General features: G+C 45.1%; 1 protein-coding gene across 3 annotated transcripts; it reads left to right on the top strand.

Moving 5' to 3' along the window:
• Window positions 1–13,057: 13,057 nt before the first annotated feature.
• On the top strand, window positions 13,058–62,580 carry LOC123454828 (liprin-alpha-3-like). Of its 3 annotated transcripts, none has more exons than XM_045134320.1 (19): window positions 13,058–13,264; window positions 15,627–15,799; window positions 19,794–19,897; window positions 25,839–25,971; window positions 28,488–28,553; window positions 36,507–36,540; window positions 43,689–43,944; window positions 44,912–45,013; window positions 45,627–45,791; window positions 46,447–46,668; window positions 49,047–49,181; window positions 50,114–50,335; window positions 52,503–52,637; window positions 53,554–53,775; window positions 56,148–56,282; window positions 58,445–58,596; window positions 58,705–58,832; window positions 61,678–61,749; window positions 61,891–62,580. In XM_045134320.1, exons 5-19 carry the CDS (start codon window positions 28,505–28,507, stop codon window positions 61,932–61,934), a joined length of 2,073 nt encoding a protein of 690 aa, XP_044990255.1. In that variant the 5' UTR covers window positions 13,058–13,264; window positions 15,627–15,799; window positions 19,794–19,897; window positions 25,839–25,971; window positions 28,488–28,504; the 3' UTR covers window positions 61,935–62,580. The 3 variants fall into 3 exon arrangements, with proteins under 3 accessions (XP_044990255.1, XP_044990254.1, XP_044990253.1); XM_045134319.1 differs by having other exon boundaries at window positions 61,834–62,580; XM_045134318.1 differs by having other exon boundaries at window positions 61,678–62,580.
• The last annotated feature ends 9,187 nt before the right edge of the window (window positions 62,581–71,767 follow it).

The raw sequence follows: 71,767 nt of genomic DNA, 5'->3' as shown, positions 1-71,767 counted from the left end.
CATTTATCCTTTAAAACAACAACAACAACAACAACAAAAACCCCTCTTGGTATTTTCGAGTGGTAACAAATACATATGTCAGAACTGAGTCAGTAGTTAGAAGATTAACTGACACACACAGATATATGGTGAAAGACACTGAACTGAAGAACAGATACAGACATTCATCATGTCTCATTTTAATACTCATTGTAATTTGTAGTAAATTTTTGGTCATTTATGGTCCTAAATAAAGCAGTTGCATGTAAGTGTAACTATGAAACATAGAATTTTTACTAAATTTCAAATGTACTATGAAATCCTTAATCATTTTATAAAATCTGTTGCTCTGTTTCTTATATATTTTTCCTTTGGATTGCTATGTTAAGCAGAAATTCTTTTGAAACTCACTTTACCTCACCGATAACCATGTGGTTGAAACTTTTTTTTTTTTTTTTTTTTTTTGGTTTTTCGAGTTAGGGTCTCACTTTAGCTCAGGCTGACCTACAGTTCAATACATAGTGTCAGGTTGGCCTGGAACTCACAGTGATTTTTCAACCTCTGCCTCCCGAGGGCTGGGATTAAAGGCATGTGCTACCATGCCTGGCCTGGATCCTTTATCTTTAAAGAAGATATCTCAAGTGAATGAAAAAAGGAAATCTTAAAATATATTTTTAAATGTGTATATATTTACTTATTTGAGAGGGAGTGAGAGATACAGAGAGAGAAAGAGAGAATGGATTCTCCAGGGTTTCCAGGCACTGCAGACGAGCTCCAGATGCACAGGTCATGTTGTGCATATACCTTAAGTGGGAAGGAGAATCGAACCTTAGTTCTTTGGTTTCCTTAAGCATCATAGGCAAGTGTGTTAACTACTAAGCTATTTATCCATCTCTTAAATTTATTTTTCTTTCATTTCTTTGAGAAAGAAAGAAAGGGAGAGAGACAAAGAAGACAGAATTGGAGGCAATTTTCTCTGTGCTCTGAAAATGAACTCCGTTTGCATGCACCGTCATGTGCATTTGGCTTACATGGGTACTGGGGAATTGAACTTGGGTCCTTAACCTTTGCAGGCATGCAATTTTGCTGCCAAGCCATCTGTCCAATCCAGTGAGAATTCTTATTTTCCTGTGAGACTAGGTTTACTTTAGATCTTTCTGTCTTAGGAGTTCTGTTTCCCTGAGATGACCCAAATATATGTCTTTTCCCCATGTAGGCCATAGATGACAGAGCAAAGGATGATTGCCAAAAAAATATTAGGGGTGACCAGTGAGTTTACTGGGGTTCTTCACAGAGAAGAATGATGGATTGTACAAGCAATAAATGAATGAAAGACTGACACTTCACTCAAAAGCCTACCACAGCACTCATGCCACCTCACAAAAGGTGTGCCTCTGGAGGTCACTGCATAAGCTCGGCTGCTCAGAGAGTCCTGAGTACATTGGAACACTTGCAGGCAGCCTAATCAGAGAGTCCCAGCACACTGCACCACTTGCTCCAAGCCCAAGAGTCAGTTTCAAGGAGTTGTTTTACCTTTAAAACATTTTTTTATTCTATTTTCTTATTTTGATTTTTCGAGGTAAGGTCTCACTCTGGTTCACGTTTTCCTGGAATTAATTATTTAGTCTCAGGGTGGCCTTGAACTCATGGCAATCCTCCTGACTCTGCCTCCAGAGTGCTGGGATTAAAGGCATGTGCCACCATGCCCTGCTTATTTTATGTTTTTAGAGAATGTGAGAGAGACAGAGACACAGAGAGAGAGTTGGAGCACAGGCCCTCAGCCGCTGCAATGGAACTCTAGACACTTGCACCACATAGTGGGCACGTGCAACCTTGCACTTGACTCACCATTGTGTGTCTGGCATACCTGGGATCTGGAGAGCAGAACATGGCTTTTTGCAAGCTCCTTAACCACTCAAACATCTCTCCAGCCCTGTTTTCCCCTTCATTTAGCTTTAGGGTATGGTCTTGCAACCCTTTCCCAGACTTGCTGACATCCTAAGTCTCTGAAAGTTAATTTATTCTGCCCACCCCCCAGGAAGAAATGTTTCACTTTGTCATTTACAAAACCTTGAGCTAGCTGCATGACCTTCAGGTTTCAGGACTCCCAGTCTGGACTTCCTGAATCACAGCCTCCCTTCTCTCCTCTGGAGAAAATTTCAATCCTGAGGACTGTGTTGAACAATAGCTTTACAACTGGCAAATTTTGGTGTAATTGGGAACATTCCTCAGCACTAAATATATTTTATTATATGAGACTCAGAGTATATATTTTTTATATTATTTATCTGTTAGAGAGAGAGAGAGCGAGCATGGGCACACCAGGGCATCTAGACACTGCAAATGAACTCCAGATGCATGTGCCACCTTGTGCTTCTGGCTTATGTAGGACCTGGAGAATTAAACCTGGATCCTTTGAATTCCCAGTCATGTGCCACAACTGCTAAGCTGTCTCTCCAGTCCTAAGGGTATATTTTTCCAGGTTGAATGTATTGATGCCAGTCAAACACAAGGGCAGTTTTTCAAGAGCGAGATAGATAATTGGCAGGCCAGGGCAATCCGGCCACTGTCATCAAACTCCAGTCGTTTGCCACCATATGTGTCTGCCTTATGTGGGATCTGGGGATTCAAACATGGATCCTTAGGCTTTGCAGGCAAGTACTTCAACCACTAAGGCAATCTCTGGAGGCAGCATTTGATTTTAATATTATTTATATAGAAATTCAATTAGGAGCTAGCACATGGTGATTAGTCCCATTAACTGCAACTACTCTAATATTTACTATATGTTTCTATATTTATAAGTAATTCCTAAATTGATTTACTTTTTTCATTTTTGGCCTTTAGCTAGTTATGAGTTATAAAATACTGCATTAGGGTAGGGAAGAAATCTTCTTTTAAATATTTACCAACTTGAGGTCCAAACTAAAGCTTGGTGATTGCCCCTTATGTAAAGTTGCTGTGGGTAGAGGACTGACTCCAACCCAGAACTTGGGCTTTTAATGGGCCATATTTAAAGAATGAGTTAGGGCCTGGAGAGATTGCTTAGTGGTTAAGTGCTTGCCTGTGGAAGTCTAAGGACCTCAGTTCGTGGCTCGATTTTCCAGGACCCACGTTAGCCAGATGCACAAGGGGGCGCATGTGTCTGGAGTTCCTGTACATTGTTGGTTAGAGTTCCATTCTCTTTCTCTTTCTCTGTCTGCCTCTATCTTTCTCTACCTGTTGCTCTCAAATAAATAAATAAAAGTAAGCAAAACAATTTAAAAAGGGAGTTAGCCTGCAAATGTGATACAGCTGTCAATTATGCTACCTCACAGGTATGAGGACCTGAAGGGGCTGATACTGCCAGAGTCGGCAAGGCCATGCATGCCTGTGACCTCCATCCTGTATGTGAGCAGAGACCCGGGAATCATGAGACCTTGAGAAAGGAAAGCAAGGCCAAGTGCACAAACGTGCAGCCACCACCATGCACACAAGCAGAAACAATCCTTTTTCGTTGGAGGAAAAACGGAGGAGGCGGACAAGAAAAGGTAATGAAAGGGCACTTTGAGGAAAGTACTACATACTATGTACATGTACAAACTTGTAAAAAAAAAAAAAGGGAACAAAAATGGTTGTACAGGTCAAATAATCCTGTGTTCAAGGGCTATGTGAAAAACCTCAAGGAGCCAAAATACCATTATGAATTCTCTGCTAGGAACAACATTCTGTGAGTCAGGGAGGTTGTTTTTTTTTATTTATTTATTTATTTATTTATTTATTTGAGAGCGACAGACAGAGAGAGAAAGACAGATAGAGGGAGAGAGAGAGAATGGGCGCGCCAGGGCTTCCAGCCTCTGCAAACGAACTCCAGACGTGTGCGCCCCCTTGTGCATCTGGCTAACGTGGGACCTGAGGAACCGAACCTCGAACCGGGGTCCTTAGGCATCACAGACAAGTGCTTAACTGCTACGCCATCTCTCCAGCCCGTCAGTGAGATTTTGCAGTGTGCTTTGGAGGGGACTGTAATTCGTGTGACAGACCCAGGGAGGGGAGGAGGATTTCCCAGGGAGGAGCCCAATACCTGAACATGCAGCTGAGAGACAAAATCAGAGATCACTGTTCCTTCTCCTCATTCCACATTAACGGCATAGGGGCTTTTCTAACATTTTCCATAGGCTTCAGATGCACGCAGTTCTGTGAGCTGTTAGTTACTTTTGTGTTTTCCCAGGAGGGCTTCACGCCACTCATAGCTGCTGTGGTGAAGGACAATGTGCAGGTAGCGGCGATCCTGCTCACGAAGGTGAACGTGAATGCCAGCGACTAGTGGACCAGGTAGGCTTCATGCTGTCTGTGTATGCGTGGATGTGGGGAGAGCTGTCTGTCTGTCTTTGTGGGATGTGGTGAGAGAGCGAGGATGGACACACCCCAGCATCTAGCCACTGCAAATAAACTCCAGATGCATGTGCCACCTTGTGCTTCTGGCTTATGTTTGACCTGTAGAATTGAACCTGGATCCTTAGGCTTCCCAGGGATGTGCCATAAATGCTAACCTGTCTCTCTACTCCTCAGGGTATATTTTTGCAGGTTGATTTTTTTGAGGCCCGTCAAACAGACTGGCAGTTTTTAAAGAGCGAGACAGATAATTGGCACGCCACGGCCTCCGGCCACTGCCATCAAACCCCACGCATGTGCAACCTTATGTGTCTGGCTTATGTGGGATCTGGGGAGTCAAGCATGGGTCCCTAAGCTTTACAGGCAAGTACTTCCACGACTAAGCCAATCTCTCCAGCTTGTATGTTGATTTCAAAATGATTTATATAGAAATTCAATCTGGAACTACCACATGGTTATTAGTCCCTTTAACTGCAACTACTCTAATATTTACTATATGTTTCTATATTTCTAAGTAATTCTCAAATATATTTAGTTTTTCCCTTTAGCCAGTTATGAGTTGGAAAATTGCATTAGGGTAGGGAAGAAATCTTCACTTAAATATTTACCATTTCGAGGTCACACCTCAGCATAGTGATTGCCCCTTATATAAATGTTGCTGTGGGCTAGAGGACTCACGTTAGCCAGATGCACAAGGGGCACTCACAGCTGGAGTTCATTTGCAGTGGTTGGAGGCCTGGTATGCCCATTCTCTTTCTCTCTGACTCTCGATCTCCTTTCCTTCCTCCTCCTTTTTTCTCTGTCAAATAAATAAAAAAATATATTACTAAAAGTTTCTGGGCATGATGGTGCATGCCTTTATTCCCAGCACTTGGGAGACAGAGGTAGGAGGGTTGCTTTGAGTTTAAGGCCACCTGAGACTGCAAGGGGAATTCCAGGTCAGCCTGAATTACAGCTAGACCCTACATTGGAAAACTAAAATAAATAAATAAATAAATAAATAAATAAATAAATAAATATATATATATATATATATATATATATATATATATATATATAGAAAATAATGTGAATACTCTACATTAGGATGTGTATGTCTGTCCTTAGGTGTTACTAGTAAATTTAATAACCCAGACAAGAGATTTAGCTGGTGAAATATATTGGAACACTAGTTTATACACTTTCATGTCTCTCCTCTTTTAGAAATGCTCTCTTCCATGCCATAGTACGTCAATCAAAAAATATGACCCACCTTCTTCTTGAGCATGGTGGTGTGATGATGATTTGGTAGACAGTTCTGGACATACTCTGCATTACTACATTTTAACGGATAGCCTTAACAAGTAAGTGTTTACATTGAAATGATAGGTAATGTTTATTGGATTTTTAAAAGTATTTTTTATATTTATTTCATGTATTTGAGAAGGAGAGAGAGAGAAAAAATGGGCACACTATGCCTTCAGCTGATGTAAACAAATTCCAGATGCATGTGGCACCTTGTGCATCCGGCTTACGTTAGTCCTTTGGCTTCATAGGCAAACACCTTAACCACAAAACCATCACTCCAATCCTATTGCATGCCTTTTCAATTGTTACAACTGTATTATACTTGAATATCCAGAGAAATTTCATAGTCTAATTCAGGAAGTTGGAATGAGTGTAAGCTAGCCGACTTATCAGTCAGAAACTTAGCAAAATGCTAGATTGAGTTCATGTAGCAATGCATAGAGAATTCTGTATATTAGGACCTTTCCGTGGCAATTCTGGTTATTGAGCCCAGAAACTCATGTATGATCCATATGTGTTATACCACAAGGATGCACTCCCAGGAGTTTTAATCCAAGGATTTTTTAAGACCCCTGTCCTTAGAGACCACAGCATTATAGGTAGTGGGGATCAAACCCAGGTCTTTGGGCTTTGCAGGTGGCCCATTAACTGCTGAACCATCTCTCCTACCCAGAAGTTGGGCTTTTGTGTCACCATATTTAAAGAAGGAGTTAAGGCCTGGAGAGATGGAATAGTGGTTAACCGCTTTCCTGTGAAGCCTAAGGACCCCAGTTTGAGAGTGAATTTCCCACGGCCCATGTCATCCAGATGCACAAGGGGGCGCACATGTCAGCTTGTTTACAGTGGTTGGAAGTCCATTCTCCTTCTCTCTCTCTGCCTCTTTCTTTCTCTTTCTGTTGCTCTCAAATAAATAAATAAAAATTAAAAAAAAAATATTTAAAGACGGAGTTAGGCTAGAAAGGTGGTGCCGCTGTTAAATATGCTACCTGCACAGGTGTGAGGGCCTGAAGGGGCCCAATACTGCCCGAGTTGGAATGTCAGATCCCACAGGAGCAGTGGGCAAGGCCATGCATGCCTGTGACCTCCATCGTGTATGTGAGCAGAGACCTGAGAATCATGAGACCTTGAGAAAGGACAGCAAGGCCAAGTGCACAAACGTGCAGCCACCACCATGCACACAAGCACAAACAATCCTTTTTCATTGGAAGCAGAACGGGGGAGAGGGATAAGCAAAGGTAATGAAAGGGCACTTTGAGGAAAGTACTGTGTACTATGCACATGTTCAAAATTGTCCAAAAAGAAAAAAAGAAACAAAAATGGATGGGCAGACAAAATAGCCACAGTGTACAAGGTTTATGTGAAAAACCTCAAGCAGCCAAAATACCACAATGAATTATCAGCTAGAAACAACATTCTGCAAGTCAGTGAGTATTTGCGGCGTTTTAGAAAGGACTCTAGTTGGCTTGACAGCCCCAGGGAGGGGAGGAGGATTTCCCTGGGAGGAGCAGAATATGTGAAGGTGCAGCTGAGAGAGAAGGGCGGAGATCACTGTTCCTTCTCCTTGTTCCATATTCACTTGTATAGGGCCTTTTCTAACATTTTCTGTAGTCTTGAGACGCGCGTGGTCCGGTGAGCTGTTAGTTACCTTTGCATTTTCCCAGGACGGCTAAAAGCCACTCACAGCTGCTGTGGTGAAGGACAGTGTGCAGGTAGCGGCGATCCTGCTCACGAAGGCGAACATGAATGCCAGCGATGAGTGCAAGAGGTAGGCTTCATGCTCTCTGAGTGTGTGTGGATGTGTGTAGACTGTCTGTCTGTCTTTGTGGGATGTGGTGGATGCATGTTTCTGTGTCCACACAGTGCCCCATGAACTGGCCGGTGCTCCTGCATGCATTCTTTTTTATTTATCTATTTTTGATTTATGAGACAGAGAGAAAGAGGGAGAGAGAGAAAGAGAAGAAAAGAGAGTGAGATAGAGAGAGAGAGAGAGAATATGAATGGCTGTGCCAGGGCCTCCATGCACTGCAAATGAACTCTAGATGCATGCATGATCTTGTGCATCTGACAAATACAGGTCCTGTGGAAATGAACCTGGATTCTTTGGTTTTGCAGGTAAATGTCTTAACCACTAAGCAATCCCTCCAGCCTCATTTAAAGTTTTTTAATATATTTTTATTTATTTATTTGAGAGTGACAGACAGAGATAGAAAGAGGCAGTTAGAGAGTGAGAGAAAGAAAGAAAGAATATGTTCACCAGAGCAACCCGCCACTGCAAACGAATTCCAGATGTGTGTGCCCCTGTGTGCATCTGGCTAACGTGGTTCCTGGAGAATTAAGCCTCGAACCAGGGTACTCAGGCTTCACAGAGAAGCACTTAACTGCTAAACCATCTCTATAGCCCGAGTCTCTTTTTTAAAATAACGTATTTTTATTTATTTAATTGACAGAGAGAATGAGGGAGACATGAAGAGAGAGAAGGAGAGAGAGGGAAGGGGTCACCCAATCTTATTTGAACCACAGTCTCTCACTGATCGCTAAGCTTGCCATCTTTACATGAACCTCTGTGACACCATAGAATCTTACTGGTAGACACTGACCTAATACCCATCCTAATTTTAAAAATATTTCATTTCTTTATATTAGGAAGAGGGAGAGAGGTAGGTAGGGATACAATGGCACACCAGGACCTCTAGCCACTGCAAAACAACTCCAGACACAGGCACCACCTTGGGCATCTGGCTTATGAGGGTTCTGGAGAATCAAACCAGGATCTTTGGGTGTCTTGGGCAAGAAGCTTAACTGCTTAGGCATCTCTCCAGACCCCATCCTCCTTTTTTTTCTTTTTCATTTTCTTTGTTTCAAGTAAGACAGGATCTTGCTAAGTTACCACAGTGACATTAAACTCACTGCAGGGCTGGCGAAATGGCTTAGCTATCAGAGCACTTGCCGGGAAGCCAAAGGACTGAAGTTCAAGTCCCAAGCACCCACGTAAAGCCAGATGCCCAACGTGGCACATGCATCTGGAGTTTGTTTGCAGTGGCTGGAGCCCTAGGTGTGCCCATTCTCTCCATCTCTTTTCCTGTTATCTGCCTCGTTCTCCCTGAGATCATTAAAAATGAAACGTAAAAAAATTATAGTAACATAAACGAGTAATAAGAAGCAGACTGATGTATTTACATTTTTGATTATTTTTATTTATTAATTTGAGAGCGAAAGACAGAGAAAGAGGCAGAGAGAGAGAGAGAGAGTGAATATGGGTGCACCAGGGCCTCCAGCCACTGCAAATGAACTCCAGATGCATACACCACCTTGTACATCTGGCTTATGTGGGCCCTGGGGATCGAGCCTCAAACTGGGGTCCTAAGGCTTCAAAGGCAAGTGCTTAACCACTAAGCCATCATCATCCTCCAACCCATGTGGCCATTACTGGGGGTGCAAATCTTATCAAATTTATCATGCACAAATTCCATGTAAGGAAAGCAAGTATGTCTCAGTTCTGGAAATTATGAGGATCTGTTTTTAAATTATTTCTTTGCAAGGAGAAGAGCCAGAGAGATAGAGAAAGAGGGAGATACAGAGACAATGGGTGTGTCAGGTCCTCTAGCTGCTGCAATCAAACTCCAGATGCATGTCCCACCTTCTGCACACAGTTTTTTTTGTGGATACTGGGAAATGAACCTGGGTCCTTAGGCTTCACAGCCAAGTACCTTAACTAAGGAGCCATCTGTCTTTTACGTACTGGTTTTTTGTTGGTATTTTTGAGTTTCATTGTTCATTCGGGTCATTTGTTACGTGTAGATTTTTTTTTCCCCAAAATGTCCTAGAAGATTAGTAGCATAGGCTCAAAACATGTTATTTTTATACAAAAACACTTCAGAGTGTCAATTGAAGCTTTAGAAAGATACTTTAGGAAAGGATAAGAAAAAGCAAAAAAACCCATCAGTCTGGATCTCTACAGACAGACTGTTTATTGACAGAAACTGGGAGGGGAGTCAGATTTTTCACGGGATGAAGGCGGAAGCACTGGCCAGTCTGGGGTGCAAGTTTAAGGACCCAGGTTCCATTCCCTGGTAACCCGGTAACCCAGATGCACAGAGTGGCATATGCATATGCACTTTGTTTGCAGTGGATTTGGCCCTGACATGCCCATTCTCATGCTTTCTCTAATAATTTATTTTGTACTTTTTTATTTTTTGGATTTTCAAAGTAGGATCTCATTCTAACCTAGGTTGCCCTGAAATTCACATGTAATCTCAGGCTCCTGTCAACGTCACTGGTATCCTCCTGATTGCTGGGATTAAAGGTTTGCACTACCACGCTTTGATTCTATCCCCAGTAAATAAGCTAATAAACTAAATAAAGGAGGGAGGTGGCTCAGCAGGTAAGCGCCTGCCAGCCTTGGTTTGATACCCCAGGACCCACACAAAGCCAGATGCACAAAGTGGAACATGTGTCTGAAGGTTCTAGCTGCAAGTGGCCCTGATGCTCCCCATTCCCTCTCCCTCAAATAAATGAAAAAATACCAAGCAGGAGGGGGGAGTGTGGGGCAGACATGGAGGAGGGCGGGGTGCGCTCTGGGGGAGCGAGGCGCTGTGGGCGGGGCGGACGGGGAGGCGGGGCTCATCAGCTCTCCCTCTGCAGCACAGGACATCGCGCTCCCTCGCTTGTTCTCCTCTCACCGGGTCCACCGGGTCCATCTGTTCAGCGTCTCCCCGACTCCGTGAGCCCCGCGGGTCCTGCCCCACCCCGTCCCCGGGACCCACGAGGCCTCCGCGCAGCGCTGGGCGGCGTCCCGGGCTGTGGAAGGTCCGCGCACCGCGCTCTCGCTGGGCGCCGCCACCTCCGAGGTCCGCGGGGTTGTCCAGCGGGGCAGCGGGCGTCAGGGCGGCGGCGGACATGCGCAGTGGCTCCGCGGACATGGGCCGGTCACGGGCGCGACGGCGGATGGAGGCGGAGGTCAGTGGACAGCTGGGCCGGGAAAGCGTGGGGACGCGGAGACGGGCGCAGAGCTCACAGGCTTCTCCAGCGTGGCGGCCTCGGCCTTGGCCCTCAGGGTGGACAGCACTTGGGCCTCGGCTTCGCGTGGGTCCGGGTCTTGGCGGCCCATCTTCCGCGGGAGGAGCTGTATGTCCATGTGAGCAAAGTCAGGGACCGCTGACCACTGCAGGCCCACCCCTGAAGTCCATGGTACATCCCTGGCACCTGGGTCAGGCCCCGAGGTGGCCTTGGGTGGGAAGGGTTGAGGGTCGGCTCAGGACCGCGGCTTCCTTCTCCCAGAACATCGCTCTTGCTCCTGCCCTGCTGGCTGCAGATGATTCCGCTCCTCGCCCCGGGCGCCCTGCTGCTTCCCGTGGGCCTGGGGGAGGCAGGGCCCATGCTTGGGATCACCCAGAGCGGCGTGGGATGGGTGCACCGCCCATTCCACCAAGGTACCTGAGAGGAAGAGTCAGAGAGAGAGAGACAGAGAGAGAGAAAATGAAATTGAATGGGCACACCAGGGCCTCCAGCCCCTGGAAGGGAACTACAGACACATGTGCCTCCTGTGCATCTGGGCAAATGAACTGGGGTCATGAGGCTTGTCTTAACTGTTCAGCCATTTCCCCAACCCTGTTACACAATTTCTGATGAAAACTGACACTTCAGGCAAAGCGGGAAATGGTCAACTAGATCAGAGAACAGTTCTCATTGTTAGCCTAACCATTCCAATTGTTTTCATACTAAAATGGAAATCACATCCTTATTATTAGTAGTTTAGTATTGCCCGTTTTAAAGATACAGTATTGTGTCATATATATGTGTGTGTTTATGTATCATTGTATATACAATAGTAGGTATAGCACTGAGGTTGAACATAAATCTTAAATTAAATTTGTGGTTGATTGATAGTATTTGTAGAATTATTAAATAGCTTTATGATTCACAGACTGACTTAGAATTCATACAACATAGGTGAGCCATGCTTATTGTAAAAGCTAATCCATGCATTACCTATTAATTGTTAATTTTCTATCCCCAATTTTCTATCACCTTACTAAAAAGTGATGTTTGTTTGAACATGAGTATAAGAAAGAGAAAATTTCAAAACAGAGTGGAATTTTAATGAAGAATAAAAAATTCTTCTAGAGCTATTTCAAAGCATTCATAGAATCTCTTCAGTATGTGGTTGAAATATGACCCCTAAGTTATGTGAAGGAACAGAATATATTTTAAAGATTTTATTTATTTTTATTCATTTCTTAGAGATAAAGGGAGGTAGTGAGAGAGAGGGAGGGGAAGAGTGAGCATGCCCGGGCCTCTAGCCACGGCAAAGGAACACCAGACACATGTGCCACAATGTGCATCTTGCTTATATGGGATCTGGAGCATCGAACCTGTGTCCTTAGGCTTCACAGGCAAGCGCTTTACCACTAAGCCATCTCCTCAACCCCAGAATATATTTTAAAAGCTTTTTAAATTTTATTTATTTATGAGGGAGAAAGAGAGAAATAGGCAGAGAAAGACAGAGAGAGAGAGGGAGGGAGGGAATGGGTGTGGGTGTGCCAGGGCCTGTAGGCACTATAAATGAAATCGAGAGAATGTGGGCTTATGTGGATCCTGGGGAATAAAACATGGGTCTTTTGGCTGAGCCTGCAAGTGCCCCAGCCAATAAGCCAGCCATCTCTACTGCTGAGGAGATCCAGAATATATATACTTTTATATTACAAAGTGCAATTATATGAATTATATAGTCTCTACCTTCTATACATATCTCAAATCCTACCCTGTAAACCCTAAAGTCTAGGTACCATCCTTTCTCATCTGTTCTATTACAGTAGTCTTTCAACTGTTGATTCTATTTTCTTTGGCCAGATACAGTTTGTTGTTTGTTTGTTTGTTTGTTCTTGTTTCTGGGCAGAACAGCCAAAATATGTTGGAATCTCACTTCTACTGTTCCAACTTGTCTCGTTCTAATATACAATTGTAACACTCAGTTCTTGCCTCCTGTTCCCATTGTTTGAATGATAAAGCTTTATATCTGTCCTCCATGATTCCAGGTATATGTCTACCTCAAAAACATTGACGTGTAATCTGATGGTTTAAATCAGATGTCCTCCATGAAAGCACGCTTTTTCCATGCTTGGTTTCCAGCTAATGGCAACATAGAGGGGAACCTTGCTGGAGGCCGCATGTTGGTGGGAGGGGAGCCAGCTGAGGAGCATTATAGCCAGTACCCCTCCCCCCGTTTGTGGTTTTCCACTTGCCGTGGCAATAATGACGTCCATCCTCTGCTTTTCCTGCCATTATGAAGCTTCCTCTAGAGACTGTAAGCCTAAATACATGTTTTTCTACCAACAGCTGCTTTGTCGAGTGTTCTGACCCAAGAGAGAACACAATACGTGATCCTAACACGTGCCATTCTAAAGTAGACTCCTGGGAAAGAAGGGGCCACTAAGGCCACAGCCTGTACCATGGAGAAGTTCTTGTAACCTTGGAGCACTTTAAACCTAGACAAGCCTTGTTACCTGCCAGGGAACAAGCCTGTTGAAAACTTCCACAAAGCAGCAAGCCAGGGGGACTTAGACCAGGTACATAGTTTGCTCACAATGAAGAACAAACTAATTAGCCAATCGGACAAGAACAAGAGGTAAGAGGGTCCACAGGTGTGACTCCCAGGACGGGGCGGTGGGCAGCAGGGCCTAAAGGGAGAGAAGTGCCTCCCTCCTGGGCTTGGCTCACTGGAGGGGAGAGAAGGGGGCTGTGAGAGCTGGTTTCACAGAGGATGCTGGGTCTTCTTCCCACCATAGGCTCCTCAGCACCTGGTCCTGCACACCCTGGAGGGGTCTGGACACCAGGCTTTTATAAGAGAGTCGAAACAAACATGAACCCTTAGCTGGTTTCCAAATTCTCTTATAGTCCCCCCCACACCCCCCCATGCCCTGTTTGTGCCAGTTATCACACCAAATTTGAGAGAGACTCTATCAAGTACATAGTGGGGTTTCTGTCCTTACTCATTTCAGCCTGTCCTCCCTTGGGCTTAATGCTTCTTGTAGATCAAAGTGAGGATTCTTTGTTTACAGTTATTTTATTAGCCAACCCTCTTTATAATTCTTTTGAGAAATATAATTTACTGAAATTCCGTTGTGTTGGCTAGAACTGCCACAGGCGTAGTGACCTTTTTCCAGGGAATGCTGAATATATGATGACCCTTCATTTTGTTTTGGTTATTAAGAAAAAAGTTTCAATTCATATGAATTATAGTTGTATACATCATGAGTTCTAAGTGGCATCACCAGACCATAGGGGTTCCCGTGTGTTTTCGTGGGCATTTTAAACCAAGTATGGGGGTGCTGGCCCACAATCCCACTACTTGGAGGTTGTAGCGGAAGGATATAGCAGAATTAAGGTCTCCATAGCTGTCTCAGATTAAAATTGAAAAGAACATCTCACACTTGTTACAATACAAAACCATTAAATCATATCTCTACATTGTGAATAATTTTATTATTACTCATTTAAAATGTGCCTGCGCTGGGCGTGGTGGCACACGCCTTTAATCCCTGCACTCAGGAGGTAGTGGTAGGAGGATCACCGTGTGTTCGAGGTGACCATGAGCCTCCATGGTGAAATCCAGTTCAGCCTGGTCTAGGGTGATACTCCATCTCAAAAAACCAAAAATATATATAAACATATGTTTGTTAGTAGTAGTGAGTATAATATGTAATGAAAAGTGAGCTGCCATGTGCTAGGAACAATTCTCATGACGCCCCATATATTCCCACTGAAGCGTCCCCATGGTTTTCTGTAACATAGCTACAATTTTCAATCCCCATTTTATGGATGGTAAAACTGAGCTGTCGAGTTCACAGCTAAACTAAGAAGAAGCGAGTGTTAACTAACAGAGGTGAAAGGATTCCAGTGTCGTCTGACCTAAACCTCAACATCATGTTCCTTGAGTTCAGCTTTGTTGGCCAGGGCAGGGACACAGCTCAGTGGCAGATGCCTGCTGGCACGTGCTGCAGCCTCATCTGAACTAAACAAATGAGCCTATATATATGTCAGTCCACATATAAATGTCATACTATTTCTACAGTGTAATATTAATTCTGTGATCCTCAATCTTTACAGTTACCTGGATGGTTGTTTTGGTGTGATACTCTATCTTATTTTTCAAAGCTGTCTCCTTTCCACAGAACCACACTGCACTATGCATTTAATTAGGGCCACCCAGAAGTGGCATCTCCTTCTAAAGAGGAAGTGTGAGATCAGTGCATGTGATAGTGACAGATGCACACCTCTGATTAAGGTAAAGACTAGCCCACACTCTCAGCGTGAAGTGGACTTGGCCTAGATGTTTAGAGCACCTGGTGTGGTGGTTCAGGCTTGTAATCCTAGCATACTGGAACCTCAGACAGTACGATTGTGATTCAAAAAGCCTGGACTCCTTAGGAAATCTGATTTCATCCTAAGATGTAGACTCTGTGCCTGAAATATCTTTTTAAAAAATGACACAATATGGCCTAGAGAGATGGCTTAATGGTTAAGCAGTTGCCTGTGAAGCCTAAGGACCCCGGTTTGAGGCTCGATTCCCCAGGACCCATTTTATCCAGATGCCCAGGGGCCTCACGCATCTGAAGTTCCTTTGCAGTGGCTGAAACCCTGTCATGGCCATTCTCTCTCTCTGTGTGTGTCACTCTGAAATAAATAAATGAATAAATAAATAAATCAAACAATTTTAAAATCATATAATAAGATGAATTTATGGCACTTACACATATCTATTGTCACTCTTAAATAAATAAATAAATAAATAACACAATTTTTTTATTATCCCAGAATTAACATGGAATTATTTTTTATAATTATGGAAAATGCTAATAAAATTTTTTTTAAATCCCAGAATAAGATCAATATATGGCAATTATGCATACCCATTGGGAGAAACTTGTAGACAGCTTTTGTGGAATTCCTTGAATTGATAATGTATTCTGTTGGTACAATCCCCACAGGCCTCACAGCACCAGCATGAAGCCTGTGTGAAGATCCTACTGCAGTGTGGTGCTGATCCCAATGCCGGCGATGCCAAGAAGAACACGTCCCTTCACTGTGCCATCTACAATGATGACCTGCAATGGTGTCCACTTTGCTGGAATACCATGCAGACCCTGAAGTCAAAGTGAAGGTAAGCATGACCAACCTCACTTACAAAGTACTTGATGAACATTTCTGCCAGCAGTAGCATGTGTCACTCCATTTTCCACATGGAGAAGTTCAATCATTCGTTGATTATAAAGTTTCAAATGGAGGCTGGAGGGATGGGTCAGCCCTGAAGATCTTTGCCTCCGATGCCAAATGAACCAGGTTTGATACCACAGGACCCACGTTATCCAGATGCACAAGTGGGCGCTCATGTCTGGAGTTCATTTGCAGTGGCTGGAAGCCATGGCATGCCCATTCATTCTCCCTCTCTCCCCCCTCCCTCTTCCTCTGTTAAATAAAAAAAAAGTTTCAAATGTAGCCAGGTGTGGTGTTACATGTATTTAATCCCAGCACTCTGGAGGCAGAGGTAGGAGGATTGCCGTGAGTTCAGGGCCACTATTAAGTTTACATAGTAAATTCCAGGCCAGCCTTGGTGATTGTGGGACCCTAAATCAACTTCCCCTACCCCCCAAAAAAAACGTATCAAAGGAGTAAAATAGACAAAGGAATTCTTACAGGGACCTGGGTACAAATATATTGTGTGCATATATGCAAAATGTTAGAGAAAACAATGGATAAGTTAAAGGTAAATATATAAATATATTATTTCCAAATATGTTTCAAAAAAAATGAAAATTTGCTGTATTTTTCCAAAGTTTATTTTCAGTTAGTTAAATCAAGACAGAAAACAGAATCTTCCCTGATATCAGCCTGGAGCTGAAAATCCAAACAAAACCAAACTATTTCATGATAAGTTTATGTCTTGTTGGTGCTGATGAGTTATGTGAAAATGCTTTAGCTCTCTCAGCTGAGGCCAAATCAGGCAGAATGGAAAATGTGCAGATAATTGTATGCTAAATTGGGAACTAGATAATTGAACAATAGCACAAAAAGGTTTCATTTTTTTAATAAATGATCATAGAAAAATATTTTGTTTAAATGGGAATATAGTAAGTCTTAGGTTAAGAAAAACAATTGGCAGCATATGCTGGCACACACCTTTTATCCCAGCACTCGGGAAGCAGAAGTAGGACGATCACCATGAGTTTGAGGCCAATCTGAGATGCCATAGTGAATTCTGGGTCAGTTGTGCTAGAGTGAGACCATACCTTGAACCCCCACCCCTGAAAATTAATAAACAGAGAAAGGAAAGAAGGGAGGGGGGTGGGAGAGAAGGAAAAAGGAAGATAGAAGGAAGGAAGGAAGGAAGTTATTGAGTTTTAAACACAACCATATTTAGGACTTTGAGGCAAACTTTGAAGTGATTATGTGGAAAATAGAGGGAGAATCAAATAATTTCTTGACACATGCCCCTCTCCTGTCAGAAAGAACCATTTACATGGGTTGGAGAGATGGCTTAGTGGTTAAGCGCTTTCCTGTGAAGCCAAAGGATTCTGGTTGAAGGCTTGGCTCCCCAGGTCCCATGTTAGCCAGATGCACAATGGGGCTCACGCATCTGGATTTCCTTTGCAGTGACTGGAGGTCCTGGTGTGCCTATTCTCTCTCCCTCTCTCTCTCTCTCTCTCTCTCTCCCTCTTTCTCCATCTTTCGCTGTCAAATAAATTTAAAAAAAAAGAACCATTTACATATGAGTTTAAATTCTGCTGCCAAATCTACATGTCTCAATGTAGGTGGATGAATTGGTACATTTTTTGTTGAATTATTTATGCATTTTGAGAGAGACAGAGTGGAAAGAGTCAGACAGAGAAAATGTGCTCACCAGAGGATCCAGCCATTGCAAATGAATTTACGACACATGCACCTACTTGTGCATATGGCTTATGTGGATACTGGAGACACAACCTGGGTCCTTGGGCTCCACAGGCAAACACCTTAACCGCTAGGGCATCTCTCCAGCCCATGCTTTTTGTGTAATGAACTGATGTTCTACTTTCAATTTCCAAGGCCCTATCTGCCCCTACTCAGCAAAATAAATGAAATGTACAACCAGTGGCTTTGCCTCTGGGGCAGATGACATAAGAAACTGGATATGTGAATAAGTGATGAGACTGAAGTTCAGCTTCTCTGCTTCTTTGTTTCTCAGTTAGATCATGCAATACAACATCCAGGGGAAAGTTCATTCATTCATTCATTTTGTAAAATGTAGCAAGTGAATTCAGTGATCACAAAAATTAAAAATGCTATAGTGGTGCATTCCTTGTAATCCCAGCAATTTGCAGGTAGATACAAGAGGATCATGAGTTTAAGGCTTGTGTCTGACACATAGAAAGTGTGAGGCTAGCCTGTGCTACCTTGCTAAATAAGACCCCATTTAAATATATGCTTGTTTATATTTCTGGAAGAACTCTAGATTGATGAAATAATACTTATCTCAATCCTTCTTATCCAATAATACCTATAACCTGTCCTTCTTCCTATAACTCTATATTTTGGAAAGTAAAGCGTGTTCACTGGGGAGATGGCTTAGCTTTTAAGGTGCTTTCCTGGGAAGCCTAAGGACCCAAAATTGATCCTCAAACCTTTAATCCCAGCACTTGGAAAGTAGAGGTAGGAGGATCCCCGTGAGTTCGAAGCCACCCTGGAAATACCGAGTGAATTCCAGGTAAGCCTGGGATAGAGTGAGACCCAACATCGAAAAACCAGAAAGAAAAAAAAAAATAATAAAAGTAGTTTTTCCCATATTTATTGGCTTGCAGTGTAATACTCTTTTTCATCCCACTATCACTCATCCACTATCATTGAAAAGTTCTTTAGCAATTTTATAACAGGTAGTCGTGTAGTAAAAAGAAGTTGGGCTTTTATTTTTATTTTTTTTAGTTGTTATTATTTATGTATTTGAGAGCAGGAGGAAGACAAAGAATGGAAAGATCGAGAACGGGTGTACCATGGCCTCCAACACTGCAAACAAACTACAGACACATATGCCAGCTTGTGCATCTGGCTTTATATAGGTACTGGGGATCAAACCCAGGGCTTTAGGCATTGCAGGTGGGCCCTTTAATTGCTGAACCAGCTCTGCAACCCACTTATTTGGCTTTTAATAAGGCCATATTTAAAGAAGGAGTCAGGGCCTGGAGAGATGGCTTATTGGTGAAGCGCTTGCCTAAATAGCCTAAGGACCCCAGTTTGAGGCTCCATTCCCCAGGACCCACGTTAGCCAGATGCACAAGAGGGCACAGACATCTGGAGTTCATTTACAATCGTTGGAGTTCCATTCTCTAACTCTCTCTCCCTGTCTGCCTCTTTGTTTCTCTGTCTGCGGCTCTCAAATAAATAAATAAAAATTAAAAAAAAAATAAAGAGGGAGTTAGGGTGGAAAGGTGGTGCCCCTGTTAAATATGCTACCTGCACATGTATGAGGGCCTGAAGGGGCCCGATACTGCCAGAGTTGGAATGTCCAAGCCCACACGAGCAGTTGACAAGGCCATGCATGCCTGTGACCTCCATCTTGTATGTGAGCAGAGACCTGGGAATCATCAGACCTTGAGAAAGGACAGCAAGGCCAAGTGCACAAACGTGCAGCCACCACCATGCACACAAGCACAAACAGTTCTTTCTCAGTGGATGCGGAACGGGGGAGAGGGACAAGCAAAGGCAATGAAAGGGCACATTGAGGAAAGTACTACGTAGTATGTACATGTACAAAATTCTCCAAAAAAAAAAAGAAACAGAAATGGATGGTTAGTCAAAATAGGCACTGTGTTGAAAGTTTTTGTGAAAAACCTCATGGAGCCAAAATACCATGATGAATTGTCTGCTAGAAACAGAATTCTGCGAGTCAGTGAGTTTTTGCAGTGTGTTTTGGAGAGGACTGTCATTCGAGTGACAGCCCCAGAGGGGAGGAGGATTTCCCAGGGAGGAGCCCAGTACCTTAGCATGTGGGTGAGAGAGGAGTGGAGATTACTGTTCCTTCTCCTCTTTCCATATTCACTCGCATAGGGGCTTTTCTAACATTTTCCGCAGGCTTAAGACACATGTGGTTCTGTGAGCTGGTAGTTACTTTTGTGTTTTCCCAGGACAGCTTCACGCCAATCATAGCTGCTGTGGTGAAGGACAATGTGCAGGTAGCTGCGATCCTGCTCACGAAGGCGAACGTGAATGCCAGCGACAAGTGGAAGAGGTAGGCTTCATGCTCTCTGAGTGTGTGTGGATGTGTTGAGGGCTGTCTGTCTGTCTGTCTTTGTGGAAATTGGTGCATGCATGTTTATGTGCCCACATAGTGCCTCATGCACTGGCCGCTGCTCTTCCACCCATTCTTATTGATTTATTTATATTTTCTTTATTTGACACAGAGAAAGACAGAGGGAGAGAAAATGAGGGAAAAAGAGAGAGAGAGAATGAATGGGTGCACCAGGGTCTCCAGCCCCTGCAAATGAACTCCAGATGAATGCAGGACCTTGTGCATGTGGCTAACAAAGGTCCTGGGGAATTGAACCTGGATCCTTTGGTTTTGCAGGCAAATGCCTTAATCACCAAACCATCCCTCCACACATAAAAATTTTTTTTGTGTATTTTTATTTGTTTATTTGAGAATGACAGAGAGAGAAACAGGCAGTTGGAGAGAGAGGAAGAGAGAGAGAGAATGGGTGCACCAGGGCATCCAGCAAAGGTAAACGAAATCTGGATGTGTGTGCCCACTTGTGCATGTAGCTAACATGGGTCCTGGAGAATTGAGCCTCGAGCCAGGGTCGTTAGGCTTCACCGGCAAGTGCTTAAGCACTGTCATCTATACAGCCCGAAGCTTTTTTAAAAAACAATTATTTTTATGTTTTTTATTTGACAGAGAGGAAAAGGGAGACAGAGAGAGAGAGATAGAGATAGAAGGGGTCGCCCATTCTTATTTGAACCACAGTCTCTCACTGGTCACTAAGCTTGCCATCTTTACATGAACACCTGTGACACAAGTGTCGGCTCCCCACAGGACTGGGGTGACAGAGGGGCTTGGCCATGGCCGGCTGTTTCTGTGAGCCCAGAGGAGCAAACTTGAGTAGGTTCTCAGGCTTGCTCTGGTCCTCGCGCTTACACAGAAAGTGTTCTTAACTGCTGAGCAATCTCTCCAGTCCTCATTTATTCTTTGAAACAACAACAACAAAAACAAAAACAAAAACCCCTCCTGATGTTTTCAAGTGGTAACAAATGCTCATGTCAGAAATACTAAGTCAATAGTCAGAAGATTAACTGATGCACACAGACATACGGTGAAAGACACTGAACTGAAGAACAGATACAGACATAGAACAATTCTTCAGGTTCAGTAAGAAAAAGCGTATACCAGGGCTCATGTTTCATTTTCATACTGATTGTAATTTGTAGTAACTTTTATTATTCAATTAGGATCCTAACTAAATTAGTTTAATGTCAGTGTAACTATAAAATATAAAATTTTTACTAAATTTTAAATGTACAGTCAAGTTCTTAATCATTTTGTAGAATTTCTTGCTCTGCTTCTTATATATTTTTCCTTTGGATTGCTATGTTGAGCAGAAATTCTTTTGAAAATCACTTTACCTCACCGCTACCCATGTGCTTGAAATTTATTTTTCTTTAGTTTAGTTTTTCGAGGTAGGGTCTCACTTTAGCTCACTAGAATTCACTACGTAGTCTCAGGTTGGCCTCAAACTCACAGTGATTCTCCTACCTCTGCCTCCAGTGGGCTGGGACGAAAGGCATGTGTCACCACGCCTGGCTTGAATCCTTTTTCTTTAACGAAGATATCTCAAGTGAATGAAAAAAGGAAATCTTAAAATTTATTTTTAAATGTTTATATATTTACTTATTTGAGAGAGAGAGAGAGAAAGAGAGAATGGATTCTCCAGGGTTTCCAGGCCCTGCAGCCGAACTCCAGATGCACAGGCCATGTTGTGCATATAGCTTAAGTGTGTAAGGGGAATCGAACCTTCGTTCCTTAGTGTCCTTAGGCATCACAGGCAAGTGTGTTAACCACGAAGCTATTTATCCATCTCTTAAATTTATTTTTATTTCATTTCTTTGAGAGAGAAAGAAAGGGAGAGAAACAGCAAAGACAGAGAATTGGAGGCAATTTTCTCTATGCTCTGCAAATGAACTCCATTTGCATGCACCATCATGTGCATTTGGCTTACATGGGTAATGGGGAATTGAAATTGGATCCTTCCTTTGCAGGCAAGCAATTTTGCTGCCAAGCCATCTGTCCAATCCAATGAGAATTCTTATTTTCCCATAAGTCTAGGTTTACTTTAGATCTTTCACGGGAGTTTTGTTTCCCTGAGATGACCCAAATACACGTCTTTTCCCCTGATGGGGCCATAGATGACAGAGCAAAGGATGACTGCCAAAAACATCTTAGGGGTAACCAGTGAGTTTATCGGGGTTCTTCACAGAGAAGAATGAGGGATTCTTTGTAAAAGCAATAAATGATGCAAAGGCTGCCACATCACACAAAAGCCCACCACAGCCTTCATGCCACCTCACAAAAGGTGTGCCTCTAGAGGCCACTGAACAAGCTCGGCTGCTCAGAGACTTCTGAGTGCATTGGACCACTTGCAGGCAGCTCAGAGAGTCCCAGCACACTGCACCACTTGCTGCAAGCCCAAGTGTCAGTTTCAAGCAGTTGTTTTACCTTTAAAGCATTTTTTATTTTATTTACTTATTTTGATTTTTCAAGGTAAGGTCTCACTCTGGTTCACGTTGATCTGGAATTAACTACGTAGTCTCAGGGTGGCCTTGAACTCATTGCATTACTCCTCACTCTGCCTCCAGAATGCTGGGATTAAAGGCGTGTGCCACCATGCCCTGCTTATTTTATGTTTTTAGAGAATGTGAGAGAGACAGAGACACAGAGAGAGAGTTGGAGCACAGGCCCTCAGCCGCTGCAATGGAACTCCAGACACTTGCACCACATAGTGGGCACGTGCAACCTTGCACTTGACTCACCATTGTGAGTCTGGCATACCTGGGATCTAGAGCAGAACATGGCTGTATGCAAGTGCCTTAACCACTCATCCATCTCTCCAGCCCTGTTTTCCCCTTCATTTAGCTTTAGGGTGTGGTCTTGCAACCCTTTTCCAGACTTACTGACATCCTAAGTCTCTGAAAGTTAATTTATTCAGCCCACGCCCCAGGAAGGAATGTTTCACTTTGTCATTTACAAAACCTTGTGGGAGCTGCATGACCTTCTGGTTTCAGGTCTCCCAGTCTGGACTTCCTGAATCACAGCCTCCCTTCTCTCCTCTGGAGAAAATTTCAATCCTGAGGACTGTGTTGAACAATAGCTTTACAACTGACAAAGTTTGGTGAAATTGGGAACATTCCTCAACACTAAACATATTTTATTATATGGGACTCAGAGTATATATTTTTTATATTATTTATTTATTAGAGGCAGAGCAAGGATGGGCACACCAGGGCATCTAACCACTGCAAATGAATTCCAGATGCATGTGCCACCTTGTGCATCTGTCTTTTGTAGGACCTGGAGAATTGAACCTGGATCCTCAGGCTTCGCAGCCATGTGCCTTAACTGCTAAGCTGTCTCTCCAGCCCTCTGGGTATATTTTTTCAGGTTGAATTTATTGAGGCAAGCCAAACAGACTGGCAGTTTTTCAAGAGTCAGATAGATAATTGGCACACCAGGGCCTCCGGCCACTGTCATCAAACTCCAGGCGTTTGGCACCTTGTGTGTCTGGCTTATATGGGATCTGGGGAGTCAAACATGGGTCCTTAGGCTTTGCAGGCAAGTACTTCAACCACTAAGGCAATCTCCCGAGATGGCATGTTGATTTTAAAATTATTTATATAGAAATTCATTCAGGATCTAGCACATGGTGATTAGTGCCATTAACTGCAACTACCAGTGAGTTTAATGGGGTTCTTTTCACAAAAAAGTGAACGATTGTTTGTAGAAGCAATAAATGACTCAAAGGCTGGCACATCACAGAAAAGGCCACCACAGCCTTCTTGCCACCTCACAAAAAGCATGCCTCTAGAGCCCACTGTACAAGCTGCAGTCAGCTCGGCTGCTTGGAGAGTCCTGAGAGCATTGGGCCACTTGCAGGCAGCTCAATCAGAGAGTCCCAGCACACTGAAAGCCCAAGAGTCAGTTTCAAGCAGTTGTTTTACCTTTAAAATATTTTATTTTATTTTATTTTAGAGAGAGAGAGAGGCAGAGAGAGTGGGCAAACAGTCCCTAAACAGCTGCAATGGAACTCCCATCACTTGAACCACCTAGTGGGCATGTGTAGCCTTGCTCTGTTCTCACCATTGTGTGTCTGGCATACCTGGGATCTGGAGAGCAGAACATGGCTGTAGGCAAGCACATTAATGGGTAAGCCATCTCTCCAGCACTGTATCTCCTTTATTAATCTTTAGGGTGTGGTCTTGCAGCCCTTTCAGAGACTTGCTGACTTCCTGAGTCTCTTAAAGTTTCTTTCTTCCCCTCCACCCCCAGGAGGGAATGTTTCACTCTGTCATTAACAAAGCCTTGAGGGAGTTGCATGACCTTCAGTTTTCAGGTCTCCCAGAATTGGCTTCCTGAATCAGAGCCTCCCTTCTCTCCTCAGGAGAGAATTTCAATCCTGAAGAATCTGCTGAACAGCATCTTTCCAGATGGCAAGTTTTGGATGAAATTGGGAACATATCTCAACACCAAATATATTTTATGATATGAGACTCAGAGTATATTCTCTTTTTTAAAAAAATTACTTATTTATTAGAGAGAGAGAGAGAGAGAGCGAGGATGGGCACACCAGGGCATCTAGCCACTGCAAATGAACTCCAGATGCATGTGCCACCTTGTGCACTTTGCTTATATAGGACCTGGAGAATTGAACCTGGATCCTTAGGTTTACAGGCATGTGCCTTCACTGTTAAGCTGTCTCTGCAGCCATCATGGTATATTCTTGCTGGCTAATTTTTTTTTTGAGGCCTGCCAAACAGACTGGCAGTTTTTAAATAGCTTGATAGATAATGAGCTCGCCATGGCCTCTGGCCACTGTCATCACACTCCAGGCATGCGCCACCTTATGTGTCTGGCTTATGTGGGATATGGGGAGTCAAACATGGGTCCTTAGGCTTTACAGTCAAGTATTTCAACCACTAAGCCAGTCTGTCCAGTGTGCATGTTGATTTTAAAATTATTTATATAGAAATTCAATCAGGAGCAAGTATTAGTCCCATTAACTGTAACTACACTAATATTTACTATATGTTTCTAATTGATTCTTAAATTGATTTAGTCTTTCATTTTTGACCTTTTGCTAGTTATGAGTTGTAAAATACTGCATTAGGGTAGGGAAGAAATTTTCGTTTATATATTTACCAACTTGTGGTCAAACCTCAGCATAGTGATTGCCCCTTATGTACAAGTTGCTGTGGGTAGAGGACTGGCTTAGTGGTTAAGGCATTTGCCTGCAAAGCCAAAGGAGCCAGGTTTGGTTCCCCAGGACCCACGTTAGCCAGATGCTCAAGGGTCACTCACATCTGGAGTTCATTTGCAGTATTAGAGGCCTGGTATGCCCATTCTCTCTCTATGTCTCTCTCTCACTCAATCTCTCTAGCTCCCTTCCTCACGTCCTCCCTCTTTCTCTCTCAAATATATAAAAATAAAATATTATTAAAAGTTGCCAGATAATACCTGGGATTTTTTTATAATCATGGAAAATATTAATAAAAATTACAAAAACAACTTGCCAGGCATGATGGTGCATGCATTTAATCCCAGCACTTGGGTGGCCGAGGCAGGAGGGTTGCTTTGAGTTTAAGGCCAACCTGAGACTACATAGTGAATTCCAGGTCAGCCTGACCTAGAGAAAGACCCTATATTGGAAAACTAAAAAAAAAAAAATAAAAAAATAAAAAAAGAAAGATATAAAAGTGGGAAATCTTCTTAGTTTTCCCAAGTGGACAAGAGGCCATTTACTAATTTGTCCATTTTAGACTTGAAAATAATATGATTACTCTACAATAGGATGTGCATGTCTGTCCTTAGGTGTTATGAGTCATTTAATACACACAGACAAGAGATATAAGCTGGTAAAATATTTTGGAATACTAGTTTATACACTTTAATGTCTCTTCTATTTTAGAACTGTTCTCTTCCATGCTATAATACATCAATCAAAAAATATGAGCTTTTCTTGAGCATGGTGGTGATGATGGTTTGATAGATGCTTCTGAACATACTCTGCATTACTACATTTTAATGGACAGCCTTGAGAAGTAAGTGCTTACATTGAAATGATAGGTAATATTTATTGGATTTTTAAAAGTTTTTAAAAATTTGTTTTATGTATTTGAGCAAGAGAGGGGAAAGGGGAAAGAAAGACAGAGAGTGAGGGAGTGAATGGGCACACTATGACATCAGCTGCTGTAAAGGAACTCCAGATGCATGCAGCACCGCGTAAATCTGGTTTACGTGTGTCCTTTGGCTTCGTAGGCAAATTCCTTAACTACCAATCCATCGCTCCAACCCTATTGGATGCTTTTTGAATTGTTACAACTATATTATGCCTGAATATCCACTGAAAGTTCAGTAAGTTGGAATGAGTTTAAGCTAGCTGATGTATCTGTCAGAAAGCAAGTAAAATGCTAGATGAAGTTGATGTAGCTGTGGGTACAGAATTCTGTATTTTAGGACCTTTCTTTTGCAATCCTGGGCAGTGAACACAGAAACTCATATATGATACATACGTGTTATATTACAAATATGTACTCCCAGGACTTTTAATCCAAGGACTTTTAAGGCCCTTGTCCTTACAGACCACAACATTATCCATCTAATACCAATAAGGCATAGTGTCATGTGACTGAGTTTTCTAGTTATCTTATTGGGTCTTAAGTTGTCCAATTTAGCAGATACTATGGTTACTCTCTCCTGGTTACTCATTCTTAAACGAGTTAACCCTAAGGTCTTTTTTTTTTTTTTTTTTAAAGTCAGTTATGTACACAGTGTTTAATCAGCCATGTTGGTACCATTGTTAGAATCCTCCCTTTCCTCCCTCCTCTGCATGGAGCCTCCTCATTGGGGAATGAGTGTCGTGAACTCTGGGGATAGCCATCAGTTATGGGTAATAGGCAGTGTCTCTGTGCATAATATTCTAACATGTGGCTCTAACAAACTTCCTGTCCCTCTTCGCAAATTTCCTGAGCCACGATGGGTTTGTTTTAGGTCTTCAGAGCCTCTGTGACTCTCTGGTTTGGTAGTTGTTAGGCATCTTTTGCTTCTATCTCCTTCACACTTTTTTTGTGCTGATACCACGTTCACTAAGAAAGCAGCACTTTTTTTAAATTTTTTTTAAAATTTATTTATTTGAGAGTGACAGACACAAAGAGAAAGACAGATAGAGGGAGAGAGAGAGAATGGGCATCCCAAGGCTTCCAGCCTTTGCAAACGAACTCCAGACACGTGCGTCCCCTTGTGCATCTGGCTAACGTGGGACCTGGGGAACCAAGCCTCGAACCGGTGTCGTTAGGCTTCACAGGCAAGCGCTTAACCACTAAGCCATCTCTCCAGCCCAGAAAGCAGCACTTTTGCTCATTTCCCCAATTCCTCTCTAGTTTTAGCTGGGGCCTTGACTGGAAATAACTTATTGGGCTGTCTGAAGACAACATCCTTTCCAGCTCCTTAAGCTGCTAACACCTCCACGTCTGGGTCCCCATGCTTCCAGAGAGAGGAGGGATACTTCTCTGTCATGATTTTTCTGGACTTTGGATATCTTTGAGAGCACATGCCTTAATGGAGACATCCTTGTTCTCCTATTTGTCTCCAGGCCCCATGTTCGTGCTCCCAGATAGGCTCGCGGACAACAAAGCTTTATCCACTCTCCCTTCTTCTTTTCTCCAACTCTTCCTCCCCCCTGTGTCCCTGCCATTTTTCTTTTGAGGCAAGCCCACAAACTAGCCTTTTATTGTGCAAGAGAGAGCATGAGAGAGAGAATTGGTATGCCAGGGCCTCCACACACTGCAATTGAAGACCAGACACGTGTGTCCCCTTGTGTACGTGTGACTTTGCACGCTTGCATCAATGTGTGTTTAGATTATGTGGGACCTGGAGAATTGAACATGGGTCCTTAGGCTTCAGAGGTAAGTGCCTTAACTGCTAAGCCATCTCTCCAGACCATCCTGATATTTTGAATACAAATGTAACAGTTTATAAATCATTCTTCTTGATTTGGCTTATCCAATTCTGTGGTTAATTCTGGATCCATATTCCAGGTCTGGAGTCCAAAGACTATTTCTGAACTGCCAAATCTCCGTGACACCATGTTCCCTCAATTTCATGCTGATTTTATAGCTATACGACAAAAGAAAGTCATGTCATAAATCAAGGCACTTTTCAAATACATTGGCTGACCAGGAGGTGGGCAGGTTACAGCCAAGGGTGGGTGGTGGGAGGTCTGTTCTATAGGGCTTCAGATGCTGTCTGATGACATTCTTAGTCCTTGGGTTGGTGGAAGTCGGTGACCTGCTAATCAACTGATAGCCACCAGGATGTTATCAGACACAGACGTGGGCAATAAATGGCTAATTGGCTAAAGTTTGCCAAGGTAACATGGCTCTGATCCTGTCACATTCCAGCCCCCTATGATCACAGGAGTGGTTATCTGTCCACCCAGGAGAAAGTAGGTGCAGCAGATGTGGCGCTGTTCTGGAACTTGAGTTCACAAATGTGGTTGTCAAATGCTTTTGTATCAGCATGAAGGTAGTAACTATCTCTTATGATGCTCTACACACAGGTATGTAGAAATGCATCATGAATATATTGAAAAAAATGCATTGCAATTCCCCCCAAAGCAACAAAGGTAAGAATTCATTTTAGTCTCTGAATGTTTAAATCCTTTTTTTCCGACTAAGATATATTTAAAATTATATTACAGGTTTCCTCTAATGTCACATTACATTAAGTTAGACTCATTCACAAAATGGACGTTTTAGATTTTATATTAAATTCATTGCATTTATTAACTGGATATCACATGGGTTTATGTCAGTAAATGTGATCTGTGCTACTCAAACAAGTTAAAAGATCCAATCATTTTTTGTTGGTTGCTTCTTCAGTAGGTAATGAATACCGTCTTTCACCAATGTTGCAATGCTTTGATTGGGTCACTGTGCTCTTCCTCCTTACTGTGAGCTTTAGCTCTGTGCAGCTTCCTAGAACAGCATCAGAGATGATAACTCAGTAGGTTCAGTCAGTATATTTTCTAAAAATTGGTCACACTGGTCTGCTGGGTCCAGGCATGGTAGTGTCCTCTCTCTCTCCAAGCCTGCCAGCCTCCCCTTTAAGGGAGCCACAGAACTCATTCCTGGCCAGCACATGTCCTGGAAGGGGAAGTGGACTGGGGGGTGGTCGTTAGGGTCCTTCTCTCCTGTGCTCTCAGAATGTGCAGGTTTCTTTTTTTTTCTTAAGTTTTATTTTTTTAATTTTTATTAACATTTTCCATGATTATAAAATATATCCCATGGTAATTCCCTCCCTCCCGACCCCCACACTTTCCCATTTGAAATTCCATTCTCCATCATATTACCTCCCCATTACATTCATTGTAATTACATATGTACAATATCAACCTATTAAGTATCCTCCTCCCTTCCTTTCTCTACCCTTTATGTCTCCTTTTTAACTTACTGGCCTCTGCTACTAAGTATTTTCATTCTCACGCAGAAGCCCAATCATCTGTAGCTGGGATCCACATATGAGAGAGAACATGTGGCGCTTGGCTTTCTGGGCCTGGGTTACCTCACTTAGTGTAATACTTTCCAGGTCCATCCATTTTTCTGCAAATTTCATAACTTCATTTTTCTTTACCGCTGAGTAGAACTCCATTGTATAAATGTGCCACATCTTCATTATCCACTCATCTGTTGAGGGACATCTAGGCTGGTTCCATTTCCCAGCTATTATAAATTGAGCAGCAATAAACATGGTTGAGCACGTACTTCTAAGGAAATGAGATGAGTCCTTTGGATATATGCCTGGGAGTGCTATAGCTTGGACATATGGTAGATCAATCTCTAGCTGTTTTAGGAACCTCCACACTGTTTTCCACAATGGCTGGACCAGATTGCATTCCCACCAGCAGTGCAGAAGGGTTCCTTTTTTTCCACATCCCCGCCAACATTTATGATCATTTGTTTTCATGATGGTGGCCAATCTGACAGGAGTGAGATGGAATCTCAATGTAGTTTTAATCTGCATCTCCCTGATGACTAGTGACGTAGAACATTTTTTTAGATGCTTATATGCCATTCATATTTCTTCCTTTGAGAACTCTCTATTTAGCTCCATAGCCCATTTTTTGATTGGCTTGTTTGATTCCTTATTATTTAACTTTTTGAGTTCTTTGTATATCCTAGATATTAATCCTCTATCAGATATATAGCTGGCGAAGATTTTTTCCCATTCTGTAGGTTGCCTCTTTGCTTTTTTCACTGTGTCCTTTGCGGTACAAAAAAATCTTTGTAATTTCATTAGGTCCCAGTGGTTAATCTGTGGTTTTATTGCCTGAACAATTGGGGTTGTATTCAGAAAGTCTTTGCCAAGACCAATATGTTGAAGGGTTTCCCCTACTTTTTCCTCTAGCATTTCAGAGTTTCCGGTCTGATGTTAAGGTCTTTAATCCATTTGGACTTAATTCTTGTGCATGGCGAGAGAGAAGAATCTATTTTCATCCTTCTGCAGATATATATCCAGTTTTCAAAACACCATTTGCTGAAGAGGCTGTCTCTTCTCCAATGAGTATTTTTGGCATTTTTATCGAATATCAGGTGGCTATGGCTACTTGGGCTTACATCTGGGTCCTCTATTCTGTTCCACTGATCTACATGTCTGTTTTTGTGCCAGTACCATGCTGTTTTTGTTACTATGGCTCTGTAGTATAGGTTAAAATCAGGTATGGTGATACCACCAGCCTCTTTTTTGTTGCTCAGTATTATTTTAGATATTCGAGGTTTTTTTGTGATTCCAAATGAATTTTTGGATTGTTTTTTCTATTTCCATGAAGAAAGCCTTTGGAATTTTGATAGGGATTGCATTAAATGTGTAGATTGTTTTTGGTAAGATTGTCATTTTCACAATATTGATTCTTCCAATCCAGGAACAAGGGATGTTTCTCCACTTTCTAGTGTCTTCTGCAATTTCTCGCTTGAGTGTTTTAAAGTTCTCATTGTAGAGATTCTTTACTTCCTTGGTTAGGTTTATTCCAAGGTACTTTATTTTTTTTGATGCAATTGTGAATGGGAGTGATTCTCTGATTTCATCCTCTGTGTGTTTGTTGTTAGCATATATGAAGGCTACTGATTTCTGTGTATTTATTTTGTATCCTGCTACATTGCTGTAGGTTTTGATCAGCTCTAACAGCTTGCTAGTAGAGTCTTTAGGGTCCTTTATGTATAGAATCATGTCATCTGCAAATAATGATAACTTGATGTCTTCCTTTCCAATTTGTATCCCTTTTATGTGTGTCTCTTGCCTTATTGCTATGGCTAAGACTTCCAAAACTATATTAAATAAAAGTGGGGACAGTGGACACCCTTGTCTTGTTCCTGATTTTAGGGAAAAGCTTCCAGTTTTTCCCCATTTAGTAATATGTTGGCTGTAGGCTTGTCATAAATAGCCTTTATTATATTGAGATATGTTCCTTCTATTCCCAGTCTCTGTAGGACTTTTATCATGAAGGGATGTTGGATTTTGTCAAATGCTTTCTCTGCATCTAATGAGATGATCATGTGATTTTTGTCCTTCAACCCGTTTATGTAATGTATTACATTTATAGATTTGCGTATGTTGAACCATCCCTGCATCTCTGGGATAAAGCCTACTTGGTCAGGGTGAATGATCTTTTTGATATACTCTTGTATTCTGTTTGCCAATATTTTGTTGAGAATTTTTGCATCTATGTTCATGAGGGAGATTGGTCTGTAATTTTCTTTTTTTGTTCTATCTTTGCCTGGTTTTGGTATCAGGGTGATGCTGGCCTCATAGAAGGAGTTTGGTAGAATTCCTTCTTTTTCTATTTCCTGGAAAAGCTTAAGAAGCAATGGTGTTAGCTCTTCCTTAAAAGTCTGGTAAAATTCAGCAGTGAATCCATCCGGGCCTGGGCTTTTTTTAGTTGGGAGATTATTGATAACTGTTCGGATCTCCATGTTTGTTATAGGTCTATTTAAGTGATTAATCTCATTTTGATTTAATTTAGGTAGGTCATATAGATCAAGGAAATCATCCATTTCTTTCAGATTTTCATACTTTGTGGAGTATATGCTTTTATAGTATGTCCCTATGATTTTTTGAATTTCTCTGGAATCTGTTGTGATGTTACCTTGTTCATCTCTGATTTTATTAATTTGTGTCTCTTCTCTCTTTCTTTTGGTCAGATTTGCTAAGGGTTTATCAATCTTGTTTATCCTTTCAAAGAACCAACTCTTTGTTTCATTAATTCTTTGGATTGTTCTTTTTGTTTCTATTTCATTAATTTCTGCCCTAATCTTTACTATTTCTTCCCGTCTATTGATTGGGAAAGAGGTGCCAATGCAGATACAGGAAGCCTTCAGAACCCCAGCCAGACAACACCCAGAAAGAACCTCTCCTCGCCATATTATAATCAAACTTCCAAACACACACACCAAAGAAAAAATATTGAAAGCAGTTAGAGAGAAAAATCAAGTTACCTACAAAAGCAAGCCCATCAGGATTACAGCAGATTATTCAAAACAAACTTTTAAAGCCAGAAGGGCTTGGAGTGATATATTCCATGTTCTGAAAGATAACAACTGTCAACCAAGGTTACATTATCCTGCAAAGTTATCCATTCAAATAGATGGAGAAATAAAGACATTCCATGAGAAAAGCATGTTAAAGGAGTATTTGAAGACAAAACCAGCTCTACAGAAAATAATTGATAGAATTCTCCATGCTGAAGAAAAGGAAAAGCACACATATAAGGAACCTAGAAAAAACAAGCAATACTCAAATACTAGTAAACAGAAGAGAGTACAGGTAGAACCAGAAACACACACACAAAAAAAAAGGCAAACATAAATACACACCTTTCAATAATATCTCTTAATATCAACGGCCTCAATGCCCCAACGAAAAGACATAGATTTGCAGACTGGGTTAAAAAGCAGAATCCTACAATTTGTTGCCTCCAAGAAACTCACCTTTCTACAAAGGATAGACAATATCTTAGGGTGAAAGGTTGGAAGACGGTGTTTCAGGCAAATGGGCCTAGAAAACAAGCAGGGGTTGCTATCCTAATATTAGACAGGGTAGACTTTAGTCCGACGTTAGTCAAGAAAGATAAGGAAGGTCACTTTATATTGATTAAGGGCACACTCCAACAGGAGGACATTACAATCCTAAACATACATGCACGTAACATGGAGGCTCCCAAATTTGTCAAACAAACACTATTAGAACTAAGGTCACAGATAACACCAAACACAGTGGTGGTGGGTGACTTTAACACCTCACTTTCATCAATTGACAGGTCATCCCAGGAAAAAATAAACAGAGAGGCATCTGGACTAAATGAGGCCATAGAAGGAATGGACTTAACAGATAGATACAGGACATTTCATCCAAAGGCTGCAGAATATACATTCTTTCCAGCAGCACATGGAACATTCTCTAAAATAGACCATATATTAGGACACAAAGCAAATGTTAACAAATTCAGGAAAATTGAAATAATTCCTTGCATTCTATCTGACCACAATGGAATTAAACTACAAATCAGTAGCAAGAAAGGCTATAGAGCATACACAAAATCATGGAAACTAAACAATACACTACTAAATGATGAATGGGTCAATGAAGAAATCAAAAAGGAAATCAAAAAAATTATAGAGTCAAATGATAATAAGAACACAACATACCAAAATCTCTGGGACACAATGAAGGCAGTTCTAAGAGGTAAATTTATAGCCTTAAGTGCCTATATTAAGAAATTAGAAAGGTCGCAAGTAAACGACCTAATGCTTCGCCTTAAAGCCTTGGAAAAAGAAGAACAAGGCAAACCAAAAATCAATAGACGGGAAGAAATAATAAAGATTAGAATGTGCAGGTTTCTAATGCCATCGCTTAAAACAACTGCAGCGTCAGGGATGCAGGTCGGAGCTCAAGTGGCCTGCCTGCTTTTGCACATAATGTGTTTCAAGAGCCATAGACAAGGAGTGCCTGTGCCCTGGATAAGGCAACAGAGAAGAGGCTCTGTCACCCAGTGCAGCAGGACAGAGGGGGAGGTGCTGACAGACTGACTGTGGCTTCCAGCCTGGGTCATATTCAGTGTGCCTCCAGCCTCACCTGGACCCTGTTATGCACCTGACCATGCCTGAACGAGTGACTTGACAGACCTAAGGAGAGCCCGAGTAATCTAAGGATTTCCTTGGTAAAGAAGAAATCAGCTCCAACCTATGTAAGAAAAAATGGGTGTTGGCATTCAAAGCAAAGTGTCATTTAGAATTTTACCCCCAAAACAACATGGCCATGTTCTGTCCTGTCCCGAAGGGGGAGATCACAACATCTGTGTGAAAGCCCTCAGGACTACTGGGTTGTCACTGCAAAGCACTTGGGACTTTAAAAATGGCAAATTATGGGGCCTGAGGGATGGCTAAGGGGTTAGACGCTTGCCTGTGAAGCCTAAGGACCCCGGTTTGAGGCTCAATTTTCCAGGACCCACATAAGACAGACGCAGGTGGTGCATGCATCTGGAGTTATTTTGCAGAGGCTGGAGACCCTGGTATCCCCATTCTCTAGATACCTGCCTCTTTCTCTCTCTGTCACTCTCTAATAAATAAATAAAATAATAAAAAACTTCCCAAAAAAGACAAATGAAAGCCATGGTATTGAAATATGTCCCAACATATGAAATGAGGCTCCTTTTTCCTGCCACAGTTGTAAGGTCCTTATTAGCAAGGGCTGACATGTTCCCTCCAAGACAGACCGATTGACCTATTTGTTTTGTTCAGTGTAATGTGCAAGCGATCCAGCAAAACGAACCGTGCGGCGCACTGTTTGGCTCCTCCTCCCACAATAATTGTGGAAGATGGGCTGGAGAGATGGCTTAGCGGTTAAGCGCTTGCCTATGAAGCCTATGGACCCCGGTTAAAGGCTCGGTTCCCCCGGTCCCACGTTAGCCAGATGCACAAGGGGGCGCATGCGTCTGGAGTTCGTTTACAGAGGCTGGAAGCCCTGGCGTGCCCATTCTCTCTCCCTCCCTCTATCTGTCTTTCTCTCTGTGTCTGACACTCTAAAATAAATAATAAATAATTAAAAAAAAAAAAAAGAATTGTGGAAGATGATCCAGTGCCCGTGGAGTGAAGATTCAGATTCCCTGGTTGTATTTGTAAATAGGTGAAAAGATGTTATTTCTGAAATTTTGATAGTCATTTCAAAATTAAAACTGTAACATCCTTCTCCAGAAATACATGCAATGGAATCTATATGAAAGTAGCCGTTCCCAATCTGAAAAGCTTATGAGCTAACTTCTTGAAAAGGACACTTCCGTTATTTTTGCCTTTAGTTCATTCCCACGCCACGTGCCCACAGACTGCTGTCCTGATAGAGTGTAATGTTAGACTTCTCGATTGTTTTCTTGGCCCTGTTGTTGTCATTGTCATTGTCCTTGGAAGACACCCACCACCGCTTCATGTTAGAAGTTGAACACTATGTGCAGGTCAGAGACCTGGCCTTCAGGGTTTTATTAATTTTGGATAAGAATGTATGAACCTTACCTCCATGGCACTTGTCTTTTGTTCTGAGGCAGAAAGCCTGGGAAACAAGGCTAAAGATGTACTTCTTGCTTTGGAGCAGTTTGAGAAGGAATTTGCAAAACAAAAGTGGCAAGGGAGACTCTCCATGTCCCAACATGCCACCTCAGAGACACCTCATTCTGCAGGCCCTGCTGTGGTCTTCACTGGGCAGGCCAAGCCCCGGGGTGCAGCCACAGCCGTCCTGCACACAGCTCCATCTCGACACTGTACTTGACATTTTGACCAAGCTAACCGCATGATCTTTGTTTCATGCTTGTCTCAGGACTTCATTGGTCTTCCTGTCCTGAGCAGTAAGAACACGGCATGTCTGCACGGTGCTGTCTGGGAAGGATGAGCAGTCTGCGTGTGTGCACTGTGTACATGTGACCAACTGCTCACACGGTGCTCTGTTCTGCTAGAAGTGTTGATTTTTTTTTTTTTTTTTTTTTTTTTTTACAAATAAGGGCTGCGTAGAATTCTGTGTAACATAAAATGGTAGTAACGTGTGCTGGCAGTGCTAGGGATTGAATAAGGGCTTCTGGAGCATCCTCAAGAAACTTCTTTCCCTGTTATATTTACAGCCCCATTTTCATTTTGTTTGATAATCGTCATAGGTATGATGACATATCATTTATCTGGTGGAAACCCCCGTTGGCTAGAGGGATTGGACACAAGATGAGGGTTGAGAAAATGAACATCGTGCTGTGGAACATTGAACTCACCGTCTGTGCCATCCCGGTTAAGGTCGCTGTGCATAACAGCTGACACTCCCTGTCTTTCTCCTTGCACTTGAAATATGCAGAGGAGAAGGAAGAGTTCTTAATGACTAATTGACAACCACAGTGGTCACTCATCTGCACTCTAGAGCGGTGTCCAGTCATGAATCTAAAGAAATCCGTACTTCCATGGCACCCTACGTTCTATAGTTTTGACGTATATTATTTGTCTATTTTCCACTATATTATTTCATATTGACTCACGATGTATTTTGTCTTTGTCTTTAGAAGAAGGCAACAATGCGGAGAAGTCTTCACTGAGGTAGGATTTTATTGATTTAGGTGGTTCAAGTCAAGTAATTTGGGGATATAGTGAAACGAAATGAATCCATGAGGAGGGTCTGGGCATGACGCCACGTGATGGTTGTGCTTAACATTGGCTCTTTCATACCGTGAGCCCAGCAGGTCTGAAAGCACTTTGCCATTTATTTTTTTAAATTTATTATTTATTTTTATTTTTTGGTTCTCTGAGGTTCACTATGGAGTCTCAAGTTAGCCTCGATCTCACGGCGATCCTCCCACCTCTGCCTCCGGAGTGCTGGGATTAAAGGAGTTCACCACCACCCTGGGCACTTTGGCTATTTTTGAACCTATCTTTCCTAATTAAGCAACGCCCATTTCAGGGGTAGTTTATTGTACATTTAGAATGACCTGACTGTCAGCATGCCTTATTCCCCAGTGCCTTCCCTCTCCCTCTTTCTCTCTCTGTCAGTCTCTGTCTTTCCTTGCATGTATGCATGAGTGTTGTATGCATTCGTGTGTGGAGACATGTATTAGGATGCCCGTCTGTGCAGATGGAGACCAGGGGTTGACATTAAGTGGCTTCCTTGATAGTTTTTCTCCTTCTTTATTGAGATAGGATGTCCACTGAACCCAGCGCTCATTAATTCATCTATTCTATTCTAAACAGCCATCTTTCTCCAGGGATCTCTTGTGTGTTTACCTCCAAAGTTCTGGGCCTACAGGCAGGCTGCCACACCTGCCATCACATCCAGGGGTGCCCAGGATCTGAACTTGGGTCACACCCTAATATGGCAAGTGTGCACCTCAGGTGGTTAAAAAGCCAAAGAGTGGGCCTCACCAGACACTGAGTCTGTAGGTGCCTGAATGTTGGTTGACCTTGAATGTTTTAGCCTCCAGAACTGTTGGAAACAAACGTCTATTGTTCTTAACATCCTCACGTCTGTTCCAACACACAGAGAAGACCCCTGTCAGCCCTGAGGCTGCATGAGAGGAATCTGTACACATTTTATGAACAGTCTTTTATCTCCCATGACCTTCCCATATATTTGCCTACTACACTTTGCTGCCTGTAGACATTTAAAGCCTTTTTATTTATTTTTGTTTGTTTTTCAAAGTGCTCTTTCACTTTAGCCCAGGATGACCTGAAATTCACTATGTCTCTTAGGGTGCCTTCGAACTCTCAGTGATCTTCCTAACTCTGCCTCCCAAGGGCTGGGATCAAAGGCTGGGACACCATACCCACCTTGAAAGCCTTTTGCTTATTGTGTTGGTTTCTATAGACAATTGTATAAGAGGAACCTCTAAGCTGTCTAGTCAGGAGTCATTCTATACTTGGTTTCTCTCATGTGTATATCATGTACACAGGCTGATAAACTTCCATTTTGCTCTTGTAAATCTGTTGCTTTCTAGAGAACATAGGAGAGTATAATGGGAAAAACATGTTTTCTTTTCTTGCAGTTTAAGCCTGGTCGTTATCCTCCCCACACCTATGTAGCCCGTCCCTACGTCTTTCAGTTTCTTGCATGAAGACCGTCTGCCCATTAGGTCTTACCCACCTCCGTGATTCCACTAACCCTCCAGGCTCTTGCATTCACACATGTCCTCCCCCACAGCACTCAGCACCAAGCCCACCATGGACTTGACTTACTTCTTCCACTTGTTACTACCATGCATCTTACCTGCGATAGCAAGCTGCTTTGTTTGGGATAATAATGTGAATTGAAGCCCCCAGGTGATAGACCACCTACGTTCAAAATTCTATAAAGCTGATTGACTAGCTAGACCTGACTGTGGAGAGTTGGAGCCCTCTAGATTCAGGAGCAAATTATGTTTTCCTGTCTTTAGTTCTGCGTCTCTCTCTCTCTCTCTCTCTCTCCTCTCTTGCTCGCTCTCTCTCCTTTTTTTTTTTCACAGTAGGGTTTCACTCCAGCCCAGGCTGATCTATATATCTATATGTCATCTACATCATCTATGTGCACTGGGGATATGGGAATGCCCTTTAGCTGCGGCCTCAGATTTTCTGCCAAGCTAAAAATGTCCTAAAATCAAATCTGCGCAAAATAAAAGCAAAAGGAATGGGAGGTATTTTCTTTGGCGTCGCCACTAGTATGTTGCATGTACTGTGGTCAATAACACCCTCCTCCATGCTCGTGCAGCAACCCCAATCCAACTCCAAGGGAAACACCCACACACACAATCGTCATGAGAGTTGATGGGGGACTACCTGGGCAGTACAGGTGAAAGGGGAGGGTCAGGAGGACAAGAGAAGGTAATGGGGGCTGATTATGAAGATTGGGAATGGCCAGGCATGGTGGCACATATCTTTAATCTCAGTACTCGGGAGACAGAGGTAGGAGGATCACCGTGAGTTCGAGGCCTGAGACTACACAGTGAATTCCAGGACAGCCTGAGGTAGAGTGAGACCTTACCAAAAAAAAAAAAAAAAAAAAAAAAAGATTGGGAAAAAAATTTTAAAATATGAAAGAAAAAAATGAAGGAGAACCATCCTGCAGAAGCCTAGAGCGCCGAGATGTCTCCTTTCCTGTCTCCACGTGCTCTAGGGTTCACTGTGGGCTGACCAATTCTGCTGTTTCCTGTACTGCCACCTATAGTGCCCTGCAGTGGCTGTGTTCATGTGGTTGGTGATAAATTCCGCCTCCTTCTGAAATGCCAGTTTCTTCTCTGCCACTCTGTGCGTCGAGTTTTCACTCACGTGCCACAGCTGGTACAGGAAGGCTTCCGGCGATCCTCCACACAAGAGTCTCACAGACCCATTCCAAGGAACCACTGGACTTGGAGCAGCAGATGTGGTAGGAATAGGAAAGTCTCCTGAAAGACAACAGAGTCCAGACTCAGGGAGCCATCACACTGAAACCGTTTCATTCCTTCAATGTTGGGGTCACATATTAAAGAGAAGTGAATCTGTAATTATTTTCTATTAAAAATAGTCCTATTGCATACAATAAACTTACCATTTGATATGGAGGCTTACTAGATAGCCCCAAACTCATGACCTTCCTGCCTCTGCCTCCCAAATGCTGCAATTCCAGGGAAGCACTACTATGTCAGGCTTCATTCATGGGATTTTTAGTATCACTGCAGTGACAATAATTTATCATTTGCAGTTAGATAGATAAGATTTTTTTTTTCTCAAGCAGAGAGAGACCCAGTTGGAGGGAGAGAGAAAATGAGCACGTTCCAAACAAAGTCCAGACACATGCCCCACTTTGGGCTTGTGGCTTTCCATGGGTACTAGTGAGACAAACCCAGACCTTCAGGCTTTGTGAGCAAACACCTTTCACCACTGAGCCGTCACTCCAGCCCCAGTCGTCCCCTCAGCAGATCTGCATGGAAGGGTGTTTTGGAGTTAGAAGGGTGCAGGAGGGCAGGGTGATGGCTCAGTGGGTAAAACACGTACAGTTCTAGCACGACACCCTGAGTGTGGAGCCCAGCACCCATTTCAGTGCCAGGTGTGGTGGCACACGCCTGGAACCCCAGCGCTGGGGGTCAGAGACGGGAGGATTCCTGGACTCACAGAGCACCCAATCCAGCAGAACCTGTGAACTCCATGTCCAGTGAGGCTGAGGGCTGGGAAGATCACTTTGCAGTAAGAGTGCTTGTGATGCCAGCATGAGGGCCTGAGAGGGCATGGTTCACCCTGAGTCCAATCACCTCGTAAGCAGCTGGGCATGGCCACACTCACCTGTGGACCCAGGGCCGTGGAGAGAAGTGGGAGGAGAGTTGCTGGGGCTCACTGGTCAGCCAGCCTGAGTGAAAATGGCAGTTTGGGTTCAGGGAGAGATTCTGTCTCAAGAAAACATGCAGATCAGGAAAGAGCAGGACATTCTGTGTTCTCCTCAGGCCCCTCCATGCACATGGCAAAAACATCTGTACACACATATGCATACAACACACACATCACGTACCACAACCACAACATATGCAGAAAGATGAAGCGGAAGGCTGGAGGGATGGCTGAGCAGTTAAGGCACTTGTCTGCAAAGCCTAAGGACCCAGGTTCAATTCCCCAGTACCCACAGATGCGCAAGGTGGTGCATTGATCTTTGTTTGCATTAGCTGCAAGAACTGGCACACCCCCTTGTGTTCTCTCTTTCTCTCTTTCATCTGCCTCTTTCTTTCTCTCTAATAAAAAATAAAGAAAAGAAAAGAATGAAGTAGAGAGCAACTGAAGACACCTACCATTGACCTGTGGCCTCTCCAGGCACACACACTTGCACAAAACACTCACAAACACACAGGTATTCCCACACGCATGCCAACATGCATACACACAGGCATGCATAACCCTGAGTGACAGGATGTCACATGACCTGAGAGGCCAGAGCAGCTGACCCTCATGGTCTACGTGGGGTATACGGGCCACTGGAACCCCATATGTCATATATAGGTGCCCCCATGGGGAGGTGGTTCCGGAAGGAAGTCATGTGGGGTAGTGTATGGATTATTCTAACATTGTTTAGATATAAAACCATGACCATTGCCATATTCTGTGTATATGTAGTTATTATGCAAATATTTTATTTATTTATTTATTTATTTATTTATTTGCAAGCAGAGAGAGAGTCAGGTGCTACAGCCAATGTAAACTCCCGACGTGTGTGTCACTCTGTGCATCTCCCTGTATGTGGATGACCAGGAATCAAAGCAGGTCATTAGGCTCTGCAGGCAAGGGTCTTGACCACTGAAACTCTACTCCAGTCCAGTATTTGGTATTTTAAATTTTAATTATTGATTTATTTCAGGGAGTGAGGGGGTGAGTATGGGTGAGCCATGGTCTCTAGCCACTGAAAAGGGACTTCAGAGGCATTTACCACCATGCACGTCCTTATTATGTGGGTACTGGGGAATCTAAGCTGTGTCCTTAGGCTTCACAGGCAAGTGCCTTAACCACTAAGCAATCTCTCCAACTCTTGTTTTGACTTTTTTAAAAATAATTATTTATTTGAGAGCGATAGAGAGAGAGAGAGGGAAAGAGAGACAGAGAGAAAGAACGCGCAGGGCCTCCTGCCACTGGAAACAAACTCCAGACGCATAGGCCCCCTTGTCATCTGGCTAACGTGGGCACCGGGGATTTGAGCCTCGAACCGGGACCCTTAGACTTCACAGGCAAGCGCTTACCTACTAAGCCATCTCTCCAGCACTCTTGTTTTGATGTTATTTTTACTTTTGAGACAGCATCTCATGTAGCTCAGGGCGGTCCTGAACTTATTAGTTAGCTAAGAATGGCCTTGAACACTTGATCCTCTAGCCTTAGCCTCCTGAATGCTGGGACCACAAGCATGTGGCACTATGCCAGATGTGTATAACCTTCTTCCTGCTGATAAACTTCTGAGGTCTAAATTGATCAGAGTTCTAGATGATTCTATCTCTGACAAGGTGCGTTGTGTATTGTATTAGGGATCTTCCTGCATCTTATTTTGCTCCCCGCTGTCTTGGGGCACTACCTCTTTAAGACACTGGTGGTCCAGACCTCAGTTCTAGAACCTGGTGCTACAGTTGTTGCCAGGCGAGGTCTCATCAACAGACCTTACTCTCAGGTCAGTGTGGAAACATGTTTCTGCACTTTCGAGTGTCTTGGTGAGATTGGCTGAGTGCTGTCTCTCAGTGGACACAGCTTCGACAGAAACCCCCACCCCCAACACCCTGGATTTTACCTTCTGAGTAAGTTGTGGGTTTGAGATACTATGTTTGCAGGTCGGCTTGCTCTCTTAAAGACCTTTTCTTAAGTCTCCCCTTCTGAGGGTCTAGATTCTCAGAGGCGCCACATCCAATACCAAGGACACAGGCCGCCGCCTGCCCCTCCCCCAGGTCCCAGAGGGCTGCAGCACCTTTTCTCATTCACAGAAGGCCACAGGAAGTTCTCTGGTCATAGACCTCATTTTGGGCGGGTTGGGAATTATCCATACTGAAACACTTCAGGCTGCTGTCTGCATTGGGGAAAGGAAGGAAGAAACAAAGTGAAAGTTCCTCTTGGGTTAGGCCTGGCCAGCTGGCACTGCCCAACCTGAAGGACACCTGAAGTGGCTCTGATGGCCTCCTTCATCTCTGCCCGGCCCCTTGTAATGCCTGGGAGTTCCCTAAACTCTGTTGTCTACGAGTAACCCACTCAGCTAACACCCCATGAGGGCGGGTCCCAGAAATCCAGGGTTCTAGTGAAGTTGGGGAGAGGAGGTGTGTGCAGGCTGGGATTTCTGGGTCCAGACTCCTGAGCCCAGAGGTGGGTCAGCCCTGCTCCCCACACGCTTATATCTATCCGTCATCTCTCTGTGTCATTGATCTATTCACCTACTGATTTATTCCTTAAATATTTAGAGGGCAGATTCTCATTCCAGCTCAGGTGACCTGGATCTCACTCTGTAGCCCCAGACTGGCCTCAAACTCACCCCCATCCTCCTACCTGTTTCCTGGCATTAAGACTTGTGACCCCACACCCAGTCATTTATGGTGTTTGAGACAGTCTTTCACAGCCTAGGCTGGCCTCCAACTTCTACAGTGTGCAGCTGAGAATCATTTTGAATGACCGATCTTTCTGTTAACATCTCTTGAGGGCAGAGCACTCTCTGCAGCCCTATTTTTGTTCTGTTTTTAAAAATAGGCTTATTTATTTAAAAGAGAGAGAGAGAAAATGGCCGCACTAGGGCTTCATGCCACATGAACCAACTGTAAAAGCATATGCACATGGATTAAGGTGCTTACCAAGAAATGGATCTGTAATTGCAGGCTTTGCAAAGAAGCATCTTTAACCACTGAGCAACCTCCAAGGCCATTTCTTGAGTCTCACTCTAACTCAGGCTGACTTTGTATTTACTTTGTAGTTCAGTCTGGATTCAAACTCAAAGACCCTCCTACCTCCTACCCTACCTGAGTGCTGGGATTCAAGGTGTGTGCCACAATGCCCGGACTAGAGTTTCAGAATGTCTCATTAAAATGTGTAAGACCTCACCTTCCACTGGCAACATCTGGGAGCCGACACTTAGAGGTTCAGAGAAAGGGTGCCCCACCACCTGCCTGTGCCTCAGTCTCCCCACCATGATCAGAGTGGCTGGGTGTTGGTTGCCCCTCTTAAGTGACTGCAATGCCCCACCTCGGACTGTCCCATGCTGGATGGGCCTCAGTTCTCTGCCTGGGTCTTTCCCGCCCCTGCAGGCTGGGCGCCTCCACCATGATGCGCAAGGTGATGCCCAGCATCAGCGAAGAAATCCAGTGTGGCTCGCCCCTGTGCCCAGACGAGGCAGGCGGGGAGCAGGAGCTCCTCAAGGCGATGATGTTCGCGGAAATGAGGAGCATGCTGGACACACTGCACGAGACCCGGGATGATCTGGCCACTGCGCAACTGCAGCTGTGCAAGCTGGGCCAGGAGAAGGTCTTCCTGCAGCAGCAGCTCAGCCTGGCGCTGCCCCAGGTGTGGGCGGGGCCCGAGGGGCGGGGCCTCGGAAGAGCCTGGGAAGGGAGGAGTCAGTTGCTTTCTGTTGGTGGGCGGGGTGGGTGCGGAAATGGGCGGGGCTTTTGGAATGCTGGGCTGAGCAACAAGAGAAGCCTGGGCTGGTCTGATGGAAGGGGGCGGGGCAGCTCAGGAGGTGGGTTCTAACATGCAGGGAGGGCACTTGTGTAGGAGACATTTGGGGAAATGGAAGTGGCTTCATACAGGCGGTGGAGCCTAGGAATGAGGAGCAAAGCCTGAGAGGACAGAGTGGTGACATTTGCTCCCTATGAGGGACCTGTTTTCAAACTCTGGGGAGCTTGGTTTGAGCTGCTAGAGACAGGGCACATGACCTGTGTGGACAGGGCCTGATTCACTAGACAGTTGATTCCTAGATAACAGGGAGTGATGGCAAGTTGGGGCCTGATTGACACAGGGGACAAAATTTATCCTGAGGGGAGGGGCTTCCTGGAGGGTAGCCTGGGACAAGAGGAGGTAGAGAAATAAGGCAGAGCAGTACAACCTACCAAGGGATATCTGGTGCCTGGAGGGGCAATAGGGCCAGGACATGCTTAGGGGGCTGGCAAGAGAGGAGAGCCAGACAGAGACTTGGTTGGCAAGTTGGACCAGACTTGCGCAGGTGAGGAACCAGATCGGCGAGGTAGTGGCATAACCATGGGAGGATGGTCAGGGCTGGAGGTTTGCACAGGGGGCAAGCTGGCATGATCCTCATGGTAGAAGTGTCTCCCAGCAATGAGAGGAGGAACCATATTTGCAAGGTCCAGATAGGAGGGTGGAGCCTGAGTAAGAGGAGGAGGGTGCATAGCAGGAGCAGGTCTGCCTGTGAGGAGGGGTGGGGCTTAGCCATAGGAATGGAACAGGCAATCTCCCAGAAGGGAGATGGGGAAAATATTGAGCTAGGGTCCTAATGCTGTCCATCTCTGCACAGGAGTTTGAGCCCCTGACCAAGGAGTTGATACTGTGTCGGCAGCATTTGCTGGAGAGGGAGGAAGAGATTGCAGAGCTGAAAGCTGAGAGGAACAATATGAGGGTGAGGGCTTTGGGAGGTGAGGCCTCTGCTAGGGCTAGTCCTGGGGTGATGGGGCGGGGTCTCATGGAACGGGCAGGTTTACTCGGTGTTACCTCCTCATTCATGTTTTTCCACATGCATTTTCCTGTCTTCTGTTTCCTGGGCTCACTTCTGTACTGCAACCCTCAGTTCTCATCCCTTTCTCCCTGAACCTCTTATAGCACGCCTTCCTTGGAAACCACTGCTGGCCTGTTCTCTTTTCCTTTTACTCATTTTTTAAGAAAATTTGATTGTGTAAATGTATCTGATTTTTTAATTCCGTACTTTTATTTATATATGTGAGAAAGAGGCAGACAGAGGATGAGTATGGCGACCCCGGCCCTCCTGCCACTGCAAGCGAACTCCAGATGCATGCACCACTTTGTGAATCTGGCTGTATATGGGTTCTGAGGAATTGAACACAGACATCAGGCTTTGCAAGCAGTGCCATTAAACACTAACTATCTTTCCTTTCACTCTTAAGGATCTTTGTCCTGGTTCTATCCCTTCCAGCCTCCCTCCTCCACATTTGTTACCCACTTCTTTACCCCACACATTCTTGCTTTGTCTTGACTTGATTTCCCTATTTTTCTAGTTGCTTGTGGAACACCTGGAGTACATGGTGTCCCGGAATGTGCGATCTCTACGCAGGACTGTGGTCAAACGCCAGGCCCAGTTCTCTGCCAGTGTCCCGTCTGAGATGGAGGTGATTCAGGCTCTAAAATCACTCTTCCATCATCACAAAGTCCTAGAAGAGAAGGTAGGACAAGTAGGAGAAAGCACAGAATCCCATGTTGACTGGAGTGGCCCTGACTGGACCGAGTCTGGCTGTGATTGGCTGAATGCATCCCACATGGGTTTGAAGTGTTATGAAGATTGGTTGAAACAGGAAGGACAACTCCTGAGAGCAGAACTGATTGGGCAATGAGAGTGGTGTGGTGGCGTGTGTAGACCTTTGCCCCTCCAGATGGACCAGATTCATGCACCACTTTGAACATCTAGGTATACATGATTACTGGGCAATTGAACTCAGGATATCTTGCTTTGAAATTAAGCACCTTTTTCCACTGAGAAATATCTTAAGCCCCTCTTTTTTGTTTTGAACCTGGGTCTCATTCTGCAGCCTATGCTGACCTTGAAGTCAAGTATCTGGAATTTAAAACCTGTGCTGCCATGTCTATTAACTCAATGATATTGCGATGGTCTTAGTGTAATGTGTACTTATGGACTCCAGGATTTGTGAATGCGCAAGTTCTTTAATGGTGAATGGTGAAACTAATTTCCATGGCCCTCAGTGACTCAACCCTGCAGACGTGGATCTGAATGACTGTTGCAGATGTTTGTTTTGCCCTGTCACCATACCAACTCACCAACCAAGCTCCCCACTATGGGTTCTGTGCCTCTTCTCCCTCCAGACCCTTGCCAAACACCTGGCTCCTGTGGAGGACACCACTGGGCGCATAGCAGAGCTGCAGGAGGCCCTGGAGGGACAGCGAGCAGAAGTGTGTGAGCTGCGGGAGCGCCAGGCATGCCTGCTCGGGCAGATGGGCCAGCTGGAGCAGGAGCTGGCCACTGCTCACCACCAGCTGAATGTGAACAATGAAGCCAACTGCAAGCTGCAGGAAGAGCTCAAGCAGGTGAGGCTGGAGCATCTGCAGGGCTGCTCTCTGACTTCTCCCCATCTTTCCCTCTCCTTTGGCCCAGAGGAGAACAGCTCATAAGCTCCTGAATGATGTGGAAACTTAAGCAATCCCCAAGCTGTGTGGATTCGCTTCTCTGAAGTTCAGTTTACTCACTTGTTAAATGTGATCCTTTATTTATTGATTTGAGAAAGAGTACAAGAGTCATGATGAGAGAGAGAGAATTGGAGTGCTAAGGCCTCAATCCTGTGCAAAGGAACTCCAGATGCAAGTGCCACCTTATACATCTGGCTTTATTTGAATACTGGGAATTCAAAAGAGGGTCCTTTGGCCTTGCAGGAAGGCACCTTAACTGCTAAGTCATTTCTGCAGCCCTTAATTATTTTAAAAATAAGTTGAGGGCTGGAGAGATGGCTTAGCGGTTAAGCGCTTGCCTGTGAAGCCTAAGGACCCCTGTTCGTGGCTCGGTTCCCCAGGTCCCACGTTAGCCAGATGCACAAGGGGGCGCACGTGTCTGGAGTTCATTTGCAGAGGCTGGAAGCCCTGGCACGCCCATTCTCTCTGCCTCTATCTGTCTTTCTCTCTGTGTCTGTTGCTCTCAAATAAATAAATTAATAATTTTTCAAAAAAATTTAAAAATAAGTTGAGGTGGGCTTGGTGGTGCACACCTTTACCCCCAACACTTGAGAAACAGATGTAGGATCACCACCATGAGTTTGAGGCCACCCTGAAACTACACAGTGAATTCCAGGTCAGCCTGGGATACAGTGAGACCTTCCTTCACAAAAACAATGTAAATAAAATGAAATAAAGTTAATTGAACAAGGGCCATATTGATGTGCAACCAAATATATTTAATTGCCAAGTCATCTCTGCAGCCCATAAAGTCAGATTTATGACAGCCTACATAGCCTTCAGTACATGATTAATATGTCACTGCAAGTACATTCTCCCCTTTTCCCACCACAGGCACATTCTCTATCTAAATTGAACTTATGTCTCAGTGTATATGGGTGTGTGTTAGGGTGTAGTACTGAGCATGGAACACTGGCCTTCACACTCTCAAGGCCCAACCTCTGCGATGAGCCACACCCCAAGCTTCTGACTGCCACCCAGGATGATCTACTGCTGAGCCACTCCCCCAGGTCTGAACTGGAGGATGCTAGGCAAGTTTTACAGCCATGCCCCAGTACTCTTAAAGTTTTGTTTTATTTTGTTTGTTGAGGTAAGGCGTAACTCTAACCTGGGCTGACCTGGACCTGCCTGTGCAACCCCAGCCTGGTCTTGAACTCACTGTTATCTCCTGAAATGAGCCTCCAGAGTGCTGAGAATAAAGGTGTTTGCCACCACACTCAGCTCCTCTTTACCTTTTATTTTGAGACAAGGTCTCACTAAATTGCCCAGTCTGGCCTTGAACTCACCCTACAGCACAAGCTAGTGTGCATCTTCAATCTTCCTGTCTCAGGCTTGTGAGAAGCTGCATGTCAGACATCTGCTATCATGCCTGGATTGTTTTTTAAATTCATTTATTAATTAGCATGGAGAGAGAAAATGAGAGTGGGCTGGCCAATGCCTTTGGCATATTTGTGCACATCAGTTTATGTGGTAACTGGAGAATCAAACCAGGACTATCAGGCTTTGAAAGCAAGCCTCTTTAAGTGCTCGGGCATCTCAGAAATCCATGCCTGGATCTTTGAAGGCATTGAATGGCAAAATAGAATGACCTCTTATTGTTCTTCCATTTTGATGACTTTTGGACCTGTTGGTGGGAATCTGTGGCCCCACTCCAAGGCTTCTCACACTGGCTCCATGATGTCCCATCTCCCATCAGACCCTGGGGTTCCCTTGTGGATTCTAAACCTGTGCTAAACTAGTGTCTCTAGAGGGTGCTGCTGTGCAGGTGGGAGGGAGCTTTGTTTCCCAGAAGACACTGCGCCATGTGCTCTAGGCTTGAGTTGTGGCAGAAGTGTGGCTGGACTCTTCACGTCCTAGTGATGTTTGAACTGTTTTTATTTGTTATTGGGTCTGTGTGTGTATGTACTCTGTCCTGGTAATTGAATCCCTCTGGCTTCAGCCTCCTATGTGCTGGGATTACAGGCATGCACCACCATAATGCCTTGTGCCTTCATCCAAAATTGTGTTAAAGCCGCAATACTCAGGAAGGCAAGGATTTCTTTTTCCAAAAAACCCAGAGGGTTCCTTGCCTGGGGTTGTCAGACTAGGCTAGCCTAGGTCATACTGGGAATAATGGTCCACCTAGACCAAGGAGTCCTGGCACTGGCAGGTGAGGTCCTGCTTGGGGGAAAGGGCAGAGTCTGGATCTTTGTGGCCCTTATGCCACAGCCCTTCTACTCCCCTTTCTCTTGCTCTCCCAGAGTGAAGAGAAGAGGCGTGAGCTGGTGGAATTGATGGATGATTCTAAGGTGAAACTGCAGCTGATGTTGCAGAAGGCAGAGCCCTTGCCTGAGGTTGAGGCTCAGCTGGCACAGGGAGCAGAGGCTCTGCACAAGGTGAGGAGCGGGGCCTGCACATCAGGGGCGGGGCCTCGAGGGAGGCAACCAAGAGCCTGAGCTGATCCTGGTGATGGTAGGTAGAGGTCTTGGGTCCAGTCCACAGAGTGAACAGTGTCAGGGAAACTTTGAGGAGCTGCTTGTGCAGCTGGAGGGACAATTGGAGAAGAACCAAGATCTGGAGCCATTGAGAGGGTCTAAGGTGTGTGGCTGAGCAAAGGAGTTTGTTGGGTGGGAGGTTATATGAGGAAGGTTAGATGAATTGGGAAGCAGGTAGTTTAGTTGAAGGGTGGGTTAAGGATGGGCTTCAAGAGTGGTGATGCCCGCAAGGCTTAGATGGAGGGACAGGAGAAGAACAGGGAGCTAACATGCGGTGGGGGTCAGAGAATTGGCTGAAATGTGGATTGAATCTTCAGTTTTCTTCTCATCACTTCAGCCTTTGGCCCATCTCTGGGGCCAGGACTAATAGGGGCATGATTGGGCAAGGTGGGCAATAAGCGCAGGTCCATTTCGCAGGAGAAGGAAGAGGCAGACAAGGCTGGGATAAGAGTCATATCCCCTCTACTAGTCTGTCTCCTCTTCTCAACTGCACCTCCATCATTCTCCTCTGCCTGTTCATCTTCTGATATCCTCCCATGAGCGTAAGCACCCAAACGGGGGGATCAAATGGAGACTCCGAGCATGGGCAGGGCTAAGCAAAGAAGAGATTTGGGCTGGGTCCAGTGAAATAGGAATCAGGACTGGACAGCTGCATGGGTGCTGGCATGTTTGGGGAAGAGTCAGGGAAGGAATTGAGAAAAATGCACATGTCCCCTGAAGTGGTGGTGCACACCTGTAATCGCAGCACTCTGGAGTCAGACGTAGGAGGATCACTATGAGATCCAGGCCAACCGAGCTCCCCACTCTGGATTCTGTGCCTCTTCTCTCTCCAGACATTTGCCAAAGTCCTGGGTCTTGTCGAGAACAACATTGGGCACATGGCACAGCTGCAGGAGGCCCTGGAGTTGCAGGGAGTGGAAATGCGCCAGCTGCGGGAGCACCAGGCATCCCTGCTCGGGCAGATGAACCAGCTGGAGCAGGATCTGGCCACTGCTCAGCACCAGCTGAATGAGACCAACGAAGCCAACTGGAAGCTGCAGCAAGAGCTTAAGAAGGTGAGACTGGAGCCCCTGCAGGGCTGCCCACTGTCCCCCTGCCCAGGTTTCCCAGCTCTTGGCCCAGAGGAGATGAGCTCATGAGCTCCTGAATGATGTGGAACCTCGATGCAGTGCCCAAGTTGTTTGGATTCTCTTCTCTGAAGTTCAGTTTGCTCACTTGTAAAATGTGATTCTTTCTTTATTTCGTTTGAGAGAGGGTGTGGGGGGAGAGAGAACAAGAAGCACGTAGAGAGAGAGAATTGGATTGCTAAGGCCTCTAGGCTCTGCCAAAGAACTCCAGATGCATGTGCCACCTTGTACACCTGGCTTTATTTGAGTAGTGGGAAATCAAATGAGGGTCATTTGGCCTTGCAGGAAGGCACCTTAACAGCTAAGCCATCTCTCCAGCCCTTAGTTATTTTAAAAATAATTTAGCAGAGTTCGGTGGTGCACGCCTTTACCCCAATACTTGAGAAACAGATTTAGGATTACCATCATGAGTTTGAGGGCACCCTGAAACTGCACAGTGAAAACCTGTTCAACCTAGGGTACAGTGAGAGCTTCCTTCACAAAAAAATTAATAAAATAAAATAAAATGAAATAAAGTTAATTGAACAAGGTGAATATAGTTTTGCAACCAAATATGTTTAATTGCCAAGTCATCTCTGTAGCCCATAAAATTAGATTTACAATGGGCTACATGGCCCTCAGTACCTGATTAATATGTAACTGAAGGTACATTCTCCCCTTATCCCACCACAGGCATATTCTCTATCTAAATTGAACTTATGTGTAAGTGTGTATGTTTTTTTGTGTGTGTGGGGTGTGTACTACTGAGCATGGAACCCAGGCCTTCGCACACTCTAGGCCAATGCTCTGCAATAAGCCACACCCCCAGCACCCCACTGCCACTAATGATGCTCTATTGCTGAGCCACTCTGCCAAGTCTCAACTGGAGAATGCTAGGCACATTTTATGGCCATGCCCAAGTCCTTTTAAGGTTTCCTTTTGGTTTGTTTGTCGAGGTAAAGTGTAAATCAGGCCCAGGCGGACCTGGACGTGTCTGTGTAGCCCCAGCCTTTTCTTGATTTCACAGTCATCTGCTGAAGATAGCCTCCATAGTGCTGAGAATAAAGGTGCATGCCACCACACTCAGCTCCTCTTTGCTTTTTCTTTTGAGACAAGGTCAAAGCAAATTGTCCAGTGTGGCCTTGAACTCACCCTATAGCCCAAGCTAGTGTGCATCTTCATATTCCTGTCTCAGGCTCATGCGTAGCTGTGATGTCAGACCTCTGCTACCATGTCTGGGTTGTTTTTGAAGTTCATTTATTAATTTGCATGTAGAGAGAAAATGAGAATGGGCTGGCCCTGGCCTTTTGCATATCTGTGCATATGGCTTTATGTGGGAACTGGAGAATCAAACCAGGCCCATGAGGCTTTGCAAGCAAGCCTCTTAGAGTGCCGCACCATCTCCCCAGCCCATGCCTGGATCCTTGAAGTCATTGAAGGGCAAGATAGAATGATGTCTTAATTTTCTTCCACCTTGATGAATTTTGTGCCGGTTGGTGAGAATATGTGGCCCCGCTAAAAGGCTTCTCCCAGGTGCTCCATGATGTCCGATCTCCCATCAGACCCTGGGATTCCCTTCTGGGTTCTAAATTTTGGCTAAACTAGTGTCTCTTGAGGATGCTGCTGTGCAGATGGGGGGAGCTTTGTTTCCTAGAAGACATTGTGCCATGTGCTCTGTGATTCTAGACTTGTATTGTGGCCAGAGTGTGGCTGGACTCTTCACATCCTAGTGATGGTTGAACATTTTTTCATTTGTTTATTGGTCCTGGGTGTGTGTATATACTCTTTCCTAGAATTTGAAACCCTCAGGCTTCAGCCTCTATGTGCTGTGATTAAGGGCATGCACCACCAAAATGCCTTTTACCTCCATCCAGAATAGTGTTGAAGGCACAACACTCAGCAAGGCAAGGATTTCTATATCCAGAAAACCCAGAGGGTCCATTGACTGGGGTTGTCAGCCTATGCTACCCTAGGGCCTTCTGGGAATAAGGGTCCACCTAGAACAAGGAGTCCTGGCACTGGCAGGTAAGGTCCGGCCTTGGGGAAAGAGCATAGTCAGGGTCTTTGTGGCCCTTATGCCCAAGCCCTTCTACGCCCCTGTCTCTGCCTCTCCCAGAGTGAAGAGAAGAGGCATGAGTTGGTGGAATTGCTGGAAGAGTCTAACGTGAAACTGCAAGTGATGCTGCAGAAGTCAGAGCCCGTGCCTGAAGTTGAGGCTCAGCTGGCACAGGCAGCAGAGGCTCTGCACAAGGTGAGGGGCGGGGCCTGCCTGTGAGGGGCGGGGCCTCAAGGTAGGCAAAACAGGAGTGTGAGCTGATCCTGGTGAGGTTAGTTAGACGTGTTGGGTCCAGTACACATAGTGAGCAGTGTCAGGAGAACCTTGAGGAGCTGCTTGGGCTGCTGGAGGCACAGTTGGAGAAGAACCAAGAGCTGCAGCCATTGAGAGGGTCTGAGGTGTGTGGCTGAGCCAAGGAGTTTGTTGGGAGGGAGGTTACATGAGGGAGGTTAGATGAATTGTAGGCAGGGAGTTTAGTTGCAGGGGGGTCAAGGAAGGGCTTCAATGAGGGTTGGTGCCTGCAAGGCTTATATGGAGGGCAGGTGAAGAAAAGGGAGCTTAGATGAGGTGGGGGTCGGGAATTGGCTGAAGTGTGTATTGAATCTTGAGTGGTCTTAACATCACTTGAATCTTTGGCCAGCTCTGGGGCCTGGACTGATGGCGGCATGGGTGGACAAGGTGGGCAATGAAGGCAGGATCATTTGGCTGGGGAAGCAGGAGGCAAAGGAGACTGGGATAATAGTCCATATCTTCCCAACTAGTTTGTCTCCTCTTCTCAACTCCTCCTCCATCATCCTACCCTATCTTTTTATATTCTGATTTCCTCCCATGATTATGAGCACCCAAAAAGGGGGGTCAAATGGAGACTCCCAGCATTGGCAGGGCCAGATAAAGAGGAGATATGGGCTTGTTCCAGTGAAATGGAATCAGGAATGGACAGCTACATGGGTGTTGGCACGTATTGGGAACATTCGGGGAAGGAATTAAATGCAAATATCACCTGGAGTGGTGGTGTAATCGCTGCACTCTGGAGGCAGACGTAGGAGGATCACTGTGAGATCTACGCCAGCCCAGCTCCTCACTCTGGGTTCTGTGCCTCCTCTCCCACCAGACCCTTGACAAAGTCCTGGGAATTGTCGAGGACACCAATGCGCGTATGGCACAGCGGCAGGAGGACCTGGAATGGCAGCCAGTAGCAATGAGCCAGCTGTGGGAGCACCAGGCATTCCTGTTCAGGCACATGGATCAGCTAGAGAAGGATCGGGCCACTGCTCACCACCAGCTGCATGAGACTAACAAAGCCAACTGGAAGCTGCAGCAAGACCTCAAGGAGGTGAGGCTGGAGCCCCTGCAGGGCTGCCCGCTGACCCCCTGCCCAGCTGTCCCTCTCCTTTGGCCCAGAGGTGATCACCTTATAAGCTCCTGAATGATGTGCAACTTCGATGCAATCCCGAAGCTGTGTGGATTCACTTTTCTGAACTTCAGTTTACCCAAGAGACAGAGAGAATAAGAAGCCTGGAGAGAGAGAGATTTGGAGTGCTAAGGCTCTGCCAAGGAACTCCAGATGCATGTGCCACCTTGTACATCTGGCTTTATTTGACTAGTGGGAAACCAGTGAGGGTCCTTCGGCCTTCCAAGAAGGCACCTCAAAAGCTCAGCCATCTCCCTGACTTTAGTTATTTTAAAAATAAGTTGAGCAAGGCTTGATGGTGCACGCCATTAACCACAACAATTGAGAAACAGATGTAGGATCACCACCGTGAGTTTGAGGCCACCCAGAAACTGCAGTGAAAATCAGGTCAACCTGGGGTACCCTGAGACCTTCCTTCACAAAAACAAAGTAAATAAAATGAACTAAAATAAAGTTAATTGAACATGGGCACTATACCTTTGCAACCAAATATGTTTAATTGCCAAGTCATCTCTGTAGCCCATAAAATCAGATTTATGACCGGCTACATGGCCCTCAGTACTTGATTCATATGTAACTGCAGGTACATTCTCCTCTTTTCCCACCACAGGCACATTCTCTATCTAAATTGAACGCATGTGTAAGTGTGTATGTGTTTTTGTTTTGGGGGTGTAGTACTGGGCATGGAACCCAGGCCTACAAACTCTAGGCCCATGCTCTGCAATGAGCCACAGCGCCAGCTCCTCACTGCCACGAATGACACTCTACTGCTGAGCCACTCTGCCAGGTCTCAACTGGAGGATGGTAGCCACCTTTTATAGCCATACCCCAGTCCTGTTAAAGTTTTCTTTTGTTTTGTTTGTCGAGATAAGCTGTAACTCTAGCCCAGGCTGACCTGGAACTCAGTTTGTACCCCCAGTCTGGTTGAACTCGCAGTAATCTTCTGAAGTGAGCCTCCATAGTGCTGAGAATAAAGGTGTGTGCCACCACACTCAGCTCCTCTACTTTTTATTTTTCATGGATTTTTTTTGTTGTTGTTGTTGTTCACTTATTTATTTATTTGGGAATGACAAGCAGAGAGAGAAAGAGGTAGAGAGAGAGAGAATGGGTGCACCAGGGCCTCCAGCTACTACAAACGAACTCCAGATGCGTGCACCCCTTTGCGCATCTGGCTTAAGTGGGTCCTGGGATATCAAGCCTTGAACCGGGGTCCTTAGTCTTCACAGGCAAGTGCCTAACCGCGAAGCCATATCTCCAGACCTCCTCTACTTTTTCTTTTGAGACAAGGTCAAACTACATTGCCAGGCTGGCCTTGAACTCATACTGTAGCCCAAGCTTGTGTGCATATTCACTGTTCCTGTCTCAGGCTGGTGAGTTGCTGGGATGCTCGCGAGTTGCTGGGATGTCAGACCTCTGCTACCATGCCTGGATTATTTTTTTTTAAGTTCATTTATTAATTTCCGTGCAGAGATTAAATGAGAATGGGCTGGCTATGGCCTTTTGCATATTTGTGCATATGTCTTTATGTGGGGACTGGAGAATGAAATCAGGACCATGAGGCTTTGCAAGCAAGCCTCTTTAAGTCCAACCCATCTCCCCAGCCCATGTCTGGATCCTTGAAGTGATTGAATGGCAAGATAGAATGATCTCTTATTTTTCTTCCTCCTTAATGATTTTGCCGATGGTGGGAATCTGTGGCCCCACTCTAAGACTTCTCACAGAGGCTCCATGATGTCCCATCTCCCATGAGACCCTGGGATTCCCTTGTGGGTTCTACACCTGTGCTCAGCTAGTGTCTCTCGAGGGTGCTGCTGTGCAGATGCGAGGGAGCTTTGTTTTACGCAAGACACTGTGTCACGTGCTAGACTTGTGCTGTGGCCAAATTGTGGCTGGAATCTTCACATCCTTGGGATGTTTGAACCTGTTTTATTTGTTAATTGGGACTGGTTGCCTGTATGTACTGTGGCCTGGAATTTGGATCCCCTGTGCTTCACCCTCTAAGTGCTGGGATTACGGGAATTCAACACCATAGTGCCTTGTACCTTCATCCAGAATTGCTTTAAAGTCGCAACACTCAGCAAGGCAAGCATTTCTTTTTCCAGAAAGCCTAGAGGGTTCCTTGCCTGGGGTTGTCAGCCTAGGCTACCCTAGGGCCTTCTGGGAATAGTGGTCCACCTAGACCAAGGAGTCCAGGTACTGACAGGTGAGGTCCTGCCTGGGGGAAAGAGCATAGTCAGGGTCTTTGTGACCCTTATGCCCAAGCCCTTCTACTCCCCCGTCTCTGCCTCTCCCAGAGTGAAGAGAAGAGGCATGTGTTGGTGGAATTGCTGGAAGAGTCTAACATGAAACTGCAGGTGATGCTGCAGAAGGCAGAGCCCTTTCCTGAAGATGAGGCTCAGCTGGCACAGGGAGCAGAGCCTCTGCACAAGGTGAGGGGCGGGGACTCCAGGGAGGCAACCAGGAGTCTGAGCTGATCCTGGTGAGGTTAGTTAGAGGTTTTGGGTCCAGACCACAGAGTGAGCAGTGTCAGCGGAACTTGAGGAGGTGCTTGTGAAGCTGGAGGCACAACTGGAGAAGAACCAAGAGCTGCAGCCATTCAGAGGGTCTAAGGTGTGTGGCTGAGCCAAGGAGTTTGTTGGTTGGGAGGTTACATGAGGAAGGTTAGATTAATTGGGAGGCAGGGAGTTTAGTTGAAGGGGGGTCAGGGGAGGGCTTCAATGAGGGGTGGTGCCTGCAAGGCTTAGATGGAGGGACAGGTGACGAACAGGGAGCTTAGATGTGGTGTTGGTTGGGGAATTGGCTGAAGTGTGTATTGAATCTTGAGTGGTCTTCACATCTCTTGAGCCTTTTTCCACCTCTGGGGTCTGGACTGAGAGGGCCATGAGTGGACAGGGTGGGCAATAAAGGCAGGTACATTTGCCTTGGGATGGAGGTGGCAGAGGAGGCTGGGATAAGAGTCCATGTCTCCTCAACTAGTCTGTCTCCTCTTCTGAACTGCATCTCCATCATCCTCCCCTACCTGTTTATCTTCTGATTTCCTCCCATGATTGTGAGCACCCAAGGAGGGGGATCAAATGGAGAGTCTGAGCATGGGTAGGCCCAGGCAAAGATGAGAATTGGTCTGGGTCCAGTGAAATGGGAGTCAGGGTTGGACAGCTACATGGGTGCTGGCATGAATTGGGAAGATTCGGGGAAGGAATTATGAAATGCACATGTCACCTGGAGCGGTGGTGCACACCTGTATTCGCAGACTCTGGAGTCAGAGGTAGGAGGATCATTCTGAAGTCCAGGCCAAACTGAGACTACGTAGTAAGTTCCAGGTCAGCCTGGGCTAGTGAGAGAACCTACCTCAATAACCAGAAGAAAAGGCCCCACACCTTTAATCCCAGCACTTGGGAGGCAGAGGTAGGAAGACTGCCATGTGTACGAGGCCACTCAGTCTCCATAGTGAGTTCCAGACAAGCCTGAGCTGGAGTGAGACCCTACCTTGAAAAAAAAAAAAAAGAAGAAAAATGATTTTTGGCTGAAGAGATGTCTCTGAGTTAAATGCATTTGCATGCAAAGCCTATGGACTTGGGTTTGATTCCTCAGTGCCCTAGTAAGGCTGGAGGCACAAGGTGGCGCATAGTGCATGCATCTGGAGTTCACTGGCAGTGGCCAGAAGCCTTCTCTTTCTTTCTGTGTCTCCTGTCCCTCTTTGTATATGCATTTCCTTGCAAATAAATATATAAAATATTTTTAAAAGAAAGAAAGGCAAGTGGTGGTGGGGGGGAAGGCAGACAACTGTTAAGAATTAGGCTGGGGGGCTGGAGTGATGGCTTAGTGGTTAAGCGCTTGACTGTGAATCCTAAGGACCCCGGTTCAAGGCTTGATTCCTCAGGACCCACGTTAGCCAGATGCACAAGGGGACACACATGCAGGGAGATTGTTTGCAGTGGCTGCAGGCCCTGGCGCGCCCATTCTGTCTGTAACTTTTTCTCTCTCTGCCTGTCACTCTCAAATGAATAAAAATAAAATTTTTTAAAAAAATAGGAAAAAAAGAATGGTGGTGCACGCCTATAATCCCACCATTCAAGAGGACGTGGTAGGAGGATCACTATGAATTCGAGGCCACCCTAAGAATACATGGTGAATTCTAGGTCAACCTAGGGTATAGCAATGCCTAACCTCAAAATACTAAAACAAACACACACACACACACACACACACACACACACACAAAACAATGTGTCTGGGGCAGTACCTCAGTGGTAGATCACTTGGCTCTCATGTGTGTTTAGTCTTTGTTTGATGCAAAGCAGCACGCAGCCTTACTATATTGCTGTAACCTGGCGTTACCATTCACAGGACTGAAACTCCTTGAATTTTCTGGGACAATATGCCCTACTCCTGCACCCCAAGCACAGCCATACCCAAGGGCTTCTCCAGCCCCAGGGCTCTACAGTCATTGCCTTATGGCCCTGGCTTCTTCTAAATACTTCAATTAGTACCTAAAACCAGAAACAACCCAATGTTTCCTAGTAGACACCATTAAGGGGAGTCTCCATTATAAGCCTATAAGTGAATTCTGCATGTGTGCATATCTCTCCAGAATCCTGTCCCCAAGGAGGAAGCTGGGGATCCACCACCCTTAACAGTAGACACCCCAGCAACCACTCTCTGCTGTGCTCATCATGATGGAAAGACCCAGGCCTTGGCATGGGTGGAAGAGACCCTGGAAGATGCGGGACCCTCCCATGAAAGGTCAGCAGAGATGAAGGTTGAGAACATGGAGGGTGACCTGTGAGGGGGTGAGGACATGTAGGGACAGCGGTATCCTAGAATTTGCCCTTTCTCTACTTGCTCCCCCAGGAAGGGAACCCCAGATGCCCTCCACAAGGATGGTAAGAAGAAGGGCATGAAAACTTACCTAAGGAAACTCTTTGGAAAGAAAAAGAAAGGCAAGATGGGACCTCCAGGGCAGGACAGCTCTTCTTTGGGTGAGAAATTCCTCCTCTCCTCCCAATGTCCCTCCTTTCCCTCCATCCCTCCCTGTTTCCCATATTAATTGTACTTTCATCCCATTCTTCTTTCATTTTGAAATTGAGACCCTTTTGTCTCATAGTCTTCAGTGCGTGGAAACCAGATGTATGCTAACATTCCTGGATATAAATTCAACCTTTTTTGTTTTCCTAATATTTATTCACTTGTGTGCAGATATGTGCATGTTTGTGTGTCAGAGCACCAAAACCTCTTGGCCTCTGCAAATGAATACCACCCACTTGTGCCACATTTTCCCTTTTGTAGTTGTTGTTTGCTTGAGGTAGGGTCTCACTCTGGTCCAGGCTGACCTGGAACTACCTCTGTATCTTTAGGCTGCCTCAAATTCATGGTGATCTGTGGAGAACTCTGTCTCCCCAGTGCAGGGATCAAAGACATGCACAAGCACACATTGTTAATTTTTTGCCTTTTTGCCTCTGGTTTATGGAGGCAGCTTGGGAATGGAACCTGGCTCAGCTGGCTTTGCAATCAAGTGACTAATGGTGAGCCTTCTTCTCTGCCACTCCTGTTTCTTTGCTTTTCCCAGTACTGTGGATTGGATTCAGCGTTTTCTATGAATTAGGCAGGTGCTCAATCCACCCCTCCCTGTGGATTCCAGTCCAGCACTCTACCCATGAGTGACATCTCTAGTCCTCTTTACACTTTTGGCTGTAGAAGTGGTTTCTAAGTTACCGTGGATGGACTTGAACTCAACATGGTGCCCAAGATGGCCTGGATGACCTTGAGCTTCGGAAGCTCCTGCCCCTGTGTCGTGAGGAGCTGAGATGGCAGACCTGTCCCTCCCATTCCCTTATGTCTTTCATTTGTTGTCAGAAAGGGTTTTACTTCGTAGTTGAGTGGCTTGAGCTTCTTGCAATCCTCCTGCCTCACATTTGTTTTATTTATGTTTTTGCTTATTTATTGGTAAGAAACGACAGAGAAAGAGAATGGGCATTCCAGGGTATCTTGCTACTCCAAGTGAACTTCAGATGCATGCAGTCTTGGTGCATGTGGTTTTAACATGGCTACTGGGCAAATGAACCCAGGCCATCAGGCGTTGCAGGTCATTGAGCCACATCTGCAGTCCACCCCATCTTGCCACACATTTATCTGTGTGGTTTTTGTTTGTTTGTTTTGTTTTGTTTTTTCAGTACTAGGACACAGAGAAAAGAGAGAGAGAGAGAGAGAGAGAGAGAGCGGTAGGTGAGCAAGTCCAGGTGGTGACGTAGGGAGGGACTGAAGTCCAAGTCCAGGGGAGGAAGCCTGGGGTTGAGGCCAGGGTGACCAAAACCATGAGACTCCGACACTGCGGTGCTCCCTGTCACAGCTACCCATGAAGTGGAGGCTCTTGGTCTACCAGGCTCTGTGTCTTCCTGAGCCAAAGAGGGAGTTTAGAGGAGCCTGGAAAACTCAGTGAGACACGGCCTCAAGATAAAAAAACAAATCTGGGGAGATGGCTCACCTGGTAAATTTCACATCCATACACTAAAATAAAAGCAGGGGCAAGAGAGCTGGTTGAACTAAATTGGTGAGCTCCAGGGGCAGGAAGATCCTGTCTCTAAAGATATGGTGGAGTGGGAATGAGGAAGACACCCTACGTTGATCCCTGGTCTCCAGGTGCCCACACCTGCACACACACCAGGGCTGGGCAGGTTGCTACCGGGCAGAGCTCCTCTCCAGGACCCAGTGAGGACTAGTGCCATGGCTCAGCGGTTGAGTACTCGCTTGCCAGTACTGAGTGTAAAAATAAAATAAAATATGACCATTAGAAATTCCTAGCAGGCATGTTGGTGCACACCTTTAATCCTAGCACTTGAAATGCAGAAATAGGAGGATCACTGTGAGTCCGAGGCCAGTTTTAGTGAATTCCAGTCCAGCCTGTGCTAGAGTTAGATCCTACAAAAAAAAAAAAAAAAAAAGCCAGGGAATGGGTGAGTCAGCAGTTAAGGCACTTGCCTTCAAAGCCTAAGGACTTGGGTTCAGTCCCCAGTACTCATGTAAAGCGAGATGCACAAGGTGGCACATGTGTCAGATACACAAGGTGGTGCAGGTGTCTGGAGCTCCTTTCCATAGGCTAGAGGCGCTGGTGCACACAATCTCTCTCTCCTCTCCCACCCTCCCTCAAATAGTATTACTTCTTAACTCCTAGGTAAATACAAATATATATATATTGGTTTTTTGGGTAGGGATTCACTGTAGCTCAGGCTGACTTGGAATTTACCATGTCTTCTCAAGATGCCTCAAACTCAAGGCTTTCCTCCTTCCTCTGCCTGCCATATGCTGGGATTAAAGGTGTGTGCCACCATGTCTTGCTTAAAAAAAAAACTAATGAAAATACTGAAGACATGGCTCAGTGATAAAGGTGCCTGCTTACAAGGCCTAATGACCCAGGTTCTATTCCCCAGTACCCACATAAAGATAGATGCACAGTTTTGCATTCATCTGGAGTTTGCAGCTGCTATAAGGCCTTGGCACACTCATCTTTCTTGCTCTCTCTTTCTCTCCACTTGTAAATAAATGAAAACTATTATAAAATTGCTAAGGAAGTCAGGTGTGGTTCCCCCAAAACCCCCCCAAAATCCGAAGGTGTCAGACAGCCTGGCACATGCCTTTAATCACCTACTACCAGCACTTGGGAGTCAAAGGTATTAGATTGAAGTGAGTTCAAGTCCACCTTGGAGCTACAGAATGAAACCTGGGCCACATTGAGACACTACCACCAAATACAAAACAAACTAAAAGCAAACATCCCTAGGTAAGTCATAGGGTGGGTTTTAGGCTGAACAACTGCTGCTCTCCTTCCAGGGCAAATTTCAGGCCTATCCCAGGCTGATGAAGAGTCAGGACGGACCTGTGAATTTTATATTGCCTATCCAGGTGAGGATTGTGCCCGGAGACCCAGGGGACGTGGGGTGTCACGCTGGATAGTCCCCTTCCATAAACTGCTGGGCCTGGGTGCAGGTGACCTCAGGGGACTGAAGACCTTCCCGAGCTGGGCCGACTCTCTATCCTGCGCAGCACCAACTGCGGGGAACAGAGCCCAGGGCTCTCCTGAGGATTGAACCACCTGCCCACTGGCGGAGGGCGTGTCCCCGCCTCCCTGGAGGACTGTCCTGGACCTGCCACCAGAGGTGGACTCCTGGGAACTGGGCAGAAGAAGAGACGAAGAAATCCCTCCCCAAACTTCTACCTCCCTTTTCTCTATTGTAATTTATTGATCACTTTTAGGAAGGAGGCGCTGGGAGCCCAGGTGGACTCCAGGCAGCCAGCCTTCTCCTTGTGCCTCTCAGCCCCACCCCGCCCCATCCCCAGGCCTGTCCCTGGGGTTATTGTCACTTGGGTCCCCTGTCCCTCTCCGTGTGACCGGGTCTCCAACCACGGTGACCCTGTCTGTGCCCAGCACTGACCTCCTGGTCCAACCTTGGATCAGGGGTTTGGGTGGAAAAAAAAAAACCCTCTTTCCACTCTACAGCGGAACAACGTGACGTGGGGGAGGGTGGTCGGCAGGGATCCTGCGTACCCCGACTCTCTGTTGGCTTTGACATTACTACTACAGCTACCACTGATAAAGAACTTTTTCAAAAAGCTGCGTTGACTGGCTTTCGTGGTCAAGACCAAAACTCTCCTCCCCACTCGTGCCTCAGGGCCACCAGCTAAGTCCAGTGGCCACCCCCTTCCTCCATCCCGTGAAGATGGACGCCTGGCCTGACTCTGAGATTTCGGGGAGGGGGCGCGATTCTTCAGGGCGGTAATCATGGCCCGTGGTAAGGTGTCTAAGGGCCAGGGAGGAAATTGTCCCTTCAGGATTCTCATGTCTCCTGCATGTCTGCCAGGTCTCTGGGGAGAAGGACACAGACATCAGCAACCAGTGCAGTCATGACCCTGCCCATTTCACAGGGGAAACTTGGGAGCCCCAGGGGTGCTCCTTTAACATTAGTGGCTCAGCTATACAAGTAATGTATTTGAAGTACAGTAACAGATGCTCATAGATACTGCAAATAAAGTGAAGTATGGAAAGAGATGAAGACGCCTGGATGGTGTGACATGGAAAATCTTTATGAGATACGGAAAATTCAAGAAGGGGTCACATGAGGGTAAAGCTATATATACAACGTATTATGTATGTATGCACGCATGCCTGTATGTACTTGTGTATCTACTGTGATCAAACGCTAGTCCTAAGGAAGTGCTGGACTGTTCCTCTGAATTACCCTCCTAGCCATGGTTTCTGTTGTATCAGAATCTGGATGAGATCATACAACCCTAACAGCGGGCTGCTGTTTTTTAACTATTATTTTTTATTTACTTATGAGACAGAGTTAGAGAAAGAGAATGGGTGCATATGGCGTCCAGCTTCCTTAAATGAAGCCCAGATGCATGTGCCGCCTCGTGCATCAGCCTTACTGGCTACTGGGGAATGTAATCTGGGTCCTTTGTCTTGGCAGGCATGTGCCTGAACTGCGATGCCATCTCTCCAGGCCCTGGGCTGGACATTTAAAGGGAAGGGGCAGGCAGTGCAGAGAGTGGGGAAGAAAAAAACATTGCAACTGGATCAGGGCTGTTTCCTTTGCCGACTGGTTTTCCCAGATGTGACTCCTACTTAGGTCTGTGTGGACGAGCTCTTACTGACTGCCTGTTTGCATGTTTTCTGGCAGTGCCTCTCGTGTGGCCTATGAAGGTGGCTCCTGTGCAGCCGTGACATTATCAATCTGTCGTTTGGAAATTTATTTACAGTCCAAAAGGATTTCCTCTATTTTAAAACCTGTTCCAGGGCCAGCATGTCTCAGTAACTTCTGTGACTCATTTAATGACTGCTGGGACCCCAGACTTATTAACCCTTACAGGACAGAACCCAGAATTTGATGAGCCCCCTACTGAACCCCACATCCTGCATCATAGGTAGCAAACCAAAGTGTCATCAGTGCTAGGCAAACACTGACCTGCCTTCCCGGCCTATTTTTTAATTTGTTTTTGTTTTTTTGTTGTTTTGAGGCAGGCTCTTACTGTAGTTCAGGCTGACCTGGAATTTACCATGCAGTCTCAGGGTGACCTCAAACTCATGACGATCCTTCTACCTCTGCCTCCCAAGTGCTGGGATTAAAGGTGTGCGCCACCACGCCTGGCTCTTAAATTTTATTTTTGTGAGAGAGGAAAGAAGCGGAACGACAGACAGAGAGAGAGGGAATGGGCCTCCACACACTGCAAATGAACTGCAGGTGCATGTGCCACCTTGTGCATCTGGCTAACATGGGTCCTGGGGAATCGAACCAAGAACCTTTGGCTTTGCAGGCAAATACCTTAACTGGTAAACCATCCCTCCAGCCTGACATCCTATTTTTTTGTTTTATTTGTTTCAAGTAAGACAGGATCTTACTGGGAAGATATTGACCTAATTGCCATCCTATTTTTTAAAAGATTTTATTTGTTTATATTAGGAAGAGGGAGAGGTAGGGATGGATACAATGGCGCACCAGGACCTCTAGCCACTGCAAAACAGCTCCTGATACAGGCACCACCTTGTGCATCTGGCTTATGAGAGTTCTGGAGAATCACACCAGGGTCTTTAGGTGTCATGGGAAGCACCTTTACTGCTTAGACCTCTCTCCAGACCTCATCCTGCTTTTTTTTCTTTCATTTTGTTTGTTTCACGTAAGACAGGATCTTGCTAAGTTACCCACGCTGACATTAAACTCACTCCAGGCCTGCGAAATGGCTTAGCTATCAGAGCACTTGCCAGAAAAGCCAAAGGACCCAATTTCAATTCCCCACCACCCATGTAAAGCCAGATGCCCAGGGTGGCACATGTGTCTGGAATTTGTTTACAATGGCTGGAGACCCTGGTGTGCCCTTCTCTCTATCTCTTTGTCCTATTCTCTGCCTCTTTCTCCCTCAGATAACTAAAAATGAAATGTAAAAAAATTAAAATAACACAAATGAGTACAAAGAAGCACATTGAAAATTTTTTTTATTTTGTTTATTTTTATTGATTTGTTTGAGAGCAACAGACACAGGCAGAGAGAGAGAGAGAGAGAGAGAGAGAGAGAGAGAGAGAGAGAATAGAGAGAATGGGTGCAACAGGGCCTCCAGCCACTGCAAATGAACTCCAGATGCATGCACCACCTTGTACATCTGCCTTATGTGGGTCCTGGGGATTCTAGCCTCAAACTGGGGTCCTAAGGCTTTATAGGCAAGCGCTTTACCACTAAGCCATGTCTCCTGCCGAGATTTTAAATTTCTTTTTGAGATGTAGTCACTTATTTGTATAGGTGTGTATGTCTGTGTGTGAGTTCAACAGGGCCTGTGGCCACTGCAAATGACTTCCACATGCAAGTGTCACCTTTGTGCATCTGGCTTTACTGGAATCCTTGGGAATCAAACATGGCTCCTTATGATTTGCAGTCTTAACCACTGAATCATCTTTTTTGAAGCACATAGTATGATGGAAACTTTGCAAATGAGGTGTGTGGACAGCTGAAAGTGTTTGAAAACATACTCAGTTTGTCAGAGAATAGGGAAATGAAATAAGTATGAAAACTGAATTCCACTATACATCCATTAGGAATTATTTTTAAAAATTGAATGTTTCTAGAACACCTTGGAAGAGGTAACAAATTCATAGTTGTTGTCTTTTATTGCTGGGGGTATGTTATATAGGGTAACCAATTTAGAAACAGTCTGGAAATTTCATTTAAAATTCAACGTGCACCTGCCATATTTTTTAGTCTTTTCTAGATTGTTTTAGAAATCTGTGGCTATGTATGCTTTCACGCAAACATACATAGACTATTGATAGTATCCCCTAACTGGAAGTAATCTAAATATCCATCCAGATGTAAGTGAGGCCTGGAGAGATGGCCTAATGTTTGGCGTGCTTGCTTGCAAAGCCTAAAGTCCCAGGTTCGATTCCCCAGTACCCATGAAAAGCCATATACACATGGTGGTACATGCGTCTGGAGTTCCATTACAGTGGCTGGAGGCCCTGTCACAGCCATTCTATCACTCTTTATTTCAAATAAAAATATAAACACAAAAATACTTAAAAAGCTGGCCTGGAGAAATGGCTTAGTGGGTAGGGCAATGGGTGTGAAGCCTAAAGTCCCAGGTTTGATTCTCCATGTTCCACATAGGCCAGATGAACATCTGGACACATGCATCTGAAGTTTGTTTGCAATGGGTAGAGGCCCTGGTGCGCACATTCTCCCTCTTTATCTTTCTCTTGCTCATAAATAAATAAAAATTAAAATAATTTTAAAAAATTTAATAATTTGTAGACGGATAGAATTTCTGCATCATAGAGATTATTGTAATTATACAGCTCCTGCTCAAGACATACAAAGGGTGTGGTGGTGGCATACACCTTTAACCCTGGCACTCACTAGGGAGGCAGTGATAGGAGGATCACTGTGAGTTCAATATCAGCCTGAGCTAGAGTGAGATCCTAACTTGAAAAACCAAATAAATAAATAAATAAAAAGACAGAGAGGAGTTAAATGACAGGTGAAGGATGTATGGGTAGAGAGATTGATAGATGACTAGTAGATAGATGAGAGATGGATGGATGGATGGATGGATGGATGGATGGACGGACGGACGGACGGACGGACAGACAGACAGACAGACAGATGATAGATAGATAGATAGATAGATAGATAGATAGGAACGCACACATACAGTCAGTGGATCTCTCCTTACCCTGGTAGCTTACCAACTCAGCTAGACTAGCTAGTTAGGAATTATCAGACACTCCTCTCCAATATCACCTCCAGGCAGGTCTCCATCTTCTGGCATCAGGATAACAGACGTGTGCCTCCACATCTGGCCTTTTAATGTGGGTACTGGGGATTTGAAATCAGCTCCTCACATGTGGGAGGCAACCACTCCATCAGCCATCTCTCCAAGCCATTACCATCCTGTAGTCCACGTGGCCATTACTGGGTGTGCAAATCTTATTGAATTTATCATGCTCAAATTCCATGTAAGAAAAGCAAGTATGTCTTATTTCTTGGAAATTATGTGGATCTTTTTTTAAAATTATTTATTTGCAAGGAGACAGAAACAGAGAGATAGAGAGAGAAAGAGATACAGAGACAATGGGTGTGTCAGGTCCTCTAGCTGCTGCAATCAAACTCCAGACACATGTCCCAGCTTCTGCATTCAGTTTTACTTGGGTACTGGGAATTGAACCTGAGTACTTAGGCTTCACAGGCAAGTGCCTTACTAATGAGCAATCTATCTTTCCCCTAATGATTTTTTATTGGTATTATTGAATTTCATTGTTCATTCAGGTCATTTGTTAAGTGTAGATTTTTTTCCCCAAAATATCATAGAAGATTTGGTAGCATAGGCTAGAAACATATTTCACTTATATACATAAACTCTGTAAAGTGTCTGGTGAACCTTTAGAAAGATACTGTACGGAAAGTGTAAGAAAAAGCAAAAGACAACATCAGACTTGATCTCTACAGACAGTCTGTTTATTGAGAGAAACAGTGAGGGGCCTCAGCTTGCCCATGGGATAAAGGCTGAAGCACTGGCAAGGCTGGGGTGTAAGCTTTAAAGGGGGATCTTAAGAAAACCAGACTATACTGGCTGCAGGTCTAAGGGAAGTAGACCAGGAAACCTTGTTATCAGAATAAACGTTTCTAGCAAAATTGTCCATGGAAGATAACCCAATGGACGGTTTCTGCTCCCTCATGGTTTTCTGAGCTGATGAAGGGTTAGCTTATCATCAGGGAGAGGACAGGCCTGCCAAGGCCATGCTGCTAAAGGTTTTACTGCTTGTTGGTCTTAGGGAAAGTTATTAACTCTTTAGTTCCTTCTAGTCCCCAGGAAGATCTAAGGAAATATTGAGGTTCTGACAATTATGTTTCCTATGGGTCTAACAATCACAGGCTCTTAATCAACCACCTTCTCATCTCATGGAAATGTCTGTGGGAGACAATGTCTATGGGAGATGCGGAAATATAAAATGAACGAAAATAACATGTAATGTCTATAATAGCTACCAAGAACATTCATGGAAATCTTATATCTATTTTCCTTCCAAATATTCAGAAGTAGCACTATGGATTTTTCACCTATTGCCAAGTAGGGGGAGAGAGAGATAAAGCAACTCCTGGCCTATGCTCTCTGCAGAAATTAGTTGAAATACTCTCTCCCCATTAGGGTAATCAATTAAATTCATATATTTTTAAAACAGCATTTTATTTTCTTTGTATTTATATGAGGGAGAAAGAGAAAAACAGGCAGATAGAGACAGAGAGAGATGGGCACTGCAGGGCCACCAGACACTGGAAATGAGTTCCAGACACATGAACCACCTTGTGCTTCTGGTTGACATGGATCCTGGGGAATCGAACCTGGGTCCTTTGCTGTTGAATTAAATTCATATATTTAAGACACATTGTCCCATTCTTTTATGATGATCGTTAAGTCTAGTGTGAAATATTTTCCTCAATACCAATTATTATTAATTACAATAGGGCTCCATAAGTCCGGCTGGCTCCAAAGATCAGAAAACATTTATTTGCTTTAACAACATGGTTAGCTATGAAAACGTCTTGAGCAGTTATTGATATTCACAAAAATAAACCCCATAAGGGACATTATCAAGGGAGGGAAGGAGAATGGCGTTATCTCAACAGAGGCATGTGTGTCAACAAGTACAACTTCTAACAGATAGGCACATTATTTAATATTTCATAAAAGAAAATAACTAAATGCCTTGAAATTTAAAGGTCTTCAAGCCATGTAACCTACAAGATAGAATCTAAACTGTTGTGGGCTTACTTTTTATCCCCCATAGGCTCACGCGTGTGAGCAATGTTTCTCCAGCAGGGGGCGCTGTGTGGGAAGGCGGTGGGACCTTTAGGAGGCTGAGCCTGGCTGGAGGAAGAGCATCACTGGTGAGCTGGCCTTGAGGGTTGATTGACACACCCCACTTGCTGTTCCCCTCTGCTTCCTCCTGGACTGGATGAAAAGAGAAAGCCACCTGAGCACCAGCAGGAAGCCCTGTGTGGGAAGGTGTTGGGACCTTTAGGAGGTTTAGCCTGGTTGGAGGAAGTGTGTCACTGGGGGATGGGGGGGCGGTTGAGGTTGATTTTTCACACACCACTTTGTTTCCCCTCTGTTTCCTCCTGGACTGAGTATGGGGTTTGCGGGAGGGAGGAATGTAAAATCAATGAAAATAAAATATATCAAAGTGATCAGATATAATCAGTGCTTAGAGGAGAAATTATGGCTGCAAAAGCCCATATCAGGATAAAAGAAAAGCCAGGTATGGTTTTGTATGCCTATAATCCTAGCTGAGATAGGAGAATTGTATGTTTGAGGTGTACTTGTCTACATCGTAAGACCCTGTCTCAAAAGCTGATGGAGGGCTGCAGAGATGGCTCTACTATTAAGGCACTTGCCTGCACAGCTTAAGGACCCAAGTTGGATTCCCTGGTACCCCCGTAAAGCCTGATGCACAGAGTGGCACATGCCTATGGAATTTGTTTGCAGTGGCTGAGGCCTTGGCATGCCCATTCTCATGCTCTCTCTAATAATTTATTTTGTACTTTTTTATTTTTAGGATTTTTAAAGTAGGGTCTCATTCTAACCCAGGATGACCTGGAATTCACTATGTAGTCTCAGGCTCATCTCAACCTCACAGGGATCCTCCTGACTGCTGGGATTAAAGGTTTGCACCACCATGCCTTGATTCTATCCCCAGTAAATAAATTAATAAAATAAATAAAGGAGGAAGGTGGCTCAGCAGTTAAGCGCCTGCCAGCATTGGTTTGATTCCCCAGGACCCAAAAAAAGCCACATGCACAAAGTGGCACGTGTGTCTGGAGGTTGTAGCTGCAAGGGGCCCTGATGGTCCCCATTCCCTCTCCCTCAAATAAATGAAACAATACCAAGCAGGAGGGGGGAGTCTGGGGCAGACATGGAGGAGGGCGGGGTGCGCTCTGGGGGAGCGAGGCGCTGTGGGCGGGGCGGACGGGGAGGCGGGGCTCATCAGCTCTCCCTCTGCAGCACAGGACATCGCGCTCCCTCGCTTTTTCTCCACTCACCGGGTCCACCAGGTCCTTCCGGATCAGCGTCTCCCCGACTCCAGTGACCACGGAGGCTGCAGGGGAGGCAGGTCCGAGGTGAGCCCCGCGGGTCCTGCCCCACCCCGTCCCCGGGACCCGCGAGGCCTCCGCGCAGCGCTGGGCGGCGTCCCGGGCTGTGGAAGGTCCGCGCACCGCGCTCTCGCTGGGCGCCGCCACCTCCGAGGTCCGCGGGGTTGTCCAGCGGGGCAGCGGGCGTCAGGGCGGCGGCGGACATGCGCAGTGGCTCCGCGGACATGGGCCGGTCACGGGCGCGACGGCGGATGGAGGCGGAGGTCAGTGGACAGATGGGCCGGGAAAGCGTGGGGACGCGGAGACGGGTGCAGAGCTCACAGGCTTCTCCAGCGTGGCGGCCTGGGCCTCGGCCTCAGGGTGGACAGCACTTGGGCCTCGGCCTCGGGTGGGGCAGGGTCTGCGCTGGGCCCGGGTGGCCCATCTTCCGAAGGAGGACCTTGATATCCATGAGAGGAAAGTCAGGTACCGGTGACCACTGCAGGCTCACCCCTGACCTCCATGGTCCATCCCCGGCACCTGGGTGAGGCCCCGAGGTGGCCTTGGGTGGGAAGGGTTGAGGAGTCGGCTCAGGACCTTGGCTTCCTTCTCCCAGAGCATCGCCCTTGCTCCTGCCCTGCTGGCCGCAGATGATTCCGCTCCTGGTCCTGGGCGCCCTGCTGCTTCCCGTGGGCCTGGGGGAGGCAGGGCCCATGCTTGGGATCACCCGGAGCAGCGTGGGATGGGTGCACCTGCCCAGTCCACCAAGGCACCTGAGAGGAAGTGTCAGCGAGAGAGAGAGATAGAGAGAGGGGGGGGCAATTGAACTGCGGTTATTAGGCTTTTCTTAACTGTTAAGCCATATCCCCAACCCTGTTACACAATCTGATGAGAATTGACACTTACGGCAAAGGGGGAAATGGTAAGCTAGATGAGAGAACATTTCTCAATGTTAGAGTCCCCATTCCAATTATTTTCCTACTAAAAGGATAATCACATAGTTATTATTAGTAGTTTAGTATTTCCCATTTTAAAAGATATACTCTTATGCCATATATGTGTGTGTTTATGTATCATTGTATATAGAATAGTAGCTATTGCACTGTGTTTGAAAATAATCTAAAATTAAATTCGTGGTTGATTGATAGTATTTGTAGAATTATTAAATAGGTTTATGATTCACGGACTGACAGAATTTCTACAACATATGTGAGCCATGCTTATTGTAAAAGCTAATGCATGCATTACATGTTAATGGCTAATTTTCTATCCCCAAGTGTCTGTCACCTTACTAAAAACTAATTTTTTTTGAACATGAGTATAAGACAGAGAAAATTTCAAAACAGAATGGAATGTTAATGAAGAATAATAAATTACTTCTAGAACTATTACAAAGCATTAATAGAATCTCTTCAGTATGTGATTGAAATATGACTGCTCAGTTAGGTGAAGGAACAGAATATATTGTAAAGATTTATTTATTTTTATTCATTTATTAGAGATAAAGGGAGGGAGTGAGAGAGAGAGAGGGGAAGAATGAGCATGCCAGGGCCTCTATCCACAGCAAAGGAACACCAGACACATGCGCCACAATGGGCATCTTGCTTATATGGGACCTGCAGAATTGAACCTGTGTCCTTAGGCTTCACAGGCAAGCGCTTAACCGCTAAGCCATCTCTCCAGCCCTATTTTTACTTTTGAGACAGCATCTCATGTAGCTCAGGGTGGTCCTGAACTTAGTAGTTAGCTAAGAATGGCCTTGAACACTTGATCCTCTAGCCTTAGCCTCCTGAGTGCTGGGACCACAA

Source organism: Jaculus jaculus, chromosome 14, assembly GCF_020740685.1.
Source record: "Jaculus jaculus isolate mJacJac1 chromosome 14, mJacJac1.mat.Y.cur, whole genome shotgun sequence".
Taxonomy (NCBI): Eukaryota; Metazoa; Chordata; class Mammalia; order Rodentia; family Dipodidae; genus Jaculus; species Jaculus jaculus.
The sequence above is the reverse complement of the archived record's forward strand: the minus strand, read 5'-3'. Positions and strand labels throughout refer to the sequence as shown.

Bases quoted from the DNA above. Each gene is read 5' to 3' on its own strand.
- LOC123454828 (XM_045134318.1), top strand. From the start codon at position 28,505: ATGAATATATTGAAAAAAATGCATTGCAATTCCCCCCAAAGCAACAAA. The intron at 36,541-43,688 runs GTAGGATTTTAT...CCGCCCCTGCAG, and splicing joins GCGGAGAAGTCTTCACTGAG to GCTGGGCGCCTCCACCATGA. The intron at 58,833-61,677 runs GTGAGAAATTCC...CTCTCCTTCCAG, and splicing joins GCAGGACAGCTCTTCTTTGG to GGCAAATTTCAGGCCTATCC.